The sequence below is a fragment of the Monodon monoceros genome, unplaced genomic scaffold (genome assembly GCF_005190385.1).
Source record: "Monodon monoceros isolate NGI ecotype Baffin Bay Population unplaced genomic scaffold, NGI_Narwhal_1 Super_Scaffold_16, whole genome shotgun sequence".
In the NCBI taxonomy this organism is placed as follows: domain Eukaryota; kingdom Metazoa; phylum Chordata; class Mammalia; order Artiodactyla; family Monodontidae; genus Monodon; species Monodon monoceros.
Genome location: NW_021703772.1, coordinates 76,008,985 through 76,081,073, shown reverse-complemented (window position 1 = coordinate 76,081,073; position 72,089 = coordinate 76,008,985). Strand labels below are relative to the sequence as shown.

The window sequence follows — 72,089 nt, the reverse complement described above, 5'->3', positions numbered from 1 at the left end:
TTTAAAACAAGAATATAAAAAAATTTACTTACTGCCTTTAATGCTCACTTACTTACTGCCTCCTTCTCTCCACCTTCCACGCCCACCAAGCACCCACTACTTGAATAAAAAATACCAAAGGGCAGGGATCTCAATTACATTGTGATAATGCATGTATCTAGAACAATGCATGGCACATACTAGGCACCCAATAAATATTTTCTGTGTCAAATGAATTCCATATTTTCTCCCTTCTACTGGTGTACTATATTCCATGCCTAGGGTGAGGCAGAAAGAAAAGGACTGATATTTTTCTTGTTCTTTTTATGTTGATACATTTTAACCTCCTCTTTACTTTTTAAATGTCCTCCTACTAAGATTACACTGTCTTTCTTCATTGCAAAACTATTAATTTTTAAGGGAATGGATGTATTTGGAACTTAAGACAACTCCATAATTATATGAGTATTAAAGTAATTAAATTTGGTATGACTCAGATGGGCACTTTCCCTCTAACAGAAGCATGGTATTTTGTGATAAGATAATGGAATGTTAGGATGACAAGGCAGCTGGAGATGTGATCAACCCCTGAATCATAAAATAACATTTGCTATCACAGACTAACTTTATTTGTATATATATATTGTTATATCTCTCTAAGGTTTATTTGTAAACACTATATACATACTACTTACACATTCCTAGGAATATACATTTAAAGTGAAGATATAAATTTATAAATTCCAAATTTTAAAAATACTGATAATTAAATTCTCCCTACAGCAACCTTTATTAGAGTCAACATTTATGTGCACGAATCTCCGGAGTTGAGTAGGGAGATGGGCTTCTCCCTCTTCTGTTTCTCAAACCTGAAGTATCAGCTCTCCACCTTGACACTCTTTTCTATTCCACCTACCACCGACAGATCCAGGAGGCCCTAACACTGTATCATTTTTGGCAAGAGGTAGAAGTGCTGGTGGCAGACTCTGAAGACCTAAGGATAGTTGATTGCACCCAACAGAAATCTCTTTCATTACCAGTCAAGCAGTAGACTGGTACTCTTGCTTCACAACTCTTGTGAAGTTAACAACTCAGGTCAGTTTTTTTAACCTTGAAATAGATCCTGATATTTTAATCCTATAATTAGGGTGTAGTAGAAAGAGTAAGAATTTTAAAGCCTGGTGAGTTACATTGCCATCTCTCTGTGGGCTGAGCTGGCAAGTTTCTTGGTCCTTATCAGTCAACATGCCCACTAAGGGTATTCTCCTTGAAGGGCACCTGAACGGGTTAACAATGACTCAGGTAGAGTGCCTCTTGAAAAAAAATATGAGCTACCTAAGGGTAGGTTTATGGTATGTATGACATGTTGAGTGTTGATTCTCCATCTAGAAGAAAAGCTGATATAAAAGATGGTTTTGATGGATAAGAAATGTCCAGGCATTTTAAAACACAGGAGAAGAAGAGGACCTACAAAACAAACCCATAACAATTAAGAAAATGGTGGGAACATACTTATAGATAATTACCTTAAACGTGAATGGATTAAATGCTCCAAACAAAACACACAGGCTCGCTGAATGGATACAAAAACAAGACCCATATATATGCTGTCTACAAGAGACCCACTTCAGACCTAGGGACACATACAGACTGAAAGTGAGGGGATGGAAAAAGATATTCCATGCAAATGGAAATTAAAAGAAAGCTGGAGTAGCAATACTCATATCAGATCAAATACATTTTAAAATAAACAATGTTACAAGAGACAAGGAAGGACACTATGTAATGATCAAGGGATCAATCCAACAAGAAGATATAACAATTATAAATATATATGCACCCAACATAGGAGCACCTCAATACATAAGGCAACTGCTAACAGCTATAAAAGAGGAAATTGACAGTAACACAGTAATACTGGGGGACTTTTTAACACCTCACTTACATCAATGGACAGATCATCCAAACAGAAAATTAATAAGGAAAAACAAGCTTTAAATAACACAACAGACCACATAGATTTAATCGATATTTAGAGAACATTCCATCAAAAACTAGCAGATTACACTTTTTTCTCAACTGCACAGAGAACATTCTCCAGGATAGATCACATCTTGGATCGCAGATCAAGCTTCAGTAAATTTAAGAAAACTGAAATCATATAAAGCATCTTTTCTGACCACAATGCTATGAGATTAGAAATCAATTGCAAGGAAAAAAACATAAGAAACACAAACACATGGAGGCTAAACAATACGTTACTAAATAACCAAGAGATCACTGAAGAAATCAAAGAGGAAATCAAAAATTACCTAGAGACAAATGACAATGAAAACACAATGATCCAAAACCTACGGGATGCAGCAAAAGCAGTTCTAAGAGGGAAGTTTATAGCTATACAAGCCTACCTCAAGAAACAAGAAAAATCTGAAATAAACAATCTAAACTTACACCTAAAAGAACTAGAGAAAGAAGAACAAACAAAACCCAAAGTTAGGAGAAGGAAAGAAATCATAAAGGTCAGAGCAGTAATAAATGAAATAGAAACAAAGAAAACAATAGCAAAGATCAATAAAACTAAAAGCTGAGTCGTTGAGAAGATAAACAAAATTGATAAACCATTAGCCAGACTCATCAAGAAAAGGAGGGAGAGGACCAAATCAATAAAATTAGAAATGAAAAAGGAGATGTTACAACAGAAACCGCAGAAATATAAAGCATCCTAAGAGACTACTACAAGCAACTCTATGCGAATAAAATGGAAAGCATGGAAGAAATGGACAAATTCTTAGAAAGGTATAACCTTCCAAGACTGAAACAGGAAGAAATAGAAAATATGAACAGACCAATCACAAGTAAGGAAATTGAAACTGTGATTAAAAATCTTCCAAAAAACAAAAGTCCAGGACCAGATGGTTTCACAGGTGAATTCTATCAAACATTTAGAGAAGAGCTAACACCCATCCTTCTCAAACTCTTCCAAAAAATTGCAGAGGAAGGAACACTCTCAAACTCAATCTATGAGGCCACCATCACCCTGATACCAAAACCAGACAAAGATACTACAAAAAAAGAAACTTACAGACCAATATCACTGATGAATATAGATGCAAAACTCCTCAACAAAATATTAGCAAACAGAATCCAACAACACATTAAAAGGATCATACACCATGATCAAGTGGGATTTATCCCAGGGATGCAAGGATTCTTCAATATATGCAAGTCAATCAATGTCATACACCATATTAACAAGCTGAAGAATATAAACCATATGATCATCGCAATAGATGCAGAAAAAGCTTTTGACAAAATTCAACACCCATTTATGATTAAAAACTCTCCAGAAAGTGGGCATAGAGGGAACCTACCTCAACATAATAAAGGCCATATACAACAAACCCACAGCAAACATCACTCTCAATGGAGAAAAACTGAAAGCATTTCCTCTAAGATCAGGAATAAGACAAGGATGTCCACTCTTGCCACTATTATTCAACGTAGTTTTGGAAGTCCTAGCCAAGGCAATCGGAGAACAAAAAGAAATAAAAGGAATCCAGACTGGAAAAGAAGTACAATGTCACTGTTTGCAGATAACATGATACTATACATAAAGAATCCTAAAGATACCACCAGAAAACTACTAGAGCTAATCAATGAATTTGGTGAAGGTGCAAGATACCAAATTAATGCATTCCTATACACTAATGATGAAAAATCTGAAAGTGAAATCAAGAAAACTCTCCCATGTACCACTGCAACAAAAAGAATAAAATACCTAGGAATAAACTTACCTAAGGAGACAAAAGAGACCTGTATGCAGAAAACTGTAAAACACTGATTAAAGAAATTAAAGATGATAAAAACAGATGGAGAGATATACCATGTTATTGGATTAGAAGAATCAATATTGTGAAAATGACTACACTACCCAAAGTAATCTACAGAGTCAATGCAATCCTTATCAAATTACCAATGGCATTTTTTACAGAACTAGAACAAAAAATCTTAAAATTTGTATGGAGACACAAAAGACCCCGAATAGCCAAAGCAGTCTTGAAGGAAAAAATGGAGCTGGAGGAATCAGCCTCCCTGACTTCAGTCTATACTACAAAGCTACAGTAATCAAGACAATATGGTACTGGCACAAAAACAGAAATACAGATCAATGCAACAGGAGAGAAAGCCCAGAGATAAACCCACACACCTATGGTCAACTAATCTATGACAAAGGAGGCAAGGATATACAATGGAGAAAAGACAGTCTCTTCAATAAGTGGTGCTGGGAAAAATGGACAGCTACATGGAAAAGAATGAACTTAGAACCGTCTCTAACACCATAAACAAAAATAAACTCAAAACAGATTAGAGACCTAAATGTTAAGACCGGACACTATAAAACTTAGAGGAAAATATAGGAAGAACACTCTTTGACATAAATCACAGCAAGATCTTTTTTGATCCACCTCCTAGAGTATGGAAATAAAAACAAAAATAAACAAATGGGGCCTAATGAAACTTAAAAGCTTTTGCAAAGCAAAGGAAACTTCAAAGAAGATGAAAAGACAACACTCAGAATGGGAGAAAATATTTGCAAATGAATCAACAAAGGATTAATCTCCAAAATATATAAACAGTTCACGAGCTCAATATTGTAAAAACAAACAAGCCAATCCAAAAATGGGCAGAAGACCTAAATAGACATTTCTCCAAAGAAGACATACAGATGGCCAAGAAGCACATGAAAAGCTGCTCAACATCACTAATTATTAGGGAAATGCAAATCAAAGCTACAATGAGATTATCACCTCACACCAGTTAGAATGGGCATCACCAGAAAATCTACAAACAAATGCTGGAGAGGGTGTGGAGAAAAGGGAACCCTCTTGCACTGCTGGTGGAAATGTAAATTGATACAGTCACTATGGAGAACAGTCTGGAGGTTCCTTAAGAAACTAAAAATAGAATTACCATATGACCCAGCAATCCCACTACTGGGCATATACCCCGAGAAAAGCATATTTCAATAAGACAGATGCACCCCAATATTCATTGCAGCACTATTTACAACAGTCAGGTCATGGAAGCAACCTAAATGCCCATCAACAGATAAATGGATAAAGATGTGGTACATGTATACAATGCAATATTACTCAGCCATAAAAAGGAATGAAATTGGGTCATTTGTAGAGATGTGGATGGATCTAGAGACTGTCATACAGAGTGAAGTAAGTCAGAAAGAGAAAAACAAATATCGTATATTAACACACATATGTGGAACCTAGAAAAATGGTACAGATGAACCCGTCTGCAGGGCAGAAACAGAGAGACAGATGTATGGACACAAAGGGGGGAAGTGGGGGGGGGATAAATTGGGTGATTTGGATTGACATATATACACCAATATGTATAAAATGAATAACTAATAAGAACCTGCTGTATAAAAAAAAAAAATTCAAAAAAAAATGTCCAGGCATTTTGTATCTATCTTTTCCCTCATTTTCCCAGCATGTATGAAAATTGGCTTCTGTTCTGTACCATAAATGGACTAAAAGCCCTGTGTTTACCCCTTGTGGCCCCCCAGTCAGTGCAGTAGAGTTTAAACTAGAGCATCCTGGGGCAGTCACATTCTGGATTATAGGCACTTTACGTAAGAAACTCTTCACATCAGCTTCTCTGAAAATTATCACTTTACATTTGCAGAAGTAAGCCCAGAATGAAATCATTTTTTGCCATCTCTCAGTAGCTCCTGTACTGAAATAAAAAACTCTGCTTATGATAAGCTCTATTGATCCTAAATTCTAGCTTTCACAGATGAATATTTTAAAATGATATCCAATGCTATTAGGGTTATTGCTGCATGGTTTGTCAAAAGATGCAATTAGCATCAAAGTTCATATTAATGTACATGTGCCTGTACACAGATCATTATATAAGTTATTTCTAACTTTAAGAGCTGAAGTTGCCAATAGCATTGAACTTAAAAATATTAATTAGTATCAAGGATCAAAAATTAGACCATTAACTTTTCCCATGTCTTATTAGCATATTTTCTAATATTTAATAAGTTCTAATACTAAGGTGAGCCTCAGTAAATTTAAAAAAGCTGAAATCACATCAAGCATCCTTTCCAACCACAACACTATGAAATTAGAAATCAACTACAACAAAAAAACTGTGAAAAACACAAACATGTGGAGGCTAAACAGTATGCTAATAAACAACCAATGAATCTCTGAAGAAATCAAAGAGGAAATCAAAATATACCTAGAGACAAATGAAAATAAAAGCACAATGATCCAAAACCTATGAGATGCAGCAAAAGAAGTTCTAAGAGGGATGTTCACAGCAATACAACCTTACCTCAGGAAACAAACAAAATCCCAAATAAACAACCTAACCTTACACATACAGCAACTAGAGAAAGAAGAACAAACAAAACCTAAAGTTAGTAGAAGGAAAGAAATCATACAGATGAGAGAAGAAATAAATGAAACAAAAATGAAGAAGACAATAGCAAAGATCAATGAAATTAATAGCTGGTTCTTTGAAAAGATAAACAAAACTGATAAATACTTAGCCAGACTCATCAAGCAAAAAAGGGAGAGAATTCAAATCCATAAAATTAGAAATGAAAAAGGAGAAGTTACAACTGACATCACAGAAATACAAAGGATCATAAGAGACTACTACAGCCAACTGTATGCCAACAAAATGGACAACCTGTTAGAAATGGAAATATTCTTAGAAAAGTACATGCTCCCAAGACTGAACCAGGAAGAAACAGAAAATACAAACAGATCACAAGTACTGAAAGTACTGAAATTGAAACTGTGATTAAAAGAAAAAAACCCCAACAAACAAAAGTCCAGAACCAGATAGCTTCACAGGCAAATTCTATCAAACATTTAGAGAAGAGTTAACACCTACCCTTCTGAAACCATTCCAAAAAATCATAGAGGAAGGAACACTCTCAAACTCATACTGTGAGGCCCCCATCACCCTGATACAAAAGCCAGACAAAGATACCACACACACACACAAAAAAAAATTATAGGCCAATATCACTGATGAACATAGATGCAAAAATCCTCAACAAAATACTAGCAATTCGAATCCAACAATCCATTAAAAGGATTATATACCATGATCAAGTGGGATTTATCCCAGGGATGCAAGGATTTTTCAATATACGCAAACCAATCAGTGTGATACACATCAACAAACTGAAAAATAAAAGCCACATGATCATCTCAATAGATCAGAAAAACCTTTTGACAAAATTCAACATCGATTTAAGATAGAAACTCTCCAGAAAGTAAGTGGGCATAGAGGGAGCATACCTCAACATAATAAAGGCCATATACAACAAACCTACAGTTCAAATCATACTCAACGGTGAAAAGCTGAAAGTATTTCCTCTAAGATCAGGAAGACAAGGATGACCACTCATGCCACTTTCATTCAACATAGTTTTACAAGGCCTAGCCACAGCAATCAGAGAAGAAAAAGAAATAAAAGGAATCCAAATAGGAAATGAAGAAGTAAAACTGTCACTGTTTGCAGATGACATGATACTATATGCAGGAAATCCTAAAGATGTTATCAGAAAACTACTAGAACTCATCAATAAATTCAGCAAAGCTGCAGTTACAAAATTAACACACAGAAATCTGTGGTATTTCTATACACTAAAAACAAACGATCAGAAAGAGAAATTCAAGAAACAACCCCATTACCAATGCATCAAAAAGAGAAAAATACTTCGGAACAAACCTACCTACGGAGACAAAAGACCTGTACTCCAAAAACTATAAGACACGATCAAAGAAATCAAAGACGACACAAACGGATGGAGAGATATACCATGTTCTTGGATTGGAAGAACCAACATTGTCAAAATGACTATACTACCCAAAGCAATCTACAGATTCAGTACAATCCCTGTCAAATTACCAATGGCATTTTTCACAGAATTAGAATTTAAAAATCTTAAAATTTGTATGGAGACACAAAAGACCCCCAATAGCCAAAGTAATCTTGAGAAAGAAAAACGGAGCTGGAGGAATCAGGCTCCCTGACTTCACAATATACTACAAAGCTACAGTCCTCAAAACAGTATGGTACTGGCACAAAAACAGAAATATAGATCAATGGAACAGGATAGGAAGCCCAGAAATAAACCCACACACCTATGGTCAATTAATCTACAACAAAGGAGGGAAGAATATACAATGGAGAAAAGAGAGTCTCTTCAATTAGTAGTGCTAGAAAAACCGGAGAGCTATAAGTAAAAGAATGAAATTAGAATACTCTCTAACACCATACACAAAAATAAACTCAAAATAGATTAAAGACCTCAATATAAGACCAGATACTATGAAACTCCTAGAGGAAAACATAAGCAGAACTCTCTTTGACATAAATTGCAGCAGTATCTTTTTGGATCCACCTCCTAGTCATGAAAATAAAAACAAAAATAAATAAATGGGACCTGATTAAACTTAAAAGCTTTTGCATAGCAGAGGAAACCATAAACAAAACAAAAAGACAACCCACAGAATGGAAGAAAATACTTGGAAACAAAGCCACCAACAAGGGATTCATCTCCAAAATATACAAACAGCTCATAAAACAACAACAAAAACAAACCCAATAGAAAAATGGGCAGAAGATCTAAACAGACATTTCTCCAAAGAAGGCATACAGATGGCCAAGAGGCACATGAAAAGATGCTCAACATCACTAATTATTAGAGAAATGCATATCAAAACTACAGTGAGGTATCACCTCACACTGGTCAGAATGGCCATCATCAAAAAAATCTACAAACAATAAATGCTGGAAAGGGTGTGAAGAAAAGGGAACCTTCCTACACTGTTGGTGGAAATGTAAATTGGTACAGCCACTATGGAGAACAGTATGGAGGTTCCTTAAAAAATTAAAAATAGAGCTACCATATGATCCAGCAATCCCACTCCTGGGCATATATCTAGAGAAAACCATAATTCGAAAAGACACATGCACCCTAATATTCATTGCAGCACTACTTTTAATAGCCAATACATGGAAGCAGCCTAAATGTCCATTGACAGAAAACTGGATAAAGAAGATGTGGTACATGTCTACAATGGAATATTACTGAGCCATAAAAAAGAATGAAATAATGCCATTTGCAGCAATAAGGATGGATCTAGAGATTATCATAATAAGTGAAGTAAGACAGAGAAAGACAAATATATGATATCCCTTGCATGTGGAATCTAAAAAAAACTGCACAAATGAACTTATTTACAAACAGAAACAGACTAACAGACTTAGAAAACAAATTCATGATTACCAAAGGGTAAAGGTGGGGACGAGGGATAAATTAGGAGTTTGGGATTAAATATACACACTACTATATTTAAAATGGATAATCAACAAGGACCTACTATATAGCACAGGGAACTCTACTCAATATTCTGTAATAACGTACATGAGAAAAAAATTTGAAAAAGAATGTATGTGTATAACTGAATCACTTTGTGGTACACCTGAAACTAACAACATTGTAAATCAACTATACTCCAAAATAAAATAAAAATTAAACTAAAAATATTTTAATGTTAACTAACAATATCAGTAATAATGTGATTAACATGATTAATAATATGAATATTAAGTAATAGTCATCATTTAAACTACTTGTAAGCACCTATTTTCTGAGGACCAAAACTAAATATTTTTAAATGATTTTAATAGACCCCCCACTCCCTACTTTTTATGAACTTATGAGTTAATATGATTGAATAATATTTCTGTAGTAATTTTTGAATTTTCATCAGTTTCAAAAGTTTCTATTCAGCTTCCTTTCATATCAGCTTAAGATCCTTCTTCAGTTATTGTAAACTTCTTAGATTGCTTAACACCTTAGAGTAACTTAGTGTTAAAAAAAAAAAAAAAAACAAGGAAAATTAGCAGTTTCAGTTTTTATAGCTGAGTTATATATACTATTTTTAAATGAAAAGTTCAATGAAATTGGCACTTGCGGACTTAGATTTAACAGGCTGAATCAGTTTTGTACTTGAATCATAGGAAAATCTTCATTTCACAGAGGAAGATGTAGTGTGATGTTTAGGTGATCACCAGAGAATTAGTTGGACCCACTTTTAAATAGATCTGAAACATCATGGATCATTGTTTTCTGCAGTATCCCATGAAATCAAAAATGTCATGCTGACTCCCAACAAATCAGTACTACTTTTTAAAAACTTTCTCTTTTTGTGGACTTGTTTGAGCAGCTAGAAGGATTAATCTTCTTTTTCATCAAGGTACAGATAACACAATACTGCATAATGAATATTCTAATACAGTTTACTCAGTGATTGCTTCTTTGTTATGTAATATGAACTACAATTTCAAAATAGTCTGGGATATCATTCAATGTATATTAATGTTAATTAATAGCCAACAAATGCATTTCTCTAAGAATCTTTAAATAAAAGGGGCTCATCTCAAGGAAAGAACAGAATCTTTTGTTCCTTGAACTGTACCTGAATCAAAAAAGCAAAAGTAAAAAATTTACAGATGCACACTTTTTCACACTGAAGATACACAAAAAAATAAAAACAAAAAAGAAATGACTACAAACAAGGCTAGGCATTACATCATTATTTGTATAAAAATATTTTTGTATAGCAAAACTGCTTTCTACACCAAAAAAATTAAAATATCCATCATTAGGGAGCAGGTTGAATGAGCTTTGGTATAATCACATAATGGGATATTATACACTATTGGAAAATAAGCAAGGGCTGTCTATATAAGGGGTCCCCAACCACTGGGCTGCGGACCGCTACGGGTCCTCAGCTTGCTAGGAACCAGGCCGCACAGCAGGGGGTGAGTGATGGGTGAGCGAGCGAAGTTTTATCTGCCGCTCTCCATCATTCCCATTGCTCACATTACTGTCTGAACCATCGCTCACGTTACTGCCTGAACCGTATCCCTCCCCCCAACCCCCCCATGGAAAAATTGTCTTCCACGAAACCGGTCCCTGGTCTATATGACTCTGTAATGATCTCAGTTGAGATAAAAATTAAATAGATAAAAATATCAGGTTGCAGAAAAATAGCCGGTTATATTTTCCAGGAATTGTGCAACATATTTTTCATCAAATATCCAACATGTTCATCAGAACTCTGCTACTCCTCCTTCAAGAGGTGGAACATACATGTATTTATCCCTCCCTTTGAAAACTGGAGGACTTTTTGACTGTCTCAATTAATAGAGTATGGTGGAAGTGGCATTATGTCACTTCCAAGATGATTAACTTCTACAGTCACCAGGTTATTTTTGACCACATTCACCATGGATGGGATGGCACTAATCCTGGATGTGGATTTGCCTTCCTTTCCACAATGCTTCTTCCAAAATTACCATCCTTGGACTCATAACATGCCTTACTTGCCTTCATGATATTCCACACAGTATCACTTCTGATCAAGAAACTCATTTGCAGCAAGTGTACAATAGGTACATGCTTATAGTTGGGATTGGCCTTTTGAAAACTCAGTTATGGAGTCAACTGGCTTACAACACTTTGTGGGGTAGAGGTGTATATTTTCCAGGATGCAGTATGTATTCTAGATGAGTGTATGGTTTCTCCCATAGGTAGGATTTATAAGTCTGGGACTCAAGGGATGAAAATAGGAGTGGCTAGTCTCTCTGTAACCTCTGAGATATTTTAGTTGCTTCCTGTATCTGTAACACTGGACTCTGCTAGTATAGAGGTCTTAGATTAAAAGGGAGAAATGTTTCCACCTTCAATGCATACAGCAATGAATAATTAAATTAGAATTAGCAGGCAAGAAAGGGATTGATTTATGGTACTTGCTGGATAGATTGATCCTGAATATCAAGGGAAATTTGGGTTGCTACTACACAATGGGGCTAAGAAAGAGGACAGCTGAATTCAGGAGATCCCCTAGGGTACTGCTGAGAACACCCACGTCTCCAATGAGGCACTGATTCTAGTAGCCCAGACATTCAGGAATAAAGATTTAGGTCCAGGCAAAGAACCACCATTCATCAAGGTGCTTGCCAAGGACAAGTGGAAATAGTAGATGTAGTGGAAGAGGGATATATATTGGATGACACGTTGACAAAAGATGGACTGTGGTGGCTTTGTACTGTTTCAACTTAACTTAGTTGGAACTAAGTTTCCCAGTATTCTCTCCCATGCACAGTTCTAGTTTAGGGTTGGCCACAAGCAAAACTGGCATAGGATTTGAAGACTGATCAGAATCAGCTGCTAGGTTCACTCAGGTCAGTGTGAGATCAGACACTGTTGCAGCTCAAACAGTTTATGACATTGTGGTGGATCTGCATAGGGCAGCTGTTTGACAGGCAGCTCCTCCAACTTCCCCTGGATCTCCTCTTTCAACTTCTCTGAACACATGCTGGGTGCTAATGTTGTGGCAAAGTATCCTAGTTCTTTTGCAGGTTGCCCACACCATCAAAGTCAGGGGCTTGGAGATTCTGACACACCACTGCTGGTTCAGGTTAAGAGATGGATGTGGGTCTTAATAGGTTCTGGTTTGCCCTCCCCACCCATTCACCCCTGTTCTCTTAACTTTATGTGAATCATTCCTTCCTGACTGCTAGTCCTGCTGACTTCAAGCCCAGACCCGATCCAGGGGTACTGGGCTTACACAGACAGCTAAACCAGGTTGTGTAATGTCTAATCCTTACAATAAATCCTTTACATCACTCACAGTGGTTCTGCTTCATTGACCAAATCCTAATAGATAAGGAAGAGCTTGTATAGTATGCTGAATTTATTTTTTTTTAGAGAAAAAGTGGAAGGACACAGTGAGGGAAACTATCAACAAAACAAAAAGGCATCTTACTGAATGGGAGAAGATATTTGCAAATAATATACCTGACAAAGGGTTAATTTCCAATATATATAAAGAACTCATACAATTAAATATCTAAAAAACAAACAATCCAGTTAAAAAATGAACAGAGGACCTGAATAGACATTTTTCCAAAGGAGATACACAGATGGCCAACAGGCACATAAAAAGATGCTTAACATCACTAATCATCAGAGAAATGCAAATCAAAACTACAGTGAGATACAGACAGCAATTAAAACCTGTCAGAATGGCTATGAGCAAAAAGACAACAAATAACAAGTGTTAGGAAGGATGTATAGAAAAGGGAATCCTCATGCACTGTTGATGGGATTGTAAATTGGTGCACCCACTATGGAAAACAGTAAGAAGATTGCTCAAAAAATTAAAAATAGAAGCACCATATGATCCAGCAATTTCACTTCTGGGTATTTACCCAAAGAAAACAAAAACACTAATTTGAAAAGATATATACACCCCAATGTTCATTACAGCATTATGTACAATAGCCAAGATATGGAAGGAACGTAAGTGCCACCGAGAGAAGAATGCATAAAGATGTGGTATACATATACAACGTAATATAACTCAGCCATAAAGAACATGAAATCTTGCCATTTTTGACAACACAGATGGACCTAGAGGGTATCATGCTAAGGGAAATAAGTCAGAGACAGACAAATACCACATGATCTCACTTATATGTAGAATCTAAAAAACAAAACAACAGACTCAGATACAGACAACAAACCTGTGGTTGCCAGAGGGGAGGGAGGTGGGGGTTTAAGAGTTACAAACTTCCAGTTATAAAATAAATGTTATGGGGACATAATATACAGCATAGGGAATATGGTCAATAATATCTTAATAACTTTGCATGGGGACAGATTGTTACTAGACTCATTGTGGTGATCATTTTGAAATATATTTAAATATACTATATTCTTCACCTGAAACTAACATATTGTATTGTCAACTATATTTCAATTTTTAAAAGTGGAAGGATTATCTGGAAAGTAATAAAAAATGGTTACTCCATCGGAAGGAAAGAGTAAAAAGGGGAGAAGGTGAAGCTGGAAACCTAAATTATTTTGGTTCATAGTTTTGACTTTGGAATTACGTCAATATTTTTCATGAATTAAAAGCTAAAATTAAATAAAAACAAAAACCAAAGCAATCCCTTAAAATGGAAATGAACAAAAATAAAATGAACAGTATATAAGGTTGGTGGAATAACCAGATATGGAAGGGTTATTTCAAATGATTTTTTAAAACACAATACTTTTTTTTTTTTTTTTGGCCACACCACACAGCTTGCAGGATCTTAGTTCCTCTGACCAAGGATTGAACCCAGGCCATGGCAGTGAAAGTGCTGAGTCTTAACCACTGGATCACCAGGGAATTCCTAAAAAACACAATAGTTTAAATAAAAATTGTAGAATTACATATTCTAAGGACTGAAAAGAACCACACAGATTTTAAAATGCTTTCAGCGGGCAGGTTTATTTTTAATGACAATGCAGGTAACTATACTTTGTGTATATACAAACTATTTTATATACATATGTATTATTGTAAAATAAAGCAAATATAATTATGTTAATGTCTAAAGTTTTCAGAAAGGGAAAAAATACATATATTTTAAAAATCAAGTTTTATACATTAAGTAAAACTCTGCAATGCCAATTCCAAATATCAGTATGAATTCAAGATTTATTGTTTTCCTAAAATTTGTATATTTTCTGACTCTGTGCCCTGAAAAGTCCTAGAAGCAAAAAGCATCTCTAATGCTCATACTGTCATTTCTTACTGCAACTTCCTATGAAAGGAAGCAGGACTCCTTGGACAAATGGCTGACTCAGAGTCTAGGACAGGAAATATAAAAGATGAAACTGAAATACCCATTTGTACCTAAAAAGGGAAGAAATCCATCAAAGAAAGAGGAGCCAAGAACCTCTGGCATTGATAGGACAGCTTGGACATCAAAAAGAATAACAGTTGCAATGGACTGAAATCATAAAATGTTAAAATCCATGAGTTCTGAAAACAAAACAAAAATTAAAAATGACAAAGCAGAGCACAAATTATTGGTCTCCTTAAGAGTATACAAGGGCACCACATCATTATTTTGAGAACTGGCAAGGAAGAACAATCAAGCATCTAGCCTACCTGTCTTCAATAGAGTTTCAGAGTCACAAAATTGGATATAAAGCTCTTCATTATGTAAGAATCACAGCTAATAAATGCAAGGATAATGATAAAACTACCAAGTCACTATTTTTCAATATCAAATAAAATATCTAGGCAATACCATTAATAGATGCTAAAATCCTTAGGTTAAAAATCTGATAGATATATGAGAGAGAGATGGCACTGTGGGAACCTATTGATGAATCTTTACAATAAATTTAGACAACCAGGTAAAACGTGTCTCTTGATGGCATGCAAGAGGATGCTCAACAAGTAGATCTAGCTACCTATTCACAGAAAATAAAGAAAATCATTGATGAATTAATCAGAGCAGAAAGTTTAGCATTGTTGAAGCTTGGCTATAGGAACATGGGAGTTTGTTTTATTATTCTCTTTATTTCTATGTGTAACATTGGTAAAGAAATATCTCTATATTGGTGAAGACACATTTTAAGGAGCAGCTTAATTTAAGGTCCTTAGAAACTCTGCAAATTGTATGATTCCATACTTTTCTTCCTTCTCATTTTACAAAGAATGGTATGTATACATGTTACTCTATAATGAAAACAAAGTATTATAATAAGATGTTGCCCTTGAAGTGAGAAATTTGGCAATATTTCTAATATTTGTGCAATGTGTGACTTACTAAAAAAATAAAACACTATTCTAGTTTTAAAATGTTGTTTTTAAATTCATGTTTTGTAACAAAACTACAAAAATGAAAGACTTCTGCTTTTTTAAACCTTAAAAAAATCTTACTGGTAAAAAACTACTGAATATGTGTATCACTACTATTAATTTTGTTTGGGTCCAAAGTTCAGATTTTGATTACTTCTTCTTTGTGAAAATTTCTTCTAGCAGTGAATTTATGCAAGTGTGTGACATTTTAAATCAATGAGTTTTATCTAATGAGCTCAGAATCATAGGCGTATGATATAACAATGGCATAATAATAAGCTTAAATGAGTTTGGGAAACTCTTCCCTATAATTCCAAGTTCTCGGTTTCCTTGTAACAGGTAATGGGTGGGCAGGGGCAAGTTTCCTAACAGCAGTAATCAACAGAAGTCATTTGCAAACCCATTTTTCTCTAAAGAAACTGTATCTTGATGATTTTCTTTTTTTTTTTTTTTTTTTTTTGCGGTACACGGCCTCTCACTGTTGTGGCCTCTCCCGTTGCAGAGCACAGGCCGCGGACGCGCAGGCTCAGCGGCCATGGCTCACGGGCCTAGCCGCTCCGCGCGGCATGTGGGATCTTCCCGGACCGGGGCACGAACCCGTGCCCCCTGCATCGGCAGGCGGACTCTCAACCACTGTGCCACCAGGGAAGCCCGATGATTTTCTTTTAAGGACAGTAACTGTGCCTTTGTGGCTTGCCCTTTGTTCTCCAGTCCACCTGAAAATATTATGGTTAGTGTGCGGACAATAAGGAATGAATGAAGTAGGAGAAATTAGAGATCAGAATGCCCAGACCAGCTCTAAGAGGTTAAACAACTACCAGTTAGAGTTGCTGAAAAAGTGAAGAGCTGTTCACCAGAGCCCCATCAGGGAATGTTTTCCAAGGCAGCTGCACAAATAGACCCATCGAGTAGGGCAGCTTTCACCCTGCAAAGTTTGGAAAATATATCCTCTAGGCTTCTGCCTCCTGCTGTAGATCCATACGGTATATTAATGGCAGGCAAATAGTAGCACGCTGTGTCCAAATGTTCAGGGAATTATTTTTTTTCCCTAAAGTTTGCAACACGGAATATCTTACAAAGTGTTTCTAAAGGTCATTTGGAATCTTCTTGAAACTAAGAAAATAACAAGATGGCTGGAAATGTTAAGACACTTCCTTTCAAATTGATAGCTGAAAATACAATAAGCCTATATATATGTCATTATCAAGACAGCCTTCATTTTCCGCAGAGATGGTCACATCCCAAAGGAAGCAACATACCTTCCTTCAGTATAATCAGGGCTGAAGTTCTTAAGATATATGTTGTTAAACTCCTATCCCAAACCATTTTGCATATTTCCAAAAATACCGGGTTGGCCAAAAAGTTCCTTCAGTTTTAAAGTAAACATAAGGGACACATTTTCCATTTTAACCAAGAACTTTATTGAACCACCTGTTCACCATTTTGTTCCACTACCTTCTGCCATTTTTCAGGCAACTTCATAATTCCACCTTCCCAAAACTTTTTACCTTTTTGGGCAAACAACTATTCCAGGTGCCTTTTACAGTCTTCCAAGGAACTGAAATTTTTTCCATTAAGAGAATTTTATAAAGAAATAAATGGAAATCCAAAGGTGCAATGTCTGGTGAATACAGTGGATGAAACAGAACTTCCCAGCCAAGCTGTAACAGTTTTTGCCTGGTCATCAAAGAAACACGTGATCTTGTGTTATCCTGATGGAAGACTGCGTTTTCTGTTTACTAATTCCGGGTGCTTTTCAGCGAATGCTGCTTTCAGTTGATCTAACTGGGAGCAGTATTTGTTGGATGGAATTAATCGTTTGGTTTTCTGGAAGGAGCTCATCATAGAGGACTCCCTTCCAATCCCACCATATACACAACATCACCTTCTTTGGATGAAGACCAGCCTTTGGTGTAGTTGGTGGTGGTTCATTTCACTTGCCCCACAATCTGTTCCATTCCACGTTATTGTACAGTATCCACTTTTCATCGCCCAGCACAATTTGTTTTAAAAACGAAATGTTTTCGTTACATTTCAGTAGAGAATCACATGCGGAAATATGGTCAAGAAGGTTTTTTTCACTTAACTTATGTGGAACTCAAACATCAAAGTGATTCACATGACCAAGCTGGTGCAAACTATTTTCAGTACTTGATTTGGATATTTTGAGTATGCTGGCTATCTCCCGCTTGGTATAATGTTGACTGCTCTCAAGGTCTCGATTCGATCGCTATCAACTTCAACTGGTCTACCCAACTGTGATGCATCGTCGAGAAATCTCCAACACAAAACTTCACAAACCACTTTTGACACGTTCGATCAGTCACAGCACCTTTTCCATATACTGCACAAATCTTTTTTTGTGTTTCAGTTGCGTTTTTATCTTTCTTGGAATAATAAAGCATAATATGCCAAAAATGTTACTTTTATTCTTCCATCTTCAATATTAAAATGGCTACATAAAAATTCACCAATTTTGATAAGTTTTTTTAAATGCATGCTGATATGACAGCTGTCACAATACAATCTAACAAAATCGTTTTGAATGAAGTTAAAGACAACTAAGCACTACTAGAGCCATCTTATGGGAAAACGAATGAACTTTTTGGCCAACCCTATATAACTTCATTCCTGTCACAGGTCATTTCCAATAATTAGAAAAGAGTTACTAAAATGTAGAAAATCAAAATCCTCACAAATGTGCAGCTAAAGATTCATCTAATGTTAAGATTCTTAAACACAAGTCTCATTTTTCCCCAAATAGCAACAACACCGTTTAATATAAAATCCTCTGCAACCAATTCTTTTCAATTCTAATAACATTAGTAATGATGTTGATTAAAATAATCATAATGGTCAGAATTAATATGCTTCCATTTGAGAAATATAGTTATTTACCTGTGAACAAGTCAGTGGTATTTACTGCTTATAAATTAAGACAAAATGTTTACTGTATAATATTTTTTTTTTAAACATCTTTATTGGGGTATAATTGCTTTACAATGGTGTGTTAGTTTCTGCTTTATAACAAAGTGAATCAGTTATACATATTACTGTATAATATTGTAATTATTAGCAAAATAAAATTTTGCTTAATAATTTTGAAATTCATGAAAATCATGTCAAAGTATTCCATTCTGAGGAGTGTGTGAGAAGGGAGACTTATAAAATCATACAACTTTAGAGCTGAAATGAACTGAGATCATTTCATATAACTTCTTAACTTTTTCACAGAAGGAAACAAGAGGCTCAGGAAGGCAGGAAAGCAATAAGGTCAGCAGGCATCACTACCTTCTTTAGGAGCATGAAAATTCTGGCCCTCCAACTTGGGTAGAGAGGTGTACATTCCTGTCCTGATTTGCATTCTTCCTTTTGTATGCTTATTCTTCATGCCATTTCCAAGTATATGGTATAAAAACAATTTGGGGGCTTCCCTGGTGGCGCAGTGGCTGAGAGTCTACCTGCCGATGCAGGGGACACGGGTTCATGCCCTGGTCCGGGAAGATCCCACATGTCGTGGAGCGGCTGGGCCCGTGGGCCATGGCCGCTGAGCCTGCGCGTCTGGAGCCTGTGCTCTGCAGCGGAAGAGGCCACAACGGTGAGAGGCCCGTGTACCGCAAAAAAAAAAAACAAAAAAAAAAAAACAACAAAAACAATTTGGGGCAGTAGCATTTAGGTCTGGGATGACCAATTAATTTAAGGTGACCCTGCTCTCTCTGTACTCACAATAAACACTGATTCCTCTATATCCAACTGGGAGGTTCATGGGCACCAGAGGCTACTCCATATCAGGATAAGATGAAATAAATATAATATAGGTAACAGCTTCCTAAGGATCAGACACTGTTCCAAAACCCTTTATATAAATAATCTCATTTAAGCTGCCTGCCTTCCATGAGCTGGTTATCACAGATGATGAAAGCAGAGCACATAACATTTCAAGTGATTAACCCAAATCATATAAGCAATGTTAAGTGTCGGATCCAGAATTTCAATCCAAAGCTTATGAATCCAGACCCTGTTCCTGACAATTATTCTATGCTAAATATGAAAATTATGCCAAATCGACCGTTGAACATTGCATTTGCAGTTAATTTTTTAAAGTTTCGTTTTGGTTAAGTTCAACTTTAAGAAGCATGTGTTCTATCACAACTCATAAAAAGTAAATGAACACTGATACGATTTTTAGGTCCTTTGTCTTGGGGATGGGAGGTGATTCCTACAGAAATAGAAAACATCAATCTATTCAACAAATAGTATCTATTTTGCATATCAGGCATCAGGCATGGAGATACAGTGGGAAGCAAGAAAGACGTAAGGAACACAAGTTGTATGACAAAGAAACAATGAAAAATAAAAATCCAATTAAATTTTAGATTTTAAAATTTTTCATGAACTCTCTTTAAAAAGTAGAAGAGATGGTAACTTGATGATTAGAAAGAAGAAAACAAGATAGCTTCTAGAAGCAGGAACATGAAGACTTTTTTTTTTTTTTTTTTGCGGTACACGGGCCTCTCACTTTTGTGGCCTCTCCCGTTGCGGAGCACAGGCTCCGGACGCGCAGGCTCAGCGGCCATGGCTCACGGGCCCAGCTGCTCCGCGGCATGTGGGATCTTCCCGGACCGGGGCACGAACCCGTGTCCCCTGCATTGGCAGGTGGACTATCAACCACTGCGCCACCAGGGAAGCCCGAAGACTGACTTTTAAAGAAATACTGAGCACTGAAAACACTTGAAGTCAAAGACCTTTTTTCTCCAATATTGATTAGTGTAGAGGAAATACCAAATTCTGTTTTGAAGGAATAACCTTGAAAGAGATTTCACTGGGGCAGTGAGTGAGGAAAGAAAGAGCATCTTGTTCTTTAGCTCTCAAGAAAGCATCCATTTTTATTTCTTATTCTTCCCTGAACAAAGAAAAGGTCAAGGGAATTTTTTTTAAACCTCTGCTATACAGCCATTAAAAGAAGTTTCTTCCATATTTCTTAAGTATGGCAATGAGATTAACAGACAGTAAGACCATCCAGAACATACAACGTGGAATGTTAGTCTTTTTCCCAAGATAAATCAGAATATTAGAAGGGAAAAATGAAACTTATTAACACTACAATGGGAAAGAGCAGTGAACTTGGCACTGATTTATTTTTATTTATCTCATTCTTCTAACACAGTGTACTTCCCCTTGATCAAAATTAGAAGCAAACAATCCATGTAATATTCATATAAATTTGACTGAGGACTTCTGGGCTATATTCTTACAAAATGATTGTGTATGTCCATATGAACACATTAGTCTTATATAGAAAAATCTGGGTTAATTCTCTTCGTGCTATTCTAGACAACACATGTAATTAGCTCTGAAACTAAGGCTTGCTGAAGAGGGTGACTCATATGCAAATATATCTTTGCTCCAGTGTGCAGCAGTAAGGAAAACCTCATCATCTCCAGTCTCTGCCAACTGCTTTACATCTCAGCACCTAGATACTTGTTAGTCATTCTTCCCTGAGGTCAAGAGATCTTTTTTTCTTCAGGACCAGCTGAGGAGGCATCACAGTGGCTTTCGGACAAGGGCTCGTGTGTGGCCACATCTGCAGGAAAAGAGTGCTCCTGTCTGGGTCCCAATATCTAAGGAGGGGCTGTGCCAATTCTTATCCAGGACATTTGTTTCTTAAATAGCAGCACAGAGCCATCCTATTCTGATGCTCCCACGTGGTTTACTCTCTACTTTCTCAGGGCTAGAATATTTTGTCAGTGAAAACTCAAAGAAATACAGGTGGCACCTGAGTTCTTGACAATGCAATCACAGAATTACAGGAGGGGAGAGACAAGATGGAGAAGTAGAAATATGTGAGCTCACCTCCTCTCCCCAAAACACCAAAAGCACAACTAAATGCTGAACAACCAACTATTAAAAACATTGAAACCTACCAAAAAAGATATTCTACATTCAAAGACAAAGAAGAAGCCACAATGAGATGGTAGGAGGGGTGCAAAGGTGATAAAAATCAAATCCCATACCCACCGGATGGGGAACCCACGAAGTGAAAAATAGTTATATCACAGAGGTTCTCCCACAGGAGTGAGAGGTTAAGGCCCAAGTCAGGCCCCCTAGCCTCGGGGTCTGGCATCGGGAGGAGGGCAGAAGGAGCCCCCAGAGCATGTGGCTTTGAAGGCCTGTGGGGTTTGATCACAGGAACTCCACAGGACTGGGGGAAACAAACTCCACCCTTGGAGAGCACACGCATGGTCTTGTGCATACTGTGACCCAGGGGAAAAGCAGTGACTTCAAAAGGAGCCTAAGGGCTTCCCTGGTGGCACAGTGGTTAAGAATGCACCTGCCAATGCAAGGGACACGGGTTCGAGCTCTGGTCCGGGAAGATCCCACATCCAGTGGAGCAACTAAGCCCGTGCACCACAACTACTGAGCCTGCACTCTAGAGCCCAGGAGCCACAACTACTGAGCCCATGTGCCACAACTACTGAAGCCTGCACACGTAGAGCCTGTGCTCCACAACAAGAGACACCACTGCAACGAGAAGCCCACACACCGCAACAAAGAGTAGCCCCCACTCACCGCAACTAGAGAAAGCCCGTGCACAACAAAGACCCAACACAGCCAAAAATAAATAAATAAATTAAAAAAAAAAAAAAAAAAAAAGGAGCCTAAGCCAGAACTACCTGCTGGTCTTGGAGGGTCTCATGGCGAGGCAGGGGGTAGATGTGGCTCACTGTGGGGATGGAGACACTGATGGCAGTGGTTCTGAGGACTGCTCATTGGCATGAGTGCTCCTGGAGGCCACCATTTTCTCACCAATACCTGGCCCCACCAAAAAGCCAGTAGGCTCCAGTGCTGAGATACTGCAGGCCAAACAACCAACAGAGCAGGAACACAGCCCCACCTATCAGTAGACAGGCTGCCGAAAATCTTCCTGAGCCCACAGCTTCCCACTAAATCCACCCCTTGACATGGCCCTACCAACCAGAGAGACAAAACCCAGCTCCACCAACCAACAGGCAGGCACCAGTCCCTCCTACCAGGAAGCCTGCAAAAACCTCTTAGACCAGCATCACCCACCAGGGGACAGACACCAGAAGCAACAGGAAATACAATCCTGCAGCCTGTGGAACTGAGACTGCAAACAGAGGAAGACAAACAAAATGAGATGGCAAAGGAATATGTACCAGATGAATGGAAAAGATAAAACCCCAGAAGAACAACTAACTGAAGTGGAGATAGGCAATCTACCCAAAAAAGAATTCAGAGTAACAAAAGTAAAGATGATCCAAGATCTCAGAAAAAGAATGCAGGCACAAATGAGAAGATACAAGAAATCTTTAATTAAGACCTAGATAATCTAAAGGACAAACAAACAGATATGAACAATACAATAACTAAAATGAAAAATACACTAGAAGGAATGAGAAGAATAAATGAGGCAGAAGAAAGGATAAGTGAGCTGAAAGACAGAATGATGGAAATCACTGTCATGAAACAGAATAAAGAAAAAAGAATGAAAAGAAATGAGGACAGTCTAAGAGATGACAACATTAAACATACTAACATTCGTATTATGTGGGGTCCCAGAAAAAGAAGACAGATAGAAAGGAACTGAGAAAATATTTGGAGATAGTAACTGTAAAATTCCCGAACATGGGAAAGGCAACATTCACCCAAGTCATGGAAGGGCAGAGAGTCCCAGGCAGGATAAACCCAAGGAGGAACATGCCAAGACATATAGTAATCAAACTGACAAAAATTAAAGACAAAGAAACAATATTAAAAACAACAAGGGAAAAGCAACAAATAATATACAAGGGAATCTCCCATAAAGTTATCTGCTGATTTCTCAGCAAAAATTCTGTGGGCCAGAGGGAGTGGCAAGAAATATTTAGTGATGAAAGGGAAGAGCCCACAATAAGGAACACTCTACCCAGCAAGGTTATCATTCAGATTTGATCGAGAAATCAAAAGCTTTACAGACAAGCAAAGTTAAGAGATTCCAGTACCACATAAGCAGCTTTGCAACAAATGCTAAAGGAACTTCTCTAAGCAAAATAGAAAATACCACTACTAGAAAAAAAGAAAATTATGAATGGAAAACCTCACGGGTAAAGGCAAACATAAAGTAAAGGTAGGAAATCAACTGAACACAAAATCACATCAAAACCAGCAACTGTGAGAGGATGAGAGCACAAATGAAGGATATTGGAAATGAATTTGAAATTAAAAAACCAGCAACTTTAAGCAATCTTGTTTTTATATAGACTGCTATGTCAAATCCTCATGGTAACCACAAACCAAAAATCTACAAGAGATACACACATAAAAAGAAAGGGAGGGACTTCCCCGGTGGCACAGTGGTTAAGAATCTGCCTGCCAATGCAGGGGACACGGGTTCAAGTCCTGGTCCAGGAAGATCCCACATGCCGTGAAGCAATTAAGCCCGTATGCCACAACTACTGAGCCTGCTCTCTAGAGCCCATGAGCCACAACTACTGAGCCCTCGTGGTACAACTACTGAAGCCTGCATGCCTAAAGTCTATGGTCCGCAACAAGAGAAGCCACCACAATGAGAAGCACATGCACCGTGATGAAGAGTAGCCCCTGCTTGCCGCAACTAGAGAAAGCCCGTGCACAGCAACAAAGACCCAGTGAAGCCAAAAATAAATTTAGAAAAGTTTTTTAAAAAGTAAAAAAAAAAAAAAAAAAAAAGGGGGGGGAATCCAAACACAACACTAAAATTAGTCATCGAATCACAGGAGAATAATGAAACAGGAAGTGAAGAAAAAAGACCTACAAAAACAAATCCAAAAGAATTAAGAAAATCGCAGTAGGAACATAGATATCGATAATTACCTTAAATGTAAATGGACTAAATGTTCCAACCAAAGGACATGCACTGGCTGAATAAATACAAAAACAAGATCCATATACACGCAGTCTACATGAAACCCACTTCAGATGTAGGGACACATACAGACTGAAAGTGAGAGGATGGAAAAAGGTATTCCATGCAAATGGAAATCAAAAGAAAGCTGAAGCAGCAACACTCATACCAGACAAAATAGACTTTAAAATAAAGACTCTTACAAGAGACAACGAAGGACACTACATAAGCATCAGGGGATCAATCCAATAAGAAAATATAACAATTGTAAATATATATGCACCCAACACAGAAGTACCCCAATACATAAGGCAAATACTAACAGCCATAAAGGGAGAAACCAACAGTAACACGATAATAGTGGGCTACTTTAACATCCCACTTTTATCAATGGACAGATCATCCAAACAGAAAATCAATAAGGAAACACAAGCCTAAAATGATACATTAGAACAGAAGGACTTAATTGATATCTACAGAGCATTCTATCCAAAAGCAGGAGAATACACATACTTCTCAAGTGCACATGGAACATTCTCCAGGATTCAGCATATGCCGGGCCACAAAGTGAGTCACAGTAAATTTAAGAAAACTGAAATCCTATCAAGCATCTTTTCCAACCACAATGCTATGAGATTAGAAATCAACTATAAGAAAAAAACTGTAAAAAACACAAACATCTGAAGACTAAACAATATGCTACTAAACAACTAAGGGATCACTGAAGAAATCAAAAAATGCCTAGAGACAAATGAAAACGAAAGTGCAATGATCCAAAACCTATGAGATGGAGCAAAAGAAGTTCTGAGGGAAATTTACACCAATACAATCTTACCTCAGGAAACAAAAAAAAAAAATCCCAAATAAACAACCTATCCTTACACCTAAAGCAACTAGAGAAAGGAAAAGAACAACAACAAAAACTTAAACTTATTAGAAGGGAAGAAGTCATAAAGATCAGAACAGAAATAATTGAAACAGATGAAGAAAAAAATAGAAAAGATCAGTGAAACTAAAAGCTGGTTCTTCGAAAAGATAAACAAAATTAATAAACTTTTAACTAGACTCATCAAGAAAAAAAAAGGGAGAGCACTCAAACCAATAAAATTAGAAATGAAAAAGGAGAAGTTACAATGGATACAACAGAACTACAAAGGATCATAAGAGACTACTAAAACCAACTATATTCCAATAAAATGAACAACCAGAAGAAATGGGCAAACTCTTAGAAAGGTACACTCTCCCAAGACTGAACCAGGAAGAAATAGAAAATATGAACAGAACAATCACAAGTAATGAAATTGAAACTGTGATAAAAACTCCCAACAGACAGAAGTCCAGGATCAGATGGCTTCACAGGTGAATTCTATCAAACATTTAGAGAAGAGTTAACACCTATCCTTCAGAAACTGTTCCAAAAAACTGCAGAGGAAGGAGCACTCCCAAACTCATCCTATGAGGCCTCCATCACCCTGATACCAAAACCCAACAAAGATACCAAAACCTGACAAAGATACCAAAAAAAGGAAAATTACAGGCCAATATCACTGATGAACATAGATGAAAAAATCCTCAACAAAATACTAGCAAACTGAATCCAACATCACAATAAAAGGACCATACAACATGATCCAGTGGGATTTATCCCAAGGATACAAGGATTTTTCAATAACCGCAAATCAAACAGTGTGATACACCACATCGATAAACTGAAGATAAAAACCATATGATCATCTCAATAGATGCAGAAAAAGCTTTTTACAAAATTCAACACCCACTTATGATAAAAACTCTCCAGAAAGTGGGCATAAAGGGGACATACCTCAACATAATTAAGGCCATATATGACAAGCTTACAACTAAAATCATACTCGTTAAAAGCTGAAAGCGTTTCCTCTAAGATAAGGAACAAGACAAGGATGCCCACTCATGCCACTTTTATTCAACATAGTTTTGGAAGTCCTAACCTTGGTAATTAGAGAAGAAAAAGTAATAAAAGGAATCCAAACTGGAAAAGCAGAAGTAAAACTGTCACTGTTTGCAGATGACATGATACTATACATAGAAAATCCTAAAGATGCTACCAGAAAACTACTAGAGCTCATCTGAGAATTCAATAAATTTGTGGGATACAAAATTAATACACAGAAATCTGTTGCACTCTATACACTAACAACAAACATCAGAAAGAGAAATTAAGGAAACAATCACATTTACCATCACATCAAAAAGATAAAAAATACCTAGGAATAAACCTACCTAAGGAGGTAAAAGACCTGTATTCCAAAAACTATAAGATGTTGATGAAAGAAATCAAAGATGACACAAACAAATGGAAAGACATAACATATTCTTCGTCTGGAAGAACCAATATGTCAAAATGACTATGTTACCCAAAGCAGTCTACAGATTCAATGCAATCCCTATCAAATTACCAATGGCATTATTCGCAGAACTACAACAAAAAAATTTTTAATTTTTATGGAAATACAAAAGACTCCGAAGAGCCAAAGCAATCTTGAGAAAGAAAAACAGAGCTAGAGGAATCGGGCTGACTATACTAAGACTACTACTTCAGACTATACTACAAAGGTACAGTCATCAAAACAGTATGGTACTGGCACAAAAACAGAAATATAGATCCATGGAACAGGATAGAAAATCCAGAGATAAACCCAAGCACCTATAGTCACCTAATCTATGACAAAGGATACAAGAATATATAATGGAGAAAAGACAGTCTCTTCAATAAGTGGTGCTGGGAAAACTGGACAGCTACATGTAAAAGAATGAAATTAGAACACTCTCTAACACCATACACAAAAAGTAAACTCAAAATGAATTAAAGACTTAAATGTAATGCCGGACACTATAAAACTCTTAGAAGAAAACATAGGCAGAACACCCTTTGACATAAATTGCAGCAAGTTTTTTTTGATCCACCTCTTGAGTAATGAAAATAAAAACAAAAATAAACAATTGGGACCTAATTAAACTTCGAAGCTTTTGCACAGCAAGGAATCCATAAACAAAAGAAAAAGAAAACCCTCAGAATGGGAGAAAATATTTGCAAACAAAGCCAGCAACAAGGGATAAATCTCCAAAATATACAAACAGCTCATACAACTCAAAAACAAAAAAACAAACAACCCAACTGAAAAATGGGCAGAAGACCTAACTAGACATTTCTCCATACAAATGGCCAAGAGGCACATGAAAAGATGCTCAATGTTGCTAATTATTTGAGAAATGTAAATCAAAACTATGAGATATCACCTCACACCAGTCAGAACAGACATCACCAAGGAATCTACAAACAATAAATGATGGAGAGGGTGTGGTGAAAAGGGAACCCTCCTACACTGCTGGTGGGAATGTAAATTGGTACAGCCACCATGGAGAACAGTATGGAGGTTCCTTAAAAATCTAAAAATAGAGCTACCATATGATCCAGTAATCCTACTCCTGGGCATACATCCAGAGAAAACTGTAATTCCAAAAGATACGTGGGGACTTCCCTGGCGGTCCAGTGGTTAAGACTCTGTCCTTCCAATGCAGGGGGTGTGGATTTGATCCCAGGTCAGGGAACTAAGATCCCACATGCCACATGGTGTGGCCAAAAATATATATTTTTTTAATTATAAAAAAAAAGATACATGCATCCCAATGTTCACTGCAGCACTATTTACAATAGCCAAAACATGGAAGCAACCTAAATGTCCATCAACAAAGGAATGGCTAAAGAAGATGTGGCATATATATATACAATGGAATATTACTCAGTCATAAAAAAAGAAATAATGCCATTTGCAGCAACATGGATGGACCTACAGATGATCGTACTAAGTGAAATAAGTCAGAGAAAGACAAATATGGTATCACTTATATGCGCAGTCTAAAAAACTGATTCAAATGAACTTATTTACAAAACAGAAACAGACTCACAGAAAACAAATTTATGGTTACCAAAGGGGAAAGGCAGTGGCAAGGGATAAATTAGGAGTTTGGGATTAACATATATATGCTACTGTATTTAAAATAGATAACTGACAAGGACCTACTGTATGGCACAGGGAACTCTGCTCAATATTCTGTAATAACCTAAATGGGAAAATAATTTGAAAAAGAATCGATATATGTACATGTATCACTGAATCACTTTGCTGTACACCTGAAACTAACACAACATTGTAAATCAACTATACTCTAATATAAAATAAAAATTTTTTAAAAAGAAAAAAAAAACTCTCAGCACCCAAATGATTGAGACACTTAAAAGTTCTCTGTTTCTTACAGCCCTTTTGGATTGATCCATTGTTATTTTAATCTTTATAAAATAAACAACTCTTAAGGGTGGTGGAATTATTTGCTATGATTCAATTTATACTGGAAGGGCCTTAATACCAAAAAAAAAAAAATTCTAACACAGCCTGGGTCATACATAATATTTTCACATTTAGCAACAATACATGGCAGTCATTGCAAGTGTTTGTTGAATGAATGGATGAATCCCTTTTGGTCCAAAAGTTCAGAAGAAACCTATCAAAATGAGATTAGAGCTAATTGAAATCAAGGCCCTTTTTAAGTGGAACAGCTTAGGCCTTTGAAGGCACAGAGAAAGGAGAGTGGAGCACCTGGAGGTCATTCACAGGCCATTAAATCCAGAGGAGAAGGTCTCAAAGACCAACTCTCCAATTAACTGCTTTGTACAGCACCTTGGATAGAAAGTCATAAAATCATAAAATTATGTGTGTAGACCTTATATATTGAAACTATCAGGTAACAACACTGATATTGTTATTATATAAATGGGAATTGTGTCAATTATGAATTATTGCTCTGGTACAATACTAACAACCAATTATCAGAAATGAAGATTTAGGGACTCCTCTGGTGGCACAGTGGTTAAGAATCTGCCTGTGAATGTAGGGGACACGGGTTCGAGCCCTGGTCTGGGAAGATCTCACATGCCACGGAGCGGCTAAGCCCATGCGCCACAATTACTGAGCCTGTGCTCTAGAGCCCGCAGGCCACAACTACTGAAGCCTACGCACCTAGAGCCTGTGCTCCACAACAAGAGAAGCCACAGCAATGAGAAGCCCGCACACAGCAACGAAGAGTAGCCCCCGCCTACCGCAACTAGAAAAAGCCCGTGAGCAGCGACAAAGACCCAATTCAGCCAAAAATAAAATAGATAAATTTATTTTAAAAAAAGACTTAATAACCTTCAGAAAAAATCGTCAGTAAGCCTCTGTTATTTTAGGCATTGCAAAAGATCAAAGAAATATAGGGAGAGGGCTCCCACACTTTATGATGCACATTATTTAATGCTTATAACAATAAATGGGTATTATTTTCTATTATGTTACAGACGAGCAAATGAAGCTCAGAGAGGTTAAATATTTTGTTTACTGTCACATAAATAGCATGAAACTAAACTAGAAAATTTACCAGAAGCCCATTTCCTTTTTATTATTCTACTCTGAAAACCCATGGTAGAAAAAAAAAAAATGCATAGTAAGCACCAACACTCTTGTAGAAATCAGAGGACAGAAAAATTCTATTAGCAGTGTGCCTGGCTCATAATAGCTCACCTAATACGTAAGGAGTTTGTTAGTGAATGAGTAACACATTTAACACATTGATCTTTAAAATATTTTTATTGGTTTGTATCACTGAGCTAGTACCATTAGAATATCCCCTCAGCCCTTACCACCCTTTTGCCTACATTCGCTGCATGGTTGCTTCTAGTCTCTATTTTCATGTCAACTGAAAAGATATGGTGAACAGGGTCTTCTTTTTTCACTACAGAATCTGCAAGTCTAGCCACAGAGGAGTGACTTATTAAAGATTAAATTAGAAAAGTGTCTTCTCATCCTCTGTCCTTCAAACAATTTTGAGTTTGAATCTTCAGACTCAGAAACCAAGTTTTGCAAGTTCCAAAGTTACATGAGAACATGGAATGCAGTCTTTAAAAGACAAAAAAGGGAAGAGAATGCTTCTTAATCTTCAGAACATTCTCATGGGTTTATTAATATTTCCCCCAACAAGCTGAAACTATGACTTCAAATGCCCTTGAGGAAATTTGTTACAAAGCCAGGGATGTGAGTGTGGACTTTGGTCTATTTTTATTACTTCCTGAAAATTCTCTTTGGTTTTCACAATAAAGAAGTGGTGGAGGGCTTCCCTGGTGGCGCAGTGGTTGAGAGTCCGGCTGCCGATTCAGGGGACACAGGTTCGTGCCCCGGTCCAGGAAGATCCCACATGCCGCGGAGCAGCTAGGCCCGTGAGCCATGGCCACTGAGCCTGCGCGTCGGGAGCCTGTGCTCCGCAACGGGGGAGGCCACAACTGTGAGAGGCCCGCGTACAGCAAAAGAAAACAAAAAAAAAAGAAGTGGTGGAAAGGATGGCATTATTAATTACTTTCTCCGTGGTTTATTTATGTCTTCATACCCAGAGGCTACTGGATTGAATTTCTGGGGAGAATGTGAAACATGTCAGAGTCCAAGAATGGTGTGAATACCCACCTGGAGATTCTAAGATAGTGAGCCTGCACAAAAAACCTATGGAGCGGGTATAGTGACTTGCTACTTGAATTACCTCACGATACCTGGAAGGTGAGGGCCTGGGAGAATGCTACCTGGGAAGTTTCCTGATGTAAACATTTGAGTTTATAAATAGAAAAGAGTACACTGAGAATTTACCTTCCAATTCAGCATGCTTTTTTTTTTTTTTTAATGCAGCTATAGATAAAGAGTTATATAATTTGTGCTAGGTAAGGAGACAATTCAGAACCCAGACTCAAGATAAAATACCGGCTCTAACACTTACTAAATATACCACCTTGAGAAGTTAGTCTCTTTTTAATCCTTAGTTTTTTTAATGTGTAAAATGGAGACAGTAATAATATCTACTTCATACAGTTGTCTGGATAGTTAAATGAGATAATCTATATTTATTACTTAATAACAAGGTCAGGCACAGGAGTGCTCAAAAATTATTTTGTTGGTGATCATATTCTTATAGCACTCAAGTTGTTCTCACATTTATGATCTTAAGTTTCTTCAGATAGCTACAAAATAAGTAGTAGTCTCAAATTCCTGGAAAATAAGGTTTCATGAAACCAGCAAAGGAAACAAACACTTCATCAATCAATTTAAAAAACGATAAAAATTAGGAAGAACAGAGTAGAGAAGGAAGGTTTTCTTGCCTCGGTGCATTCAAGGTTGAGTTATTCTACCCTTAAAAGGTATAGGAAGAGCAAAATAATAACCCCCTCCTGTTACTATCAATGGGGATATTTAGTTGACTAGAATAAGTGACTTTCTCAGGATCATAGAATGATTTAGTCGCAGATGGAAACGAAAAGCCTCTTGAGTGTTAAATCCCCAAGGTCAAGGCTGGGTCTTTTCCAGGCTTTTCCATTTTTACACTGTTCTTTCTACTGCTTGACAATTGTTCTTTCTACTACTTGACAATGGCACATTAAAAACACTAAGAAATTTTAAGACTAAGAATATTTAGGGAATTCTCTGGTGTTCCAGTGGCTAGGACTCTGTGCTTTCACTGCTGAGGGCCTGGGTTCAATCCCTGGTCGGGAAACTAAGATCCCACAAGCTGAGCAGTGCAGCCAAAAAATATATATATATATATATTTTTTTTTTTTAAATTTTACTACATACTTATGAGGTAGTATCTGTCATCACACGGTAATGACAACACAAATGATACATAACAGTAGTTACTGCTCTTCGGGAACCACAAGGAATAATGAGCCAGACCAGGGCTCTATTCATGGAGCCCAAGCTTAGCCCATATACCTGACAGAACTTACTGGAGGGAATCAAGCATAATTAATGTAAAAATTTTGACTATAAGCTATATTCTAAGATTGTGTCTGCCACTTTAACCACTTACTTCTTATCCTTGTAACAGTGATCGTTCATATTGTATGTGATTATAAAGATCAGATTGTGGCTGAGGCTGAACTGCATCTCTTTGCAGGGATTTTTTTTCAAACTGCAGAGGTTCTGGTGTGTTTCAATTAAAGTTGAGTTACTCTTACCTGGTTAACTTCTTTAATCCTTCACTCTCTCCCATCCTGTCACTTCCCCAGGATGTTCTTGCCTGGGTGTCAGTCAAAGCCAAGTAACTAGTTATAAGTACTAGTTTTGTCCTGCAGGGCACTTTTCTCTGTTAGTAATTCATGTTTGTTACTGAGCTTATTTCATTAATGCTCAACTACCTGCACTAAGCTATAGTTTCAGCTAAAGCAGAGACCGTGTTTCCTTTACTCAACAGTATCTCCCCAGTTCATTATAGTGCTGAGCACCAAATGACATCCAACAAATATTTGGTGACTGAATACTTGTTTTGAATTAGGTGGAGAAATGGTTCCCTGGATTGTCATAAAAAATTTACCCCCTGTTCATTTTTGGATAAAAGATTTATCTGAAAGTAGTATCAATAGTTCTAAATTTTAGTTTCCATGAAACTTCTTATCAATGACATTTTTAGGCTTTTATCCAATAATAGATTTTTTTAAATTTTGGGTGGAAGGAGTCACTGAGTTTGTGTTTATAGTGGATAAGCAGATAAATTCAAGTGTCAGGTTGGTGATTGGTTCTGAACTTTTAGAGAAGGGTGAAAACTTTCTGTCATACCTGAAGTCGCCACATGAGTTTTGTATTCAAGGCCAGCCCTAGACAGCCTGGTCCTTACCCAGGTACTGTGCGGACAGCTCCACAGCAAACAGCTTGATGACTGGTCCAGGCATGGATATCTGAGAGGGAGTAGCAGCCAGCATAGGATCAACTGGCCTATGCCTTTCTTAAGAAAAATGAGCTCTTGAATGTTGTTTTTGCTAGTTTATTTTGGTAATTCAATTACAGTTTTAACCCAGAAGTTTGCTGACTTATAACCCCTCACTCAGGACCTCGGGAGCACAGCTAGGAGCTCCCCAGTTGTCTCTAGGCATTACAAAGGGGTGCCTCACATGTACCGTCAAATTTTTTTGTTAGCTTCAGTACCACTATGGTTTTTTCCCATCCTGCTTTGACTCCCTCTTGAGTCTTGTCTGACCCTGTTGCGAAAATTTTGCCATTTCCATGACATACATGGGAATGCCTATTCCCAATGCCAAGAGACGCTCTCTCTCTCTTTCTACATGCCAGTAGCTTAAGTGTGGAAACAGTGCTGAGTTCCATGTAAGAAGAGGAAGAAGGTTCTCTCCAACTTCTAGACATGTCACTCATGCTATGCAGCCTAGGCTGCAGTTGCAGAAACTGTTTTTAATCATACAGACTGTTTGTGTTTTATCAACGGGATGTCACAAAGGTCCCCAACAAAACCAGACTGAACCTCCTAGATCCAAAATATCGGGCAAAGTAGGCTAAAGGTCACAACTTTCCTTGCCCTGATTTAACTGTGTTTGTTTCAAAATTACCTGGCGTTGGGCAGAGATGCTTTGCAGCTCTACGTTGAGAGATATACAGTGGCCAATGGCCCTAAATGGCTGACTTGACCACAGGAATGCACCTGTGCAGATGAAACCTAGAGGTGTCAGAAAGTCACCTTTGCTTCATTACCATGCTAAGATCTTTGCCCAAAGGGGGTATCTGCCCTCTGCTAGGCACAATATGTGCCTGAAGGGCTGCACAATGCACAGGCTATTCCTGGAAATCTCCACCCTTTCCCCCAGTTTCTGATCCTGCACGTGTCCCTTACCCCTTAAAAGTCCCCCGCTTTTCACCCTTCAGAGAGAAGGTGCCTTTAGAGCCTGAGCTCCCCTTCTCCATTCTCTGGCCATTGAATGAAAGTCTGTTTTGCTTGCAGCAAACTCAGTTTCCTTACTGGCAGCATGAACCTGAGCAGGAAAGAACTCCCTGACCAGGCAAGAACTCCCTGACCAGGCAAGGGGGCTTTGGTTCAGCTAGGGCTCCAAGAGGAGGGCTCATGTCTACTTCGGTAACAGACCTAACTTCCTACCTGAGAACTGAACTTTCACAAACCATCCAAGGAACTGTTCCTGAAGATCTGGCCTATAATTCCCATCCACAGATAAGCAATTCTATGAAAATTATATGCTAGATACACTGCCCTAAACTGACACTGAAGGAGAGAGAACGATGCAGGTTCCCATCTCATCAGTTGTTTTCCTGCTCTCCATCCCTTCCTGCTACAAAGAGGGAAGGATTTGAATGTAGAAAACTGGGACTTGGCTTAGGGTGACTTAGCTAGTCTTAATATCTTCTTACCTAGGCAGCAGTATTGATAAGAAGAATTTTCAGGGGTACCCTAAAATATTAATATTATTTTTGCCACCCTCTCATCTCCATCTCTTATCCCAACTTCTTCTCTGTGGAAATTAAGAGCTTCTTAGTGTTCAGTGTCTAAATATTGTCCCTCTGTTTCTTTCTGGCCATCCTAATAGTTTCATGTCATTTCTTACCCTTACAGAGCAAGAGGCTGGGAAAAGAATTACATACATTTCAAAGAAGCAGAGAAAAAATGTACAATCACAATTTTTCTAAACTAAATGCTTTAAGAAAAGGGAGGGCAGGGACCTATGATCAAGAAGAAACTTGTTTAAGCTGAGGGGAATGTTAAGACTGCCTCGGTCAGTTACAATTCAGAATTGTCACGGGAAATGGAAAACCAACCAACCAACCAACCCCCAAACCAAGAAATCCCCAGACCCCAGCCGAGACCAATTAAATCTGTATCTTTAGTGACCTGGGCATCAATATATGCATTGTACTTTGGTAAAGAACGTATAGCATGAAATCTACCTTCTTAACAAATTCTGAAGTGTAAATACAGTATTGTTAACTATATGCAAGTTACTGGACAGATTTCTACAATTTTCTACAATTTTTACATCTTGCATGGTTGAAACTCTAACCCATCAGAAAATATGCTTTATACATAAAATATTATTCAGGCTTAAAAGAGAAGGACATCCTGTCACATGCTGCAACATGGATGAAGCTTGAGAACATTAGGTTAAGTGAAATAAGCCAGCCACAGAAAGATAAATACTGCATAATTCCACTTAAATGAAGTATCTAAAATGGGCAACAATATTTTTAAAAGCTTCTCGGGCAACTGTAATGTGGCTTGAGAATCACATGTATAGTGCTGTTCCCATAACACCCATACTCCAAAACCCCTTGACTAAGCTATGAGGATATTCCTCATCCTTCACTATTTTACCTTCCTTGCTCCATGATTTCTTTACTGGAAAGGATTATTTTAGATTTGGTGATGGTGCAGTCATTTCAGTCTTAGTGATGGTATAAGTGTTAGGGAACCATTGACCAAAACCACCCACCCTGGCCAGGCATGATAATGAGTGCTTGCGGGAGTTATCTCACAACAGGAGGTCCCAGTAAGGAACACGGAACTAACAAGCTACCACCAGCCACAAGAATTCAGGAGGGGCCGAAAGGAGGGAGGAGACGCCAGCCCATAGTATGTCCTGCCTACCTCCCAGAAACCTTCACGTTGGAATCCATCTTGCTGAGAGATGTGCGCACCACCAGGAAGGACCCTGAGTCAGACCAAATATGGGTACAAGCAAGATGATTGGCCAGAGACAACCCAGATATTAACCCCACTACCATAAAACCTGAGACTGCAAGCCACGTGGCAGAGCAGTTCTCCTGGGTTCCTTTACCCCACTGCTCTCCGCCTGGGCACCCCTTCCCAATAGTCTTTTGTTGTCGGTACGTGTCTCCTCAGACAATTCATTTCCGACTGTTAGACGACAGCCCAGTCTTGGGCCCTGGAAGCGGTCCCCCTTCCAGTAACAACTGGTGACTCTGGTGGAACCCCTTCTTTGCTACGACTGACATCCCAACCACTCAGGGTACTCAAGGACCAGCTCACCCGCCAACAGACTAGACCCAGCAGCCACAACCAGGACCCTTTTACCCCTGGTCTCCTCCAGACTCAAATGCCTGGCCAGAGTGCCCCAAATGGGTAAGGAACAAGAGACTTTGTTGACTTCTCTTCCCCTCCCTCTCCCTTTCCTTCTTTTCAACACCCACCTATCCTACCCTTCTTCCTTCTATCCTGGTCCTGGATGCAGGAGTCTGGTTGAAGGGCCTCAGTTATCTGAGGGCCAGAGCCTGATCACCTCCGGTGGGCAGAGAACTCGAATTATCTCATATCTAGTTTCTGATTGGCCCGAGTTCCCATCTTCCCTTCCTGGAAGCCCAGAGAAAAGTCCCGTAGTGCCTGGGCATCTGCAGGTGGCAGGAGATGTCTGTAAGTCCACCCGTCTTGTCCCTCCTCCTTCCCCTCTTCCTTCAACCTGGCCCCCTTTCCTCCTTTTGAAATCTTTGAAGACTCAAGATATTTCCATTTACTCTGTTTGTCAGTACTGCGATCTGAAGTTCTAAGTCTTCGTAAGAGACTTTCTGAGACACTACAATCTTTCCTCCCTGTCAATTGTGCTTTCTGTTACTGGGGGTATAATTGGGTGATAGAAGCCCTCCATCAGACACCCTGTTTCTATAAATTCAGTCATTTGGTTGTCTAACTGACCAAGTGCTTCCAAGTGGAAGTGGTTGACGGGGTTCCATACAGTCTCACCTGGTCTTAGATGAAACTTAACACCTTAGACATTATGTCTACAGGTTAACTTACCAATTGGGACCAGCCCTACAGTCCCTCTGATTGTGCTTACCACTGAGCATTTCCTTTGGCACATATACAATCAGGCACTCTGGGACCAAGAGAGAACTTACAACCTCTCTAGAGGTTGTAGAAGCCGGCACTGGTCCTCTGGCAACAGGATACAAACTATACAGCCATCAAAATGGGAAACAAGCCTAGTTTCCCTTCAGACACATTACTGGGTTGTCTTTTAGTTCACCGAGAGGGATACCAGCTGGATGGACTAAAAAGGAAAAAAACGTATCAGATGTTGCACCCAGGACTGGCCTACTTACTCCTTGGGGTAAGAGGAAAAATGGCCCCCCTCGGGGGTCACTAGGATTTAACACCATTTAACACGAGGGTAAGAACAATGAGGTTCCCTATGTCCAAGCCTTTACAGCCCTCTTCCAAGATCCCGAAAAAAGGAGAAAATGTAAGCTCAGAGACCCTGATAAATGCCCTTTCAAAGTCCTTCTGGCAAAGTTTGGGACGGAAGACACCCTCTACGTTCTCCTGATTCCCCCAAGGCAGACGGGGAGGGCAAGGGAAGGGAAATTCTGGCTGCCCCAAAGATCACAAGATCTGGGGAACGTCTCCTAGCCTCAGCTCCGCCTCCTTATACCCCTTCCCCCATGAGACTACAATCAGGAAATAAGCTTTACCCTCCACACGAGGAAAGGCCCTCCACAGGCAAAATTTGTCCATGAAGAGTAGTACCAGATGGGGAAGAGAGAACCATGCAGGTTCATGTTCCCTTTTCCATGCAAGACATCACCCAATGTAGGGAACAAATGCGTTCATATTCTGAAAACCCCCAAAATTTAGTGATGAATTTGAGCATCTTAGCCTTAACTTCTCTTTCACGTGGAGGAACGTGATGGTCATTCTCACCTGGTATTGTAATGAAGAAAAAGCTAGAATCCCAGATCAGGCCAGAACAGTGGCTGATGAACTGCAGTGGATGGATGCCGACCTGGCCCCTGCAGAAGAGGCAATCCCTTCTGCAAAGCTGGATTGGGACCCCAACACATATGCAAGGAGGGAATCCCTAAGACACCTCATTATTAGCCTACTGCAGGGAATGACCCAGGGGGTCCAGAAGGCCATTAATTATAATAAAATAAAAGAGGTTACCCAGAGAAACAGTGAAAATCTGGCCCTCTTTGAGAACGCTCAAGGAGGCCTTCAAAAATTTTACCCAAATCGATCTACAAAGTGTTGAAGGTACAGTCCTGTTGGTCCATTCCTTCATAACCCAGGCAACCCTGGACGTAAGGAGAAAATTACAAAAACCAGAAAAAGGACCAGAGACCCCATCGCTGAGCTAGTGGATGAGGTTTAAAAAAAAAAAAGTGTTTCTAAATAGGGACCAAGAGGAGAAGGCCAAGAGGGAAGAAAGAGAAGCCTGAAAAGATAGGAGGATAGAGAAACAGATCTGATTCTTCGCCAATCTACAGGCTAAAGTCTTGACCTTGGTTCACCCTACCACTGGGTGAGGCCCATGGAGAGAGTGAGAAAGGGAAAAACACCTCAGGGGTCACTGTGGCTGAGATGAACCCAGTGTGCCTACTGCAAAGAGGATGGACATTAGAAAGGGGAGTATCCACATCGCCCTAAGGGAAGGCATATGGAGACCTGTAAACCTGCCCTGTGTTAGTCCTGAGAGACCAGGACTGAAGATGCCCAGCAGCTCGACAAGCCCCCTCGAATGGTGAGATCCAAATCACACTTCTTAATCCTTGGGTGATTCTGTAAGTAGAAGGTAAGGATGTGAACTTCCTTTTGGATACAGGGGCTGCCGTCTCTGTTTTTCCTTTCCAGCTAGAACCTTTAAACTCCCTGACTAAAACGGTGACAGGGGTACATGGAAAACCCCAAAACTCAAATTTTACTAAGCCCCTCCACTGTAAGGTGGGAAACTGGCAAGGGACCCTTCTTATATATCCCCAGGTGCCCGGCTCCCCTACCGGGGAGAGACCTCCTTTGCCACCTCCAGACCAGAGTGACTTGGGGAAAGCTAGAAACCAATAACTTTCTTTGTCTGGTGTCTGAACACTTGCAGTCAGACACAGGAAAGAACTCCCTCCCTTTCTTGGATGAAATCAATCTCCAGGTGTGGGATGTCTCTAGACCAGGACTAGCTATAAATGTTTCACTGCTCCCTACCCCTGGAAAAGACAATACCCCTTGAAACCACAAGCTCTTGAGGGCCTTAGGCTGCTAGTTAACAAATACTGGGATTTTGGAATCCTAATCACCTGTGAGTCTCCCTGCAACACCCCAATCCTGCCTGTTAAGAATCTGAATGGATCTTATCAATTCGTCCAGGACCTAAGGGTGGTCAACGAGACTGTGGTTCCCATCCACCCCACAGTCCCGAAACCCATATACCCTTCTATCCCAAGTCCTGGGAACCTCTAAGTACTTTTCAGTACTGGACCTTAAGGATGCTTTCTTTTGCATTCCCTCCATCCTCAGTCCCAAAAGCTCTTTGCCTTTTTGAGTGGCAAGATCCAGAAACAAGGTAAGCCATACAACTTTGCTAGACGCAGCTACCACAGGATTTCAGAGACAGCCCCCATATATTCGGGACTTCCCTGGGGAGAGAACTAAGAGAATTAACCTTAACAAACAGTAACCTAATACAATATGCAAATGACTTGCTCATAGCAAGCCCAGACTTTACTAGCTCTCAAATGGATACTATTAAAACCTTAAATTTTCTTTCTGAAAGGGGATATCAAGTGTCCCCTAAGAAAGCTCAGATAAGCTTAATCCAAGTAAAATACCTTGGGTTCATAATTACAGAAGGGAAAAGAATGCTCGACCCTCAGAGGAAATCCCTTATCTTAAATACCCCCTGTCCCCAAACTAGAAAACAGCTTTTAGGGATAACTGGGGTTTGCCAGATCTGGATTCCCATTTATGGGAATCTGGCCCGACCCCTATATGAAAAACTAAAAGGGAAAGAAGGGCCACTTGACTGGGATAAGACCTGTAAGGTGGCCTTTCATACTCTGAAAGAGGCCGTCACTATAGCCCCAGCTTTAAGCCTCCTCAACCTAGAAAAGCCTTTTAGGTTGTATGTCTCTGAACGGGTGGGAACCGCTTTGGGGACGTTGGGACAAATGGTGGGGCCTGTATTACAGCCTGTGGCTCTTGAAACAACTAGACGAGGTGGCCAAAGGCTGGCCCGCTTGCCTCTGGGCAGTAGCAGCCACCGCTCTTATGGTTAAAGAGGCCTCTAAATGGGCCCTGGGTCAACCCACCACAGTGCACACGCCCCAACAGGTGCAAGCAGTCTTAGAGACTAAAGAGGATAGAGGAATGGCGGGAGGGTGGGGGAGGGATCACCCAATACAAGACCCTCCTCCTTGACACCCCAGAAATAAAACTAAGCATCTGTCAGACTTTAAATCCAGCCTCCTTAATACCAGATCCCCATACTTCCCCCGTAGAGCACCAATGCATGCAAGTTATAGATGAATTATACTCTTCTCGTCCCAACCTATCTGAGATACTAGTAACTGACCCAGAAGAAGAATGGTACAAGGATGTCAGTAGTTTCGTGGAAAGAGGAGAGAAGAAAGTGGGATATGCCACAGTGAGCCTAGAAGAAACCAGGGACAGGGGGTCTCCTCCCTCAGTCACCTCAGCCCAGAAGGCTGAACTTTTCACCCTGACAAGGTGAAAAGTTCACCACTGCTCTCCACCTGGCCTCCCCTTCCCAATAAAGTCGTTTGCTTTGTCAGTATGTGTGTCTCATCTGACAATTCATTACGGAGTGTTAGACAAGAGCCCATTCTTGGGCCCTGGAAGGGGTTCCCCTTCCGGTAACCTAAGCTCTGAGTGCTTAGATACGTGGATATGTTCTTGCAGGTGCTGCTGGTAACTAACTCTCCTTCTCCCTCCTTTTTGGCTTACATAGTCTCAGTTCTGTTTGGGCAGTGACATGCACAAGGAAAGCAGACCCCCACACCCACAGATTCCCGAAATGGGATATGATTGATCAAAGACAAGTAAGCTGAGTGCTACCCATCTGCTTAGGAGTGCTGGCAAATAAGATGTAAGAGAAATTGTCCTGGGTTGCTACTGGGCAGGACTTTTCTCCCTGATATAAAGAGTGAGAAATCTTGCCTTTTCTTCTTACTTTGGATGGATTGCATAGCAAGTGATGCTTAGAGCTGAAGCAGCCCTCTTGCAACCAGGAAGCAACAAGCTAAATGATGAAAAATCACTACTGAAGATGGCAGAGTAAAGAGTTAAAAAAAGAGCCCAAGTTGTTAATGACACTATGTGACTGTACGTCGCTTAGAATCACCTACTTCCAGATTACTTTATGTGTATGTAAGATTTCTTTTTCTCACTAAGCCAATGTTAGTTAATTATTATTGTACTTGCAAATTCAAGTATTCTATCTGATGATATATCATAACATGATGAGCAAAAACAGACTTACGAAGAGGTTGCAGAAGTCATCAGTACAAGAAAAGTGCTATTTTTACATCTTTGCACATAGCCACGATTCATCTCTCTTTCCACAACACAGTAGAAACACTTAGAGATTCCCATGTTTTAAAATTATTGATGTGTGTGTCTCTCTTCCCTATTAGACTGTGATCCCCTAGAAGGTAAAGGCTATGTTCTCTTTATCTTGGAATCCCCTACAGCCCTAATTTAATGCTTTGCACGTGCTAGCTCAGTAAGTGCTGAATTGAGCGAATTGAAGTTTCAAGTCTGTAGCTGAGTGATTTATGAAGAATGGGATAACGTGTGAGTTGCATGAAGTTCTCATGGACATAAAAATGTTGGGAAGATTAAACATGTCTTCAAAAAACACTTTATGAAATGAATGTCAAGATATCTTTTTATAATAAGTTGGTCTTTGTACCATCACCATTTTCCCATAAACACTTGAATTATTAAGTTTAGGCAGAATAATCACACTAGAAAATCCTTGTAACTTTGCTTCAGTGATAAACATTTGGTATTCCTGATTAGTTCACTAAAATGGCTGTTTTATTTATTTTATTTGGATTGTGATTCTTTTTTCAATTCTGTCTACTACCTTAAAGGATCATGTGAAACTACTAGCTGCCCTCCATCTCTCTCACCTCAGCAACAGAAACATCACATCAGTTTGGCTCACTTGCCCAGCAAGGACAGTCATGTGCACTGATAATGGAGTTAAAAATAACTCTCTCTGTTTCGAATTCAGGATGGGTAGGAGACCCATCAGCCTCCAAGGCCACAGCCTTTCAGAACTGTCAACTGCCACTCAAGCAACTTAACATAGCTGCGAGGCATTTCAATAGCAAATACGTTCCACACAGCCAGAATGATTCAAGAGTGTGCAAGAGAGAAGGAAATCCATTTAGGGTGGCATAAACTCAAACGGTCTCCTTTGTTAAAGTTATGTGAACTCTCATTTAACATTATCATTTAATTGTATATAGAGCTCTAAGATGTCTTAGGCTCTGTAGTCATGTAGCCCTTTGACTCTAGGCAGACCAGTGTCTGCACCATCCACCACAGATTATTAGCTATTCAATTTCTAAAGGTTGCCAGACATGGGGATTTCACTGACATTGAACGGAACCTGACCTGGTGTTAATCAGCATTAGAGTAAAGCAGTTATTTCATCTGATCTGTTAATCACTGTGATATGAAATAAATGGTGTATCTATCTGAACTTGCCAAGGAGACATGAGCCATTTTAGACCAGCCTAAGAATAAAAATTTAAACTTCATTACTAGAAAAATTAACAATTCTGTGCACAACAGATTCCTAGACTTTATTCTCTTTTGACCATCAGTCTCATTCTAAATCCTTCTCAAGAAGACTCATTCCGGGACTTCCCTGGTGGATCAGTGGTTAAGAATCCGCCTGCCAATGCAGGGGACACACGTTCAAGCCCTGGTCTGGGAAGACCCCACATGCCACAGAGCAACTAAGCCCGTGTGCCACAACTACTGAGCCTGTGCTCTACAGCCTGCAAGCCACAGCTACTGAGCCTGCGTGCTGCAACTACTGAAGCCCATGTGCCTAGAGTCTGTGCTCTGCAACGAGAAGCCACCACAATAAGAAGCCTGTGCACAGCAACGAAGAGTAGCCCCCGCTCTCCACAACTAGAGAAAGCCTGCATTCAGCAACAAAGACCCAACACAGCCAAAAATTAATTAATTAATTTTAAAAAAAAGTCATTCCAACCCTAAGCCTGATGCCATCCATCCTTCCTACTCTTAGCAACTCTAGCAACATGAACCACAGTCATTTTTCAGGAGACTCTACTGACTTATTTTGTATACAAATAGTTGTATGTGTGCTGAAGTATGGCTCCTTGCTTTTACTGCAAGGTAAAGTCTATAGTTCTCATGTCTCAGAAAACTTTCCACTTTCATGTGGTCTCTTAACCAGATAAGGATAAATCTGAAAAAATATGCAAGGACTGTGCACACACTGCAATCTACAAAATGTAGCTGGGAGAAATGTTAAAAGATCTTTAAAGATGGTCTTTTTGTTTTTAGTCGAGAGCCTCAATATTGTTAAGATATTAGTTCTCTCCGAGGGCATTCTCAGATTTAATGCAATCTCAATCTAAATCCAAGAAGGAATTTTTGTAGAAATTGACAAGTGGATTCTAATATTTTTAAGGAAATTCAAAGGACAAAACATCTTTAAAAATGAACAAAAAGTTCTGGAGCATTAACACTTTTTTTTTTTTTTTTTGCGGTACGTGGGCCTCTCACTGCTGTGGCCTCTCCCATTGCGGAGGGCAGGCTCAGCGGCCATGGCTCATGGGGGCAGCCGCTCCACGGCATGTGGGATCTTCCCGGACCGGGGCATAAACCCGTATCCCCTGCATCGGCAGGTGGACTCTCAACCACTGCACCACCAGGGAAGCCCAACACTATCTGATTTTAAGACTTATTCTGAAATGACAGTAATTTTGGAGTGTGGTGTTGCTATCAGGACTAACAATACATCAATGAAACAGAGCAGGGAATCCAGAAATAAATCCAGATATATTTGGACAACTGATTTTTGACAAGGTGCAGAGATAATCCAGGGGAGAAAAATTTTTTTTAGTAGTGAGGCAACAAATGCAGCTCTAGATGAAGAAGATGAACACAAAGAAGAAAGAACTTCAATCCACAGTTCACATCTTTTACAAAAAATTATTCAAAAATTTAGTAAGTTTGAAAACTAAAACAATGAAACTCCTAGAAGAAAACAAAGGAGAAAAATCTTTGTGACCAGAGTTAGGCAAAGATTTCTTAGATGACACTAAGATGATACTTAGATGAACACATACAAGGGAACAGTTGCTTCTGCTGGAGTGGTCCTGTGCAAGAAATGAAGGGAGCTGACTGCAGCATAAAGGGAGGAAGGGCTTCTAGCCAAAGAGGAAAGCAATGCAAAGTTAGGATGAGTGAGAGAGCATGAATGCCCAGGGGTCAGACCAGAGTTCTGCACGTGTTGCTGAGAGAGAAGTCAGGAAAGGTGAGAGCAAGATTGTGAATTCTCAGCTAAGAGACTGACTTTATTCTGTGGGCAGCAGTACATATAGAAGGACCTTAATCAGATGAGTGACATGATCAACTTTATGTTCTGGAGAGGGGACTTTGGTGGTGACAAGGTTAAAGACAGAATGTAAGGAAGAGACCAGTTAAGGGCAGTTTCCATGCTCCAGACCATGAGAGATGGCATGAGAGGTGGTGAGGGAGTGATCCAGGGCATTAACTAGGACAGAGCAAAGTTCACATCTGCCACACACATTTTGAAGGCTGAATGGAAGACTGACTGGTTATGAGGAATAATGGGGTGGGGTGGGGGAGGGGAGCACTTACTGAGCAAGTGAAGAGAAAACTAAGGTGTTTTATTTGTTTGCTTTGATTTTTTGGTAACTATACTGTTGGAGATTGGAGATACCACTAATTAATTTAGGAACAAGGATAAAGCAGTGATTTCTTTGTTACTGACTTTCGGAAGAACTGTAAACCCCAAGGTTGTTGGGTCAAATAAGGTATAACAGAACCAGGTTTTACAGAAACCTCTAGGCTTCTGATTTCTGAGACTACAGAACACTTAATTATATCACCAAAGTCAGCAGGGTCTAGTGTAAACGTGGCCCATTGTAGGAAAGGCACTCAAAGGGAAGAATCATCTAAGGCACCATTGAGAGAATGAAAGGCAAAATACAGACTGGAAGAAGAAATTTGCAATTCATCTGTCTGACCAAAGACTCACATCCAGGATAATCATGGTATCATGGAGAGGGGAAGCATTTTTTAAGAGCAATTTACTTTATACTCACTCTATTTTGAGGAAGCATTTTTGAAGAGGGATTTACTTTATACTATTTTGGGGAAGTATTTTTGGAGAGGGATTTACTTTATACTCACTCTATTTTGGGGAAGCATCTTTGGAAGCATTTTTATGTTGGGTCCCTTTTCACCTTTGATGTTTGTAAACCCATCTTGGTGTCACTGGATCAACAACTGCCTTGTGGCAACCTGGCTCACTCTACCTGTGGCACTGCTGGAGACCATGTTTGGTGTAAAAGTGATTATTAACAGGTGATGCATTTGTTCCTGGAGAAAGAACTGTTATTATCATGAATCATCCAACAAGAATGGACTGAATATTTCTGTGGAATTGTCTGATGAGACATAACTATCTCAGATTAGAAAAAATTTGCCTCAAAGCCAGTCTCAAAAGTATTCCTGGATTTGGTTGGGCCATGCAGGCTGCTGCCTATATCTTCACTCACAGGAAATGGAAGGATGACAATCGTTTTGAAGACATGATTGATTATTTTTGTGATATGCATGAACCACTTCAACTCTCATATTCCCAGAAGGGACTGATGTCACAAAAAATTGCACGGCTCGAAGTAATGAATTTGCTAAAAAGAATGGACTTCAAAAATATGAAAATGTCTTACATCCAAGAACTACAGGCTTTACTTTTGTAGTAGACTAAGAGAAGGTAAGAACCTAGATGCTGTCCATGACACCATGGTGGCATATCCTCATATCATTCCTCAGACAGAGAGGCAACTCCTCCTCAAGGACTTTCCCAAGGAAATCCACTTCCACGCCCACCGATACCCAGTAGACACCCTCCCCACGTCCAAGGAGGACCTCCAACTCTGATACCACAAGTGGTGGGAGGAGAAAGAAGAGAGGCTGCACTCCTTCTACTGGGGGGAGAAGACTTTTTACTTTATGAGACAGACTGTAATTCCACCTTGCAAGTCTGAGCTCAGGATCCTTCTGGTCAAATTGCTCCCTATACTGTACTGGACCCTGTTCAGCCCTGCCGTGTGCCTGCTCATCTGTTTGTACAGTCTTGTTCAGTGGTATTTTATAATCATCATTATCATCTTCGTGCCGCGGGAGAGAATATTTGGTGAACTGGAGATCACTGAACTTGCATGTTAACGTTTTTTAGACAAACAGCCACATTTAAATACAAAGAAAAATGAGTAAGATTGTAAGGGTCACAGTCTAAAAACCTAGGGGATATTCTGTAAATGTTTACAAATGTCTAAGCCTTTGTAAAATGAGATGCATTTTTGCACGACTATGTCAAATATTTCTTACTACCATCATTATTTGTTAAAGATATTTTGCACTTCATTTTGTGGAAAAATACTGCTACACACACAATTTTTTTTTTAAATCTCTGAATGTAATTTCAACACTGTGTAGCAGGGAGCGACCCCTGTGAAATAACTTAGGCCAGAGTATTAGTAAACAATCGTCAGGCTGTTAGCAGACAAGGTACACACAAGATTGTCTTCAAGGCCCAATCCTACTTCCTAACAAACTCCCCAGACTAGAGGCAGATTTGGGGCTCCTGGGCACTGGCCCAGATCAAGTGTTGGCACTTGCCCGCGGAGGTGAGGGCCCTTCCTCCTGGCTTCCTCTCGGCTCTTTCCCCACACTCCTTTCTATGCCAATCAAACCCTTGCATTCTTCCTTAAGACCAGAAATCAGAAACCCTTTGTCCTTAAGCTGAACAAACATTTTGATAGGAAGCCCTTAATTATTCATAAAATCTTGGCATTTAATCTTGTGCTGACCTAGACGTCAGAAGACCACCAGTGCCCTCTACTCACCAGAAAATAAGACCTAGATGAGTCTCACAGAGCAAACACGGGCTCTCCACTCAGAAACTTTAGTTTGAATTTTTAATGCTAGGAATTCATACAGTTTAGTTCTTCCGCGTCTGCATAACCTCGCATGTTTAGTGCTGGTTTCTTCACAGCTTATCGGCAGGTGTCGCTTTTCTACACTAAAAACGGTGCTCATCAAGTCATTTACCATTTTAAAGGAAAGCGTAGAAGAACGTTCTGGTACTGCCATCAGAAACTCTCTTTTGAAGTTATGTCTTGGTTGACACAAAAATGAAGGTTATTTATTTTCTAAATGTCCATGGGTGTTTAATTTCTGCCATTAAAACAATAACAACAATGCTTACACACAAGGCCCTATTGTTTAACCTAAATTATTCAACCGTTGTAGCTTTGACAAATTTTATTCTTTTTTTTTTTTTTTTTTTTTTTGCGGTACGCGGGCCTCTCACTGTTGTGGCCTCTCCCGTTGCAGAGCACAGGCTCCGGACGCGCAGGCTCAGCGGCCATGGCTCACGGGCCCAGCCGCTCCGCAGCATGTGGGATCTTCCCGGACCGGGGCACAAACCCGTGTCCCCTGCATCGGCAGGCGGACTCTCAACCACTGTGCCACCAGGGAAGCCCGACAAATTTTATTCTTAAAACCAAAAGGGTCACGCAAAAGTGAATCCTTTTTTAATTATAGTGAGGGATCTGTCTCTTTTTTAGTCTCAGGTTTCCTCTTTCATTAGTAAAATTTAAACTCACTTTTGACCAATTGTTCACCTAAAAATTCCTATTTAGAGTCAATGGAAAATCCAACAAATCAATGGCACCAATCTCCTCCTGAGGCAAAGAAATGTGTGGTCATTGTTTCCACTCCACTGGAGCCTACAACTACTTTTTTTGTCATTATGGGAAGGCTGGTCTGAGCAGCAGAAAATATGGGGCAGTTACAAGTCTTTAGCAAACAGCAGATTAAGCAAACCTGTCAGCTTATTTCTGCCTTGAAGCAGCCTAAAACACTGTTTCTTGCTTTGTGTACTCTTTTGGTGAGAGTGCCTTCTCATTAATTACAACTCACTTTTGCTGGACAGTGATTTCCCTCCTTCAGTGGACACGGCTTCGCTGTGAGCTGGACTTACCGAGCAGACTTCCAGAAAGTCCTGGTTCCCGCAGCACTCTGTTGGCACACCAGTTTTACTGGAAGAGTACTAACTGGCTCAACTGAAACGCACCAATCTATACTTAACTCCTCCCCCCAAAGCTGTTTTTAATCCTGCCAGGGGCTACTAATTAGTTATTATGCACATCTGCTCCAAACCCAGCTATTTAACTTACCTGGGTCTTAAGGTGGTTATTTTTAAACATTTTTTTTCCTTAATAAAAGAGATTTCTAATTTAGGTCTCTCTCAGACTTATTTTGGTTAGATTTGGAAACCAGAAATAGTTTAACAATCAGGATTGCATTTGTCCTGGGTCAGAGAGAAAAGCTGGGCGTTCTACCCCACAGGTGTTTGTAATGTAGCCCCTCCCCCCTCCAAATTCTCATGGCTTTTTCATTCAAGGTTTGACTTTACTGGCATGTCCTCTTTAACCCTCTGAAACCTGTAAAAGGAGAACTCTTTTTTCCTTTTTAAAACACGTTTTCTTTTGATCGTAAAAAATAGGCTTAAGATAAAATGCAAACTCTTTTTTACCTAACCAGAATTCATAAGCACTGAAACTGAGACATTGTACTTGCCCAAAGAGAAATAACTTCAAAAAGAGAAAATTTGCCTTTTTTTGTTTTTTGTTGTGGGTTTGTTTTCAATAAGCCTTCTTTTAAAATTGTAATTATTTGTGTTTTCCTACACAGCTTTTTCTTCTCTTCTTTAAAAAAAATTTTAAAGAAATATACAGTCTATGATTTGAAATCTAAAATTGATAACAAAGTGTCAAGTAGAGGTTAATGCAGCTTCAACATTGTGCTTGGCCTTAGGAGTGATCCCCCTCTTCACCTCCCACTCTTGTCACTCTGGACTCAGCAGCTGCTTGTCCAGCTGCATCTTATTTTTTCCACTTTGGAAAACAGTTTGAAAGTTTCTAGAAAAAAAATACACCTACCATATTACCTAGCCATTCCACTCCTAAGTATTTATCAAAGAAAATTATATATTCATACAGACTTGTGCAAAAATGTTCATAGAAGCCTTATTTGTAAAAACCCTAAACTAGATATAATCCAAATGCTCATCAACAGAATAAGCAATCTGCAATGAAATATTACTCAGCAATACACACTATTGATAAATACAAAATTGTGAATGAATATCCCAATTATGCCATGCATAAGGAAACAGAAAAAAGATTATATATATGATTCCATTTATATAAAATGTAAATTAATTTATACAGATTGAAAGTAGATTAGTGGTTGCTTGGGGAGAAGGTAAGGATGGGCAGAAGGGAGGGATGGGTCACTGGGAAACTTTTGGGGTTGATTGATATGTTAACTACCTTCACCCTCGTGATGATTCCTTGCGTATACATATGTCAAAATAGCAAATTGCATACATGAATGTGTACAGTTTATTCTATGTAAATTAAACACTTATTATCAGTAAGATCATCACCAGTTTTACATGTGCAGTAAGTTAACTCTCCTAAGTTTCTACTCAAATATTTGAGTCAGCAGTGATGAGTAAATAAATAAGTGAATCCCAAATATGCTCCTTCCTGGTAGATTCCATTTGAGAGCAAAGAGCAGAGGGAAGAGTGCTAATGTAGAGTCTTGCCTTTGCAGGTACTAGTTATCCAGCTTTGGGAAAGACAACTGACATTTTTTAAGACCTAGTTTCTTCATCTCAGAAAGGACAGTAATGATATCTATTCTGGCATCTGCAGGTTTTTGGTGATGATCAAATTTGATAACTACATAAAAGCATGTTAAAAGCTGTGAAATACCACATAAACGTAAATAGTGAAAACCACAAAACCAATTTACCAGTGGATCAATGTAAGGAAATGCAGTATGGGCACATTAGAAAATGGATTTATTTTTTTCCATTACTATTTTCAAATAATTTTGTCAAATCCTTTTCCTCTTTTCTGCATGTCATCTCAGATGCCTTAGATTTTTTAGACAGTCTCAGGAATTAATTTTTCCAAGTATAAAAATATTAGTTCAATCTAAGTAAAACGTTCACTCTCTCATTTGACTGAAAGCTTGCTCCTCTCTCACACCTCAGGCCTGGAGGGCTTGGAAGCCTGCAGAGGAAGTGAAACTGAGCAGGACCCTGTGGGGTTCCTGGGCACAAAAGTCTTTGTGTCCCCCATTTTCTTGTTAGCAGGAAATAGGCTTTATTCAGCCTCCATGACCTTCCCTAAATTCCAAAGGGCAGGTTCAAACAGTTGCTAATCAGGAAAGGGAGGGGATGTAGAAACAAGGGAGGAGCAGTCAGGAAAAAAATTTAAAAAGCAGTAGTGCAGCCTTGGGGCAGAGTCCTGGTTTTCCCCAAGGGATATTCATAACAATATCTTTGAGCTGTTTTGCAGACACTGAACCACCCACCAGGTGGGAGAAGTTAACTATATGCTGCCCACAAGCACGTAGACCCAGACCAGTTGTAACCAGAAGGTTGATGACGCTGACTCTCACTTACCTCACCCCCAACCAATCAGAAGAATGTCCCCCAGCTGATCATGCCCTCTTTAAACCATTACTATAACACTCCTCAACACCCCCTCCAAGTCGGGGACACACAGTTTTGAAGGCATTAGCCTGCTGTGGTCCCCTTTACCAGAGACAGCGATAAAGCTGTTCTTTTCTACTTCACCCAAAACGCTGTCTCCAAGATCAATTTGGTACTGGGGTACAGAGGCCGGATTTCGCCGACAGAAGGACGGTGAAAGGTTAATGTTGCTCTGTATCATCTTTTCCACCTGCTGGTTACCTGTCTCGTAACTCCACAATTGCAAGCACGGGTTGACCAATTCTAACTCGAATGGTGCTCTCTAAATTTGTCTTTGGTGTTCTCTCTGACATGCCCAAATGCTACTTTTTTCATGGAGTGATTTTGTGACTTCGTAGAAGATCCACTCACCTGTGACATCCCACAGTCGACTTTCTCCTCATAGGCGACTCCTCCCTCAGCTCCTGGCTTCTACTGAGTTGACGTCCACCATCCCTTAAAGCCTTGCATGTGGGGTTCCTTTTAGGAGGACTCAGTTCTAGCTCAGTTCTGCAGGGGCCACGACTGACTCTTGAAATACAAGCACCTCTGGCCGCCCGTGGTAGATGAGTGACTCGTTCCTACTGAAGACTTCGTGTTTCTTCTTACACGAGCAGCTCCAGCCAGACTTTGACTTTTAGAAGTTGTTTACATATGAGACATACACAGTTGTTGTGGCCACCCAATTTCAAAGGACACATGTCAAGTTCTCCAAGGGGTTCTTTTTTTTTTTTTTAAGAAATTTTTATGGCAGCCATCGCAATAAGTCTCCGTGCTCTCTACCGGCTGCTTGAGTCCCACAGCTCGGATGCCAGGTGCCAGAGTGCTGTGAAGCACCGCACAGACAGGCTTCTTTGGCTTCAAACATCCCTGCAGGAATGCAGGGCAGAAGACGCGACAGCAGGGCAACTGCACCGGCTGCTCAGACCCCTCTAACCATATGGGCTACGCGAAGCGGCCCAGGAGGCATTCCGCGCCACAGGAGGGCCGGCGGCAGCATCGCCACCTTGCTGCCTCGGAGCCGCAGCCCTAAAGCTGCCGGGAAGGAGGAGCCGGAAGGGGCGGGGCGAGGGCCTCCAAGGGGTTCCCGTGAGCGCCGAGCAACTCGATTAAGGAAGGTGAAAAACCTGTCCTTTCTCTCAACAGGTGGACAGCGAGAAAAAGGCAACCCTTTGACGGTCTTCGCAAAGAAGTTTCCCCGTGCATTCTTCCTCCTGATGTTCCTCAGCCTTCCTTTCGGTAGTCTTGAGGTGGTAAGAGCGCTGGTCTCTCTCATTGTTTTGGAAAGTGTGGGTTCTTTGACAGAGCTTGTTCTTAGTTTAGACAGAAATTTCCAAACAGGAAAAGGCTTTTTAACCTCCTATTAAAAAGACTAAAGTTTGATTAAAGGATAGAGAAGAAAAAAAAAATAATGCAAGGAATGATCTGTTGAAAGTATGTTGATATAATTTTTAGGTCCTGGTAATGAAACAATACAACTATATGTCTTTTTATTAGTTTTGCATTTTTTGAAAAAGAAAGCATGTCTTTGCGTACTCTGATCATTTGTAAGCCGGAATAGTTTGTAAGGACTATTGAGAATGTGATGGTTTTCTCATCAAGAATATAAAATGGAAGGAAAATAATGATTATGGGAAGAGATGTACTCATATAATTGCTAATTTGACTGGTGTGCTCGTCTTTAATAATAAAAAAAAAGGATAAATCCGTTGCTTTAATTTTCAGAATAAGCCTAGGCTGTGCAGTTCTTCTCTTCAAAGTTAAAATGATAATGATAATTTTGCTTACTCTGAGTATAGATTTTCAAAAACCATGAAATTATGGGAGCAGATGTCAAAGTCGATAACCGTTATTGTAAATAAGACTATTCATCTTTCCTATCCTTTTCATGTGCTATGACCAGAGAGTTTCCACGTGAGGGAATGTACCTATGATTGGAAAAATTATTTATATCCAATATCTCAAAATCATTAGTATATATACAAACAGAATAATCATTTAAAAATATTTATGTGTAAATACTTCAAAACGTAAGAGTTGTCCTGCCTTAATCATACATAGTAAAAACAATACTTAAAATCACTTTATATATAATAGTTAAAATTTTGTCTGCTATTCTTCAAATCTGTTAACGTGAAAACTGACTTGTTTACTTTCTTCACTAGTCCTAGAAGAAATGTTTATAGCTTATTTACTGAGAAACTGTCATTCTGTATTCTTAGGAGGCCACTTGTTGTCAGACAAGTAATACTAGGAGGATAAAACGTATGCTGAAAAAAACTACACACAAGCAGGATATTTGTTTTATTTTACTTTTGACGAGTAAAGTTACATGGTATTAACATCTAGTAGCTCTGACTCCATACAGGGAGTATTTTAATGTCTTCATATGTAAAACAAAACAAAACTAAGAACCAAGCAGGATATTAAATACAAAGGGTGTTACATATGGTTGTAAATATTTTATATCTGGATTCAGAATTGGATCAAATACCCTAAAACTGCTTAGTTCCCTCATACTAAAAATGTGTCAGTAGTTTACATATTATTTTGATTGACTTGGGCAATGAACGGTTAGGTAAAATTTGACTCAATCACTCAATCATTTAAAATGCTTTCTACAAAATTTAAAGAATTAGAAGCTTGAGAATTTATTTTTGGAAGGTTGTTAACAGTAATTAAACGTGTATTTTAAAATAATTAGATTATTCATGTACGGACGTAATTCTTCACATTCTCCATGAAGCAGAATTGGGATTGCGTGCAATAGCTAAACCAAAATACTTAACCCTCTCGTTTTCATTTGTTCTATCTCCATCTTTTGCTTCTACTTTGATTGCCAATCTCCTCTTCCCTTCTACATTTTATTATAGATGTTAAAGTGCTTTTGCTCTCTTCTTATCTCTTCATCCTTTCAAAACCAATGAGGCATTTAGGTAATCTTTTTAAACTTGCTGATTTATAAGCTGATGACCCATTCATTTTAAGGAGTTTTAGCCAGTGCCTTAACTCTACCAACGCTTGGTCTTTTAAGCCTTTCTAATTGGAAATGTTGACATCTTCAAGCATAATGCAAGGTATTTTAAGGGGCTGGCAGATCACCGAAATTATCCTAGAGCAATTAACAAGAATGTTTTAAAGATCAGGATGACGGTGATGTTAGGATTATCAAGGAGATATAAGTCAGAAAGGACTTGTTCCCAGATAATCTCTTCAGAAGTCAAAATTGAGACCAACTGCATCCAGACTTTAATTGCCAGGATTTGGACATGAGATCACCTGTGTCAACTTGACTTAAGCACTTTTTCCAGGAAATTCTTACCCAGGAAAATAATGCTGTAAAATTACAAATAACTTCAGAAAATTCCTAAGAACCAGTTTGTCCAGGCAAATAATTGTCTCACCTAAGCAAACAGATAATTTATCAAATAAAAATTTAATTAAACTACTGAGAGGAAACCCAAAGCCTTATAAATATCTTTATCTGATCTCGCTCTTCTGAGATCCTACTAAGACTGTCAAGATGTTGTTCACCCAGAAATAACTTTAATTAACTTTGCTTTGCTTGATCAAAATGTTATTTTGATGGTCTTTTCAAGGGAGTAGACAGTTGGCAAATCTTAAGTTCTGCTTCTGGAGGGGATTGTTGTTATTTTATTCTAAGCTGACTTGTCTTGCACAGATGACCCATACAATATCCACTGTCCACTGTCTGCCATCCTCCCTATCCTCAGAGGGACACTGTGGGTCTCTTCTGTGCTCCAGTGCCACAGGGGAGATATTCTGTTTGTAAAACTATGTACAATTTAGTTTTTATTATCATACCCTCACCAGAAACTGTGATTTCTACCGTCTTGGAACACTTTCTTATCTCTGATTGCTACTTCTAGAAACTACATTTCTGATAGAATTGTCTAAATTTAGGTAATTTAATTAATTTTAGCACAAGACTTTGGGAGTAGATAACAACTGATGTGTCTGAATGCAAAGATTCCAAGATTCTTTGCATCTAGCTTGTTCTTGGATTGTGTTCTCTTTATGACTAGGCAAGACAACAGGACTCCAGTATCTGCCATTCCACTAATTATCATAGTTGATTTAGCAGATTTGCCTGACACATCCTTTTTTCTTCTCAGAAGAGCTACATGGAATTTTACTGAATGTCAGAGTTTGTTTAAAAGTATAACCTTCTTTAAGTAGTGATCTATCACAGTTACTGGATTTCAAAGAGCAGAACAGTAAGTGTGAACTCCAGATTAGCAGTCTGTGAATACAATGCATTTATTCATTTACTTTATACTCTGAGGTCTTAATAAGATTATGATGAGGAGACTTTCCATTCCAAATGACTTCTAATAAAAATAATTTAGAAAGTTATCATTATTAATGTGACCTAAACACCAGTAAAGAATGGACAGACTTAAATAAAAACTTTGTCAGCTGCACTCAGGATGACCAAAAATTTCATGAAGTCATTGGGCTTTAATGTACTAAGTTCTGATTTTTGGTTGATAAACACATGTATGATACTTTCCAGAAATGAAAATGGATTGTAGAATATGGCAAATTGGGTTTTAAGACAGTATAAGTAAAATATTTACAGATTTTATTTTCTAAAATTTAAAGTGTTTGTATAAAAGATACTTACATAATACTTAAACATTTAATAAAACTGATTAAATTACAAGCTAGGTCAACATGTATAACTTATTTTAGGGAAAATAATTAACATCATGATATATAATAAATCCTACAGATAACAATACGAACATTCAAATGTAAAATAGGCAAAATAATTACATTCGAAACATACATAAATTGAAATATAATGGTCAATAATGATATGAAAACATTCTATTTTGCTAACAGTCAAATAAATAAAAATTAAAATACCAATAAGATATAACTTTTCAGCTGTCACATTGGTAAAATCTTTTAAAAGTCTGATTGTAGCCAATATGAAGGCTCATACACAGCTAATAGAAGTCTCAACTGATGCCACTTTTTAAAAAAGAACAATTTGGCAATGTATATCAAGTATCCTTAAATGTAGCCTTAAATATATATCAAGTAAGCTATCCTTAAAGATATTCACACTAGCACATAAGTATGCAATGCTCTAGAACCAGGATTTTGAAGCACAGTAATTGCACAATAAAATGACACAAAATATTTACCCATAGAAATTTGATTTTTTAAAAAATGGATCATCCATACAATGGATTACCTGCAGCCATTAAAATAATGGCATAAATCTAAATATACTGACACTAAGATATGTTCACAATTTATTGTAAATAAAAGTGCATGCTACAAAACACAGTATATAATCTCAAATTGAGAAAATTAAAGGTACAAGGAGGTAAGGAGTTAAGATATGGAGATAGGTAGTCCCCTGAAGACTAACCATCTAGTTTAACAATGGTTGTTTCTGCAAAGTGAAATTGTTAAGAACAAGGTGGGAGGGGTTCATTTTCTGTTTTAAATACTTCTTTATTATTTAAATGAGCCTATTTTATTGGTTTTATTTCAAAAGAGAAACTTCCATATTAAGAATAAACTAGGGGCTTCCCGAGTGGCGCAGTGGTTGAGAGTCTGCCTGCCAATGCAGGCGACATGGGTTCAACCCCTGTTCTGGGAAGATCCCATATGCCGTGGAGCAGCTAGGCCCGTGAGCCACAACTACTGAGGCTGCGCGTCTGGAGATTGTGCTCCGCAACAAGAGAGGCTGCGACAGTGAGAGGCCTGCGCACCGCGATGAAGAAAGGCCCCCGCTCGACACAGCTAGAGAAAGCCCTCGCACAGAAACGAAGACCCGACAAGCCAAAAATAAATAAATAAATAAATAAATAAATATTTAAAAAAAAAAAAAGAAACTAATTTTGGAATCCCTCTCTGGCTATTATCCAATTTATAGTGCTACTTCTATATGCTTTACCTGTTATTCTTTGTCTGAAAATTGCCATTCCTACCTACCCCAGTCATTCAGATATTTTTCCAGTACTGCTTCTTTGAAAAGGCAAGTAGGATTACTTACCACTTTACCTGGAAATTTCTAATACCTGAACCTTTGCTGTTGAATCCCCCAAGATGGTAATGTAGAAAGTGGAAACAGGGCAATATTAGCTCTCCAGATACCTACTTTGCACCGTTAACAATGGTGCTGAATTGACCCTGGAGAAAAAGTCTTTATAAAATACTATACACTATTGTATATCAGAAAAGCTCATGGGTGCTTATCATTCCTTCTTAGATTTATGAGACTTTGAGACTTGGTCACCCACTTTGAGTGGTTAAATGCTGTTCCTGGCAATTGCCACCTGACAATGCAACCACCACCAGTATTAGGTATAATGACCCACCAGGGTACTATCCTTAGCACTTCCATGTTTTACCAAGCAAGCAAAATGGCATAAGCCCTTCTGCATTTATAGAAGATGATTGAGTTCTCATGGTCAGACATCCAACAGATTTGAGTTCAATTCCCAACTCTTCCACGTAACAGCTCTGTGGATTGAGACAAGCTATGAAGCCTCTCAGGCTCTGCACCCAATCTGTAAAATTGTAGTAATAGTAGTACCTACATCATAGAGTTATTGTAATAATTAAATAACACATGCAAAGTAGTTATCACAGTGCCTACACATAGAAACACTCAAAATATTGGATCTTATTGTTTATATACAGTAATAAGATATACCTATTAGTATGATGGGGCTTAAAGTATGCTTATGAAATTTTAGTGTTCACATAAATCCATAAAAATCTTCTTAAAATTCAGATTATTATTCACCAGGTCTAGGAAGGACCTGAGAGTCACTGAGTATCAAAGCATTAAGGGACACTGACAACCAGCTAACTATAAAGACTAAAGTCTGAAAATAGTGTCTGAAATCCCACACTTAAGTATTTCTTTAGGTTGATTAATTGGACCCAGGAAGGCTAAATTAGGTTTTACCAAAGATGGAGGACATTTTACCATGGAGTCTCATGGATGAATTAGCATTAGAGTTCATCAGATTAGCTAGTATTCACTAAAACCTGGTCTTAAGAGAATGAGACACACAAAAACTGCATGTTTACATTGCAATATGAAAAAAGAGGCAAAGATCTAGAACACAGAGATGTGTCTGGGTAGAGGGGCTAGCTGGGGTCTTTGTGGCATCAGAGTCTGCAGAGTCTGTAAATGGGATTATCTAAAGGAGAGGGGAGCACTATTAGAAACTAGAAGGGTGTTGGAGATGAATTCCCATCCTTGACAGTTCAGCACAGAGAGAGCCCTGAACATGTGAGTATTATATAAATACCGGGAATTAAAAAGATAAATATCATTCTGGTGGCATTTGGTCTTAAAGACAATTGTACAATTTTGTTTCTTTTAAAAGGGTTTGCAATATGAAATTATTCTTTAAAAAAAATTCTTTGGTTCAAAAATACTGAATTTAATAGAATTGTTGATTGATTTATTTCCATGCTGGAAAAACCTAATTGCCTACACTAATGAAAACTAAACAATATAAGTAATTAATAGCACTATTCAAGTTGTTTAATAGTGTTTTATTTCTCAAAAGTCTTATGTCTACAGGCAGCTTCAATCCAGTTTTTCAAAACCAAGTTTAGATCCATCATGTACTGTTACCCTCAAAAACCCAGTTTAGTAGATACTGTGATTCTCTGGAATATTCAGCATCAGCCCCAGTCAAGGGCAGTTCTACTCCGGTTGTTGTGACATTCCAAGGAAAGTAAAAGGAGAAGAGCAATGTCCATTTTCTGGTTTTTGCCTGTGTTACATGCTTCTGATTAAGGGGGTATTGCACAGTAATTACAAAGATGTTAAATAATCTCATTGTCTCTCAGAGAAGGCCTGTCAATATTGGTTTGAAACAGAGCTATGCCTGTGCCATACAGCGCGGCCAAAAAAAGAAAAAAGAAACAGAACAATGAATTAAAAGCTAGCTGAGGGATAAAGAAAATGTTAGAGGTAATGATCATTTTTAATGAATAAAGGGGAGCTATCAAGTGGGATGCTAAAGAAATTGTGTGAGACGTCACAGTAACCATCTCTGACATTAATCACCCAAAAACGAAAGTAAACATATGTTAATTAAATCTGCAGATAGTACTAAATAAAGTTCATTGTTAACTCTGATGAAAGACAATGTTTTGGTAAAAAGGACTCTCTCAGTTGGAAATAAGGTAATAAAATGCCTGAGATATGATTCCCAAACAATCCATATTTATCAGGATATTAGCATCTTGTAATGTAAAAAACAACTACCTTTTCTTTTTTCTTCTTCATTTTTTTTCTTCTCTCAATTTTTCATTATGCAGTGCTCATTATGGACAAAATTGAAAATATACATAATTTAAAAGAACAAAAATTAATAGCTACTATTAACATTTTGTTCTGTGTTTCCAGATAATTTTCCCTTATGTATATAACACATTCACTACCATGTTTGCAAATGGATTGGTTTCTCTAATTTTTAATTTTTAATAGCAATCTATTTCTCCATTTTCAGGAATATGGAGCTGCCTGCTGCTTCAGCTGATCAAGCACAGGCTGTTACATGGAAACCGCTCATCATGGAAGCTGGATCTCTTATTTTGGTTATGTCCATAGCTATTCCAGTAGCTGGCTGAACTCTGAAAAAAGTCAGGCAGGTGGAGCAGAGAGAGTGCAAGGGATTTTTTAACCAGTAGAAGCAAGGTGACCACATTTTTAATTATGTTACTTTAGCTGTAAATACATATTAATATAACCAGAAAACTCAACAATCACATTTGAGTCATACAGGTACTTTATAAGAAAGAACAACTATTTTAAATCTTATTTCACCATTTTAAAAATTATTATTTTATTTATTAAGTGGTAAAATACACATAAAATATTTTACCATTTTAACCATTTTCAAGTGTTCAGCTCGGTTCCTTTCAGTACATATACACTGTTGTGCAGCCATTGCCACCGTCCATCCCCGGAACTCAGTTTATCTTGCAAATCTGAAACTCTTTACAATAACGCCCCATTCCCCTCCCTTCAGTCCCTGGCGACCACCATTTCATTTCCCGTCTCTATGAATCTGACTACTTTAGGTACCGCATGTAAGTGGAATCATATATTATTTGTCCTTTTGTGACTGGTTTATTTCACCTAGCGTAATGTCTTCAAGGTTCATCCATGTTGTAGCATTTGTCAGAATTTCCTTCCTTTTGGAGGCTGAGTAATATTTCTTTGTATGTATAGACCACAGTTTGTTTATCCATTCATCCGCTCATGGACATTTAAGTTGCTTTCACCTTTCAGCTATTGTGACTAATGCTGCTTTGAATATAGGTCTAGTCCCTGCTTTCAATTCTTTTGAATATATGCCCAGAAGTAGAATTGCTGGATAATATGGTAATTCTGTTTTTAATTTTTTGATGGATGGCTATACCATTTTCCAAAGTAGATGTACCATTTTATATTCATGCTACCAGTGCTCAAGAGTTCCAGTTTCCTTGCCCACACTTATTTTCTTTTTATAGTAGCCATCTCAATGGGTGAAACTTTATTTCACTTACATTTGACAATGTATTTTAACTGAGTTATAATTAACATACAATATTAGTTTCAGGTGTACAGCATAGTGATTTGATATATTGGTATATTATGAAATGATCAATGCAATAAAAACAGTTACCATCCATCACCATACAAAGCTGTTACAGTACTATTGACTACATTCCCTACGTGTACATTACATCCCCTGATTTATGTATTTTAGAGCTGGAAGTTTGTACCTCTTAATCCACTTCACCTATTCATCCATTCCTCCATCCCCTTTCCTCTGGTAACCACCAGTCTCTGTATCTATGCATCTGTTTCTCTTTTGTTTTCTTTGTTCCTTTGTTATGTCTTTTAGATACCACATATAAGTGAAATCATGGTGTATGCTTTTCTCTCTCTAACATTTCAGTTAGCATAATACCCTTTAGCTCCATCTATGTTGCCTCAAATGGCAAGATTTCATTCTTTTTTTCTGGTTGAGTAATATTCTGTTGGTGAGCATCCTTATGACCATTTCTTTGAACTCTTTATCAGGTAAATTACTTATCTCTGTTTCTTTAGGGATTTTTATCCCCCCCCCCAGGGATTAATTTTTTCCTTTCATCTGGAGCATATTCCTCTGTCTCCTTATTTTGTTTGACTTTCATATTTTGTTGCTATGAATTAGGCAAATCAGCTGTCTCTCCTGGTCTTGAAAGAGTTGTCTTGTGTGGGAGTGTCGCCTGTGTAGATTGCTCGTGCCTGGGGCTTTGGCAGGCCAGCTGGAGCCAGAACAAGCATGGTCCAGGAGGAGTCCCTGCAGGACTCAAACAATGGCTCTTGCCAGCACCCCTGACTCCCAAGACAGCTCCAGCAGTTCCCTGCCTGTTTGGCAGGAGCTCTAAGGTTAGTAAATGGATTTCCTTCCCTTAGAGTCTAGGTGCCCTTTAAACTTCTGGAGTTTTGTTTTTTATTTTTTCTGCTGTGTCCCAGAGCAGGAGACTCTGCCCTTGGGACCCTCAGCAATATCCCTCCCTATTGCAATTCACTGCATTGGGGGTGGAGTTCCCCTGGATACTGTGTGTCCATCTTCCTTACCCATTTCTCTTGGTCTTTTACGTGCAGTAGCTGTTCAATCGACCCTCAAGTCTTCAAGAAAAATTGCTCTATATGTAGGTATAGATTCAGTGTGTCCATGGTAGGAGGTAAGCTCAGAGTCTTCCTACTCCACCATCCTGGACCACTCTTGACAGTGTTTTTAATTTAAGCTTGAAAAAGCATGGCTATTAGACATGTTCGTTTTTGTTTCCATTTCAGGGAAGGACAACTGTTATTGATAAAATAATAATTTCGTAGATTATTTTTGTTAATTGAAGTTACTAATTACTATTCATTGAAAGAGAGAAGTAGATTTCCATTTCCCTACAAATATATTATGGAAAGCTTTCTTCCTAATTCTTTATACTGTCCATTAGAATATTATATTTGATTTAGAAGAACACTACATTTTTGCAGAGACAAAAAGGAATTTGTAAATGATAAAGTAGTGCAAATGTGACATATGTCAACTCACCATTGCTTCCATACTGACCTGGTGTTCTCTACTTTCGAGTTGGCCAAATATATCATAGATCTGTTAGCAATTAGAAGCATGAAATTTTATGATTAAATATTTTGTCTTTAAAGAAAAATAATTCATAGAAAATTTTAAATACAGGAAATAACCTTTATTTGTTACATGTCCTACTTTTACTCACTGCCAAACAGAAGCAAATAGAATGTAAGCAAAAGAAGTAAATAATACACCAGAAAATAAAACAACAATAAGCTTGATGAAATCTATTTTTTTTCTATTATTGCACAACGATACATAAGCACAACTGTCTCCCAATCGCTCGAGCATACCTTTCTCTTCAAGCCCTTCATAATAAGCCTGTATGCTAGTGCAGGTATTGACTGCATACTATAGAACAAAGGAATAAAGAGAATGCTGATCTCATACATTTACCTAGTATACATATCATTCAAAATTATATCAATTCTTAGGGAGAAGTAGTACAGTGTGACATTATTAGATTGCCAAACACATAAAATCTCTCACTTATTTCAGTGATTGTGAGCCATTCCAACAGACACCTGTGATTGCTGACAGCAGAGTACAAAGGAAAAGAGTAAGAATCGAATGGGAAGCTTCAAACAGAACTGTGGTCAATGAACACATCAGTAAAGTGAAAGTATCTAATTCTCCAGTTGCTGCCCACAATTAAAGAGATTTTAAGATCTTGACTTTTGCTCCTTACCTAAAATTGATGTTTGGCTTGATTTACTTAATTTACTAGTCTTTAATTCTAAGCTCTCAAAGTCTCATAGTCTCCTAGTTCTTTCTGAAATGGAACCAACATATGTGGAGCATGTGGGATTTGTGAATAATGCACTTCGTTGGGCCAACAGCCTCCATGCCAGCCTAATTGTTCCAAGTAGTGGTTTGTTCCTTAATGAAGATTCCACAATGCAATTGCTGTAGAAAAATAATCATTACTTTAGGACAGATGGCAAAGTGGCAAGATGGGGAAATGGTCCATATAATTCTGACTCTCAATCCTGAGTCTGATGAAGGATAAGAGTTTGCGTACTCCAGGAGTTGTATTTGTACAGCTCTGAATCACCCACTTATTGCTGAGCAATTCATTCTCTCTTCCTTAAATAATGCAAACTTTGCCTATGGGGCTGAAAAAGTAAATGACAATGTTTATCCTTTAACTAATTAAATACTTTGAGTAATGCCAAAGCATGGTTATGTTTTTCCCTCTGTGTGTGTGTGTTCTAAATTCTGAAATACAAGGGGAAGAAATAAAACTGGAAGTCCAGATAAGTATATTTTTAAAATTAAAACATAAATGACTCAACCATCTGTATATTTTTGATTAAATGTGAATAGCTCTGTTTTCTGACTTTCGCATTTGTTGCTGTAGCTGTAGATCCATATGCAAATATCATGTATGTATCTACTTCCACAGTATGCCTCTCTGGGACTATTAGCATATGGACACATATCTTAATTGAATAATGAAAATCTTTGGTACATTGCATCAATAAAACTAATACTTAATTGACTTATTATTCTATTACTATTATCAATCCTTTTTTGGTTCAATCATCTACTAGAATATATAATACTTCTGAAATTTTTCTTGACATAACATTTAAACCTCACCTAACCAAGCATTAGTGAAATTAATGATTGATTATATCAGGAATTTTTAAGCCAAGCTCAGAAAAGGCTTGTGAAGATTTTACATAAAAATTTGTGAATGCGAATACACTTTTCTTCTAAGTGATGTTATTTGAATAAAGCACCTAAATGCTGTATATGGCTGAGATTTTACATTGCCTAGCCCCTACATAACTCTTTATTCTCAACTAGTATAAGTTGTCCCCCTCCCCACCCACATTTATTGTTCCTTAAACTTGTCTTCCTGGCCTGCAAATATAAAGTCCACTCCTATGCCCCAAATTTATAATTATTTACCCTTAGTTCACAATTCAAAATCAACTGTCATTCTCTATGGATTTTTCCGTAACCCTAAAAGTGTGATTTGTTTCCCCTGTTTGATATTCCCATGACATTACGTGACTTCCCTTCAAAGCACTTATTTTAGTTAAAATTAGACTCATGGTTGGTTATTTGATTAATAGCTCTTCCCTCCTTTGGACCCAGAGTTCTACGAAGGCAGATAAAACAATTTTTTCTTGCCCATCATATAGTCCCCAATACCTTTCAAGGAGGCAATAAATATTCTTTCAATAAATGAGTGAATAATGAACCAGTGTTGATAAATGTTATGAGGAGAATCAGTATTTTCTATAATATTTAAAATAAAATAATAACACTAATAATTTTTATAGAGTAATTAAATCCCAACTCTCAGGATTTTCTTTTCTCTATCCAAGGTATCAGGTTGTATTTTACAAACCTGCATAAAAGAAAAAAAAAGGCCTACTGGAGAATATGCTATATGTACATGTAAATAGGAAATTAATCTCAATTTGTTGAGGGCTATTTAACTACTAGGAATGATCATTTAATGAACTTGGGGGTTCATTAAATAGCACTTTCTTTATTCTATGCTTTCTATAATGAACTGGAAAAAGTCTGCAAGGGAAAGTAGGTGACTCTTGCAAACCCAGCTGTAATCTGGACCATCCTGATGGTGGTGAATTATTCTCTTGCTAAAGCATTTTATCACCACTGCTGAAAATATGTTTCTGACTAGGATGAACTACCTCCTTTTGCTCCAGTTTCCCCCAAAATGCTCAAATTAAACTGAGTACATATTTCCAATTACAAGTAAATTCTAGTGTTATAATTTGCCTGCTACGCTAAAGGATCTTAGTAACTAAAATTAATGAGCTGGAAATGCTGCTGCAGCTTGGCCTGTGAAGGGGTTGTTGAGGGGCTATGGATACAGGTGCTGGTAGCGAACAGCAGCCTGGCCCATTTCTAGGTGGGAAATATTTGTGAACACATGAGTTAGCTGCTCAGCATGAAAATTTCCTGAAAAGTATCGGTCTCATGCTATAATAGTTTCCTACTGTGGGCTTCCAACTTTCAATACCTAGAGAACTTGTGAAAAAATGATGATTCTCAGCCCCATATTCAAATATTCTGATTTGGTTGCCTTCACAAACATCTCAGATCATTCTGATACCAATCAGTGTTCTATGGACTACAGTTCTGGGCACACTGGCCTCCTCAGCAACCTGTGATTGACTCCTGTTGGACTCTCTAGTCCTGTTGACACTAGTCACTCACCCAGCTTCGCTTCCAACCTACTTTCTAGTTCCAGAGAGTGCTAACCTTAACACTGAGGCTGTTTGATAACTTTTGCCTTTTTCATACATTTCCCAGTTCTTTTTCTTTTATATTTATTTATTTATTTTTGGCTGCATCTGGTCTTAGTTGCGGCACGCAGGATCTTTCATTGTGGCGCACGAGCTCCAGAGCACATGGACTCTGTAGTTGCGGCACACAGGCTCTCTAGTTGTGGCATGCAGGCTCAGTAGTTGTGGCACGAGGCCTTAGTTGCCACACGGCACGTGGGATCTTAGTTCCCCAACCAGGGATCGAACACATGTCCCCTGCATTGGAAGGCAGATTCTTAACCACTAGACCACCAGGGAAGTCCCCATTTCCCTCTTCTTTGACTAACCTTAACCACCTTCGCCATATTGAGGTCCAATTTTCCAGACATATAACCATGAACCTTTTCTTACTGATATTTTGAGTGAACAATTGGATACTGCTCTACCTCTGATCATCAGGAATTAACAGGTGTTGAGAAATCTAAGGCTAAAGTCTCCTCTGTCAGTTCTTGGGCAAATGTCATTTTATCATCATAGCAATAGCATTTGTTGAATATCCTCTAAGCTTCTGACTTTAATATACAAGAGTTTCACTCTACTGACCTCCCCTTAAAGAGCTTCAATAAAGCTTATTCCTCTTAATGGTGTGAGATAAGATTGCACTGGAATGGAATTGGCATAATCAGAAAGAGGGAGCCAAGAGGAACAAATATTCAGAGCAGAATAGATACAATTAATAAATATCTTCAAAATAGAAACATTAAATTTTCTAAAGTCCTTGTCATTAATAAGAATACTATCATTCATAACATTACTGTTGGTTTATATAACAAGTATTCTCCAAAGAGCTCAAAATAAAGTAAATGTACTGAAGATAGCTGTTCAGTTTTGTGAATTGACTCTCCAAATAAGTTATTAATATGCGTGAGAAAAAAATAACCTATAGGCCTAATTAGTCTAGCTTCCAGAGCTCTTTAAAATATGTCTAGGCATCATGCAAATGTTTGGTGAGAGAATTCGCTGGCAATATACATGCAGTATATATACATTTATGGGAGGTCAGTTTCAAAGAATAGCACTGATGTTTTTCCTGAAACATCAGGAGATTCATTATTTTAAAAAGATCTCTTTATGGCTGTTCTTGATTGTCACCCTTGAGTTTCGTAAAACTCTGTTCACCCTTTATTTCTTTTTTAAAGATCGTCCGCATTCATTCTATTGGTTTAACAAATGCTCTGAACTGAGCATTTATGTTTAACCTCCTTGCCTAATAGGAAATACAACAGTGAGAGATTGGCATATCTCAAAATGCTCTTACTTAAAAAAAAAAAAGAAAGAAAGAAATCTCAAAGTTGTAATTGCCAATAAGGATGATGTGGGTCCCTCAGAGAGGCAGCATGATATAACAATAAGACTGAGGGGCTTGGGAGAAATGCAAGATGAAGAACAAGGTTGTTAATTATAGCAATGGTTGTAATAGCAATGACTGGGAACAATCTAAATGCCTAATAACAGTGGACTGGTTAACAAATTATGATACATCCATGTAAAAGAAGACTAGGTAGCCATAATAAAAAACAAGTTTTTTTCCTAAGCTGATATTGAAAATTAATAACTTTTTTAAAAAAAGCAAGTTGTAGAGGAACATATATTACGTGATAGTTTGTGTTTTAAAAGAAACAATTATGTATGCACATATACACGTTTTTGCTTATTAATGCTTATAATTTTTCTTTTAGGACACATCCGAAACTGTTAACATTGATTACTAACATTTAGAAATTGAACGATGTGATTATAAAACATTTTCAAAAAATAAGCAAATACAGTTTTAAATCATTAGTTACGTTATAAAGGATATGGACACCAGACTTTTTCCTGGGTTTGAAGCTTGGCTCCACTGCTTGTAGGCTACATGAATTTGAGTAGTTTCACTTTGTGGCTCAGAGTCCTTGACTACACAATGGGACTAAAATAGTGCTTATTCCACATCCTCTGGGAAGGACTAAATGAGATAGTACCTTGAAAGCATTGTCTGACACATAACACCACTCAGTAAATGATGCCAATATTATTAAAGTATAATACCTCACTGAGCTCATTTGCCTGGTTTAATAGTCCTTTCTCTTTTGAAAGTGGCCCAGGGCTTCCCTGGTGGCGCAGTGGTTGAGAGTCCACCTGCTAATGCACGGGACATGGGCTCGTGCCTCGGTCTGGGAAGATCCCAAATGCCGCGGAGCGGCTAGGCCCGTGAGCCATGGCTGCTGAGCCTGTGCGTCCAGAGCCTGTGCTCTGCAACGGGAGAGGCCACAACAGTGAAAGGCCCGCGTACCGCAAAAAAAAAAAAAAAAAAAAAAGTAGCCCAGAGTTAAAGAATTTTTTCACTTCCCATCAGCTAAGAATTAGAAGGAAAATAAAGAAAAAAAATCTATAAATTTTAAAGTCTGATTTTTTAAAAAAGCTTTATTGTGGTTTCTTGGTTACATACTCATTGAAATGGGATTTCTCACTCTACGAATTTGCAATTCTTAAGGTTTCAAATGACCTACTTGCTAAATGTAATTCCTTTCTCTGTTTTCTTTCTTCCTAGCTTTTGCAGCTTCAAATTTCCTTTCTCATTCTCTGAATTCCAACAAATGACCATATTTACACAAACGAGAAGTGATACGAAATCCTTGCTGTACCATGTACAGATTCCTGATGTTCCAGCTTCTCAAGCTTTCCCACCATTAAGTTCCCTGTAGTGGATATTCTCTACTTTGCCGATATTTTCTGAAGATCAAATTAGGCTGTCAGTGTGAAAAGGCCTGGCTTACATTAAATATCCTATTTCCTTTCCATGAACAATTCTATACTTACTGAGTCTGTAATTAGTTATTTTTTGTTTTTATTTTGCCTTCTTTGCTGGTTTTTTATCTTCCTTTATATGCCACTCTTTCTACAAACCCCAGCCAAATGCAGACTTTCCCAGGCTTAACACCTGGTCAGTCTGTTCCCATAATGAACAGGTGAAGACAGTAGAGTTAATATCATGCTATATCATTGGTTATATTTGTAAAGAGTTGTATATTCATTTTCTCCATTGTAAAATACACACTTCTTGAAGATACAATCGTCCTATCAATTTGTTTTCTTCAGGGCTATTTTACCTCTCAGACAGCTGGCACTCAGAAATGATTTGTTGATTGTTCATTGTAAGCAGGTGAAATCTGAAGACTTTATATTTTTATGAGAATGTGGTATTTTTTTTCAAAGCACACTTCATACTATAAAAAAAAAACTGAGCATTTGTAAAAATATCTTTATTGCATCTAATTACATGACATGAAGTCTGTCTGAGACAAATATGGAAGAATGGTCAACTGTTTCAGTGATTTATTTCTCTATAACAAAGTGGTTATATTGATTCGGGTCTTCCAAGAAGCAGATACCAAGATGGGATTAGATGCACAAGGCATTTCTTGGGAGAAACACCTATGAAGTAAACAGAAAGGAAGCCATGGAGGGTTTGCCCCTGTGAAGGACAACAAAGGAAGGAGGACTGGGTAAAAGGAATTTTAGCAGTTGTAGAACTGTAGCACAGTTCTTATAATGTTTTCACTCAGCTGATAAGGAATCCTCAAGCCAAAGTTATAAGCTAAAGCATTCCTACACCCCTGCCAAGGAAGATAGTTTCCACCCATTGATGGTGAAGGAATAATTTGTGGCCATCTTCGCCCTCAGTCTGATGATCTCACTTAACTTCCCTTGATTTGGCAGGCCCACCCTTCAAATCCCCTTCTTTGTATGGTTCTGGATTACGCTGGCCAACAGGGAAATATGTGTGACATTTGGAAAGTGGAAGTGAAGTAGCACTCCCTCCTCTCTGAAAGTCTGGAGTATCAGGTGCCGTGACAACACAGACCCATGGGTGGTAAGAGGTTCCAGCTTCTCCTTGCTCTCCCCCACTCCATGTCCAGCTTCCACCCAACTGCTGATCTTATTGACCAACAGTGGTCCAGAGCTCATCACCAGCCTGTGGGCTGAAGGCCAGAGAGGCAGCACCTTCCCTTAGACTTCTCCACCAGCTCACCCTTCAGAGTTCTACCTCAGTGGCTGCACTTGCTGGCTTCTCACATTGATTGACTGGTAGGCATCTCCTCTGATCCTCCTACTCTCACGTTCAAACCTTTCCTTGCCCAGTGTTTCCCCTAATTGTGTAAAGTCTGATTTTTTACAATAAATCCTTTATCACATAACTTCTAGGAGTTCTGCTTCTCTGAATAATTCCTGACAGATAGACCATGTAACTCTCTTCCTTACAAAACTTTTTAATTGATCTTTTAAATCTCTGAAATGCAACACTTTAAATTTTAGGGGGAAGAATTTTAGATCATTATCATTGATTTTATTTTTATCGCATTACATTTTCTGGGACCAATTATGCTTATGAAAAAGTACACAAAACAATAAAAGGCATGTAGTCAAAAGTATTTATTGACAACATTTGTGTAGAAGTCTATACAGTATACTGTGGAGAGAACCATAAAATCAATTAAAGAAATGGTCCCTTACCGAAAGTCATTTGACTAAAATTGAAGACTGTATTCTTTAGGTTCAAACAGTAGAATCTCAGTGGCTTAACACACAAAGGTTTGTTTTTGCTCTCACTATATGTCTGGCTTAGGCCACTAGGGAGATTTGCCCTATAGCGTCAGTAGGGTACCCAGGCCAATGGAGATGCCACCATTTGACACGTGCATTCTTCTAGTGGAAGAGACAGTTGGAAGGTTGAGCTCTTCTATGCTTTTCTCAGAAGTGACATATCACTTATTCTTCAGCCCATTAGCCAGAACTACTTACATGTCCTTACCTAACTGCAAAGAGGCTGGAAAATACGAGGGGAAAAATGGAATGTTTCATGAGGACCACTCACTCGGCCACAAGTGGCAAATGATCTGCTGAGCCAGGATGAGTGGTTGTAGATAGGTCAGACTTCCCAGTAAAAGAAGAAAATTAGAGATTGTTGATTAAATGCTGACAATTAAGTTGAAATCTCATGAGTGAGAAAAGTGAATAGAAGGGAAAATAGTGAAAGAGGAGAGAAAGCTTAAAAATCAGCTGAGGGGATGGTTAGTAAATAATAAAGAAACATGAATAGATAAAAGAAGATAAAGATAGATAAAGGTAAAGAAGATACGGAAGAGAGTACTATTATGAAGTTATGCATGATGGGTAAATTTACAGACATAAAATTAAAGACTTCAATGCTTGGCTATAATCTAGAACAAATTTTATTTGTTCTGTAGATGAGAGAACTGAGATCCAAAAAGGTTGGGACTTAGGCAAGATCTTACAAGTATTTTCCTGCAAAGATACAGGATATAAGATATGTCTTCCTTGATTGGCCTCCATAATACACTGGCTGACCATTGGCCTTTAATGCAAATGAGACATCAACACAAATAAGCATTTAGTGTTAACTATACCCTGGAGGAAAGTAACCAGTGAGTATCAACCTAATACTTGCAGTGAAGTAATGACAAAATAGATCTGATAGTGCAGCCAGGAGGAATGGAACTGGTTAAAAGAGGGAGAGACAGCAGATAAAGACTATCTATTTGCATGGCTTAGAGAGTATTATATATCAAATTAAGAGATATTGGTACTTAGGACATCTGAGCTGAATTGTGGCTTAAGCTTTTTTAAAATTACAATTTGTGCTTCATAATTTTAGAACTTTGCAGTTTTATTTCTTCCAGGTTTTCTTTTGGTGTAGCCTGTCACAAAATTCAATTTAAAAAAGGTCAAATCTATTAAAAAGTGAAAGTGCTTGAGCTATTTTCTTCTTCTTCCTTTATACATTCTTCCTTAATTTTGAATGGTTAATTGGAAACCAGCTTCAACTTCAAATGCCCAGTTGTAGTTGTAGACAGCTACCCTTGTAACTGTTGCTAGCAGACTGTCAGACCTCCTCTAGAGACCTGCCCTTACTGATTTGGGAAAACTTGAGAGCTGAATTAACCAATTGTACCCAGTGTAAGGGAGAACAGCAGGGCTTTTAGCTTTGGTGTCAGCAGAGCAAGTAGGAAGTGATCCTTTAACAGTTCCCTCTTGATAATGTTAGAAATTCCTTTGATCTCATGTGTCTGGTTTTTCTTGTAATTAGGAAGGCTCACTTCTTCTTGTCATCCCCCAAATAACCTTGAAATCCATTTTGCTATCAGGTAAAAGGCTAGGTGGGTATACAAACAATGTGTTGTCTTTCTGTATGTTTAATACACCTCTCTCTGGGTAAGACCAGAGCTCTAGCTCTCAATAAGGGTAATCCTGGCCCCTCTAGTTACCAGCTTCTATCCTTAAGTAGACTGTCCAGGCTTCACTTCCTTTAGTCTTAAAATTGAGCTAATAATAGAAGCTGTCATGCAAGGTTGTGTTGAACATTAAATAAGATAGCACTTGTGAAGTCTTTAATATACTGTCTTAGAAATACTAAGTAATTTGATGAAAGCTAATAAATTATGGAGTTTGGATTTGAACTGGATTCTATATCTTTCCTGCACAATAAATATAATGGTGGGCCCATAAATG

At 38.4% G+C, this 72,089-nt stretch overlaps 1 pseudogene; it reads left to right on the top strand.

The window, feature by feature from the left end:
- The first annotated feature begins 38,873 nt into the window (after positions 1-38,873).
- Positions 38,874-47,701, top strand: LOC114896584 (annotated as a pseudogene).
- The last annotated feature ends 24,388 nt before the right edge of the window (positions 47,702-72,089 follow it).